Source organism: Liolophura sinensis, chromosome 4 (assembly GCF_032854445.1).
Source record: "Liolophura sinensis isolate JHLJ2023 chromosome 4, CUHK_Ljap_v2, whole genome shotgun sequence".
NCBI lineage: Eukaryota > Metazoa > Mollusca > Polyplacophora > Chitonida > Chitonidae > Liolophura > Liolophura sinensis.
The window spans coordinates 2,357,594-2,429,682 of NC_088298.1; the positions used below are offsets into that span (position 1 = coordinate 2,357,594).

The 72,089-nt window shown below is 39.4% G+C and overlaps 1 protein-coding gene across 1 annotated transcript; it reads left to right on the top strand.

The window, feature by feature from the left end:
- The first annotated feature begins 5,826 nt into the window (after nt 1–5,826).
- On the top strand, nt 5,827–53,833 carry LOC135464870 (uncharacterized). Its single transcript, XM_064742439.1, has 25 exons — nt 5,827–6,008; nt 7,924–8,063; nt 10,835–11,133; nt 12,200–12,829; nt 14,421–15,062; nt 16,103–16,741; nt 25,797–26,417; nt 27,206–27,820; nt 29,242–29,516; nt 30,825–30,953; nt 31,376–31,534; nt 32,504–33,341; nt 34,953–35,170; nt 36,004–36,112; nt 36,815–37,558; nt 38,348–38,467; nt 39,858–40,042; nt 40,691–40,862; nt 42,378–42,476; nt 43,283–43,391; nt 44,569–45,667; nt 46,410–46,565; nt 48,368–48,606; nt 50,547–50,931; nt 52,062–53,833. Exons 1-25 carry the CDS (start codon nt 5,973–5,975, stop codon nt 52,308–52,310), a joined length of 8,907 nt encoding a protein of 2,968 aa, XP_064598509.1. The 5' UTR covers nt 5,827–5,972; the 3' UTR covers nt 52,311–53,833.
- The last annotated feature ends 18,256 nt before the right edge of the window (nt 53,834–72,089 follow it).

Genomic DNA, 72,089 nt, shown 5'->3' on the forward strand with positions numbered 1-72,089 from the left:
AATATAGAGGGGTAATTAATAGGTATAAAAATACCTCTCAAATGAAATTGGTGAACAAAATTCCGGGGTGTAATTTTTTCCAGTTGGCATAGAAACGTAATCTTTGTTTTGTGGTTCCTTTTCACGTATCCTTTAATTTGGGTGTAAACTTTAATTTCGACAAAATGTCTCTTGTGTGTGTTTTTATGATGCTCATGTGCAGGTGTAGTTTGCTGTCATGTGTATCAAAGTGGGACAGGCTGTGGTATTTTACTAACTGTGTAGCAAGCTGTCGCAAGTCCAGGTACAAGGAAGTCTTAATGAGATTGATTATTCCAGTCTTGACAAGTACAGGTGACAGCCTTAATCTTCACCTTGATGTGTAACTTCCCTGAGGGTGGTTTAGTGATACCTGGAATTCTGTTATAGTTTGGTTTCACCTATTTTATTCTGTGTTTAACTGGTCAGCTGGCTCTTAAAAAATGGGGGGGGGGGGGGGGGAAAGAGAAAAACTGAAAATCCGCTCCTTCATTCACACCACGTCTGCATATTAGATATTTCTCCATTTTATCTTTATTTTTCCGTATGTGGGATGGTCTGGCAGCAACCTGCGGAAGTTCATGGGTTTCCCCGTGTTGTGCCCAGTTTCCTCCCACCATAATGTTGGCTGTAGTATAATTGAAATATTTCCTGAGTACGGCGTAAAACACCAATCAAATAAATAAATATTTTCATTTTTTAACTACAAATTGGTATGGCCTAATATCGTCATGCATTCTTCTCTGGAAAATTTGTGAACGTGATTGTCCACCTGTTTTTACAGCTTATAGTTTGATTTGCCTGATGACAATTCTTTCATAAGGGCCTGCGTCATATTAATTACATGCAAATTGCCGAAATCTTCATGGTGTTTTTAACAAACTATTTTGACTAACTGTTTTGCCCTATTTGCGAAACGCATATGTACATGATCAGTTGATGAAAAATGAGGTGAAGTTACATGTACATGTACATCAGGGTGATCAGTTGGTGAAAAATGAGGTGGAGTTATATGTGATTCATATAAAATTTCATCTGATTCTTCACAATCTCAGTACATCAAGGTGATCAGTTGGTGAAAAATGAGGTGAAGTTACATGTACATGTACATCAGGGTGATCAGTTGGTGAAAAATGAGGTGAAGTTACATGTACATGTACATCAGGGTGATCAGTTGGTGAAAAATGAGGTGAAGTTACATGTACATGTACATCAGGGTGATCAGTTGGTGAAAAATGAGGTGAAGTTATATGTGATTCATATAAAATTCATCTGATTCTTCACAATCTCAGTACATCAAGGTGATCAGTTGGTGAAAAATGAGGTGAAGTTACATGTACATGTACATCAGGGTGATCAGTTGGTGAAAAATGAGGTGAAGTTATATGTGATTCATATAAAATTTCATCTGATTCTTCACAATCGAATACATAAAGGTGATCAGTTGGTGAAGAATGAGGTGAAGTTACATGTACATGTACATCAGGGTGATCAGTTGGTGAAAAATGAGGTGAAGTTATATGTGATTCACATAAAATTTCATCTGATTCTTCACAATCTCAGTACATCAAGGTGATCAGTTGGTGAAAAATGAGGTGAAGTTACATGTACATGTACATCAGGGTGATCAGTTGGTGAAAAATGAGGTGAAGTTATATGTGATTCACATAAAATTTCATCTGATTCTTCACAATCTCAGTACATCAAGGTGATCAGTTGGTGAAAAATGAGGTGAAGTTACATGTACATGTACATCAGGGTGATCAGTTGGTGAAAAATGAGGTGAAGTTATATGTGATTCACATAAAATTTCATCTGATTCTTCACAATCTGAATACATCAAGGTGGTCATGTACAGCCAGCAAATAGTAAGTTTTTATCTCCAGGGCAAGGCTGCCAAGTGCATGAATGCTTGTTAGAAGTTTAATCCTCATTGCTTATTACAAATTAATCCAGTAACAAAATCCTTACATTTGAGCAGTGGCGGATTAGTGCAGTAGCTCTTTGAAAGGGCACAGGGGTTTTCAGTGCAAGATTACTAGCGAACTGTTTCTGCCCCAAAAAAGAAATTTGTTACAACTGTTTGCCAGAGCTCTTGGCACGTTGACCCATTTACGGCCTAGGAGCTGGCAAACTCGGACTGTTCAAACACAAAGCCCTGTGAGGTCATCAAATAAAGTCCTCAGGTCTGTTACAACACAAGGATGTAAAGGGAGATAACTGTGTCCAGCAGGTGCGACTGAATGGTGCCGGACTCAGTGGGGGAGTTAGTTAGTTACATGTTACATGTTTTCTGGCCACACTGTACATTGTGGCCAGATTTACTGCTTCCTATGCAATGGATGTCAATTATCGTACTACCATGTGCACTATGTAATCTGCGTCAACAAAGTCATGATGTATTCTGCCCATGGAGGTAGAAATAATTAGATATAAGTATATAAACATGTAAATGTTCTACCTCTATGATCGACCCAAACTGGGATCTGCCCAGTTTCCTCCCACCCTAATGCTGGCTGCTGTCATACATGCGTGAGCACGAGCGTAGAGCACGAATGACATAAATAAGAAAATAATCAATATTTTAGCAGAGGAAAATTTTATGCCATAGCAATATTGAATGTTTTAAGTGTGTTAAACAAATTTATTGACAGTTGTAGATAAAGTTCAATGTACCCTCAACATTTAGCCATGTTGTGTGTTAATGGGCATAATACTGTACTACTGATGTAACTCGGTAAAGAAACAAAGAAACAAGAAACAAAGACATGTCTGCTTCAGAAGAGAACAAGTAAAGTAAAGCTCATGCTGTTATCCATTTTCAAATGTTAGCTTGTACCGTATTGTATCAGAGCAATTTTTTCCTAAATTCTTTTTCTGGAACGTGTTAAAACACAAGGTTTATGAAAGTATTTTTCATAATTATTAAAGTCAGATCAGACATACTTTTGAGAACAGGCAGCAGTGCTCTCTGAGTCAGCTCCACAAGATTCGTAAGAAACTTTAATTTACCAAAACGGCGATCAACGGCTCATACATGTATGTACATACATGCAACGCAAACTGAACAGGTAACAGTACCACAGTCCGCAACCTACGTAGCAAAGTTGGTTAGCATGCCAGCATTGCGCAATGATACTAGAGCCTCTCACCGATGAGAGTTCAAGTCCAATTCATGTTGGCTTCCTCTCTGACTGTAAGTGGGAAGGTCTGCAGCAGCCTGCAAATGGTAATGGGTTGCCCGCCTCCCACCATAATGCTTTCCGCCATCGTAAAAGCGAAATATTCTTGAGTACTATGTAAAACACCAAACAAATACTAGTAAATAAATACATACAGCCTGGAACCTGAAGCTCTGTGTTTAGAGTATTTCATATTGTCATACTTATAAAACAAAGTATGGGATAGGTTTTTGATTTCTGCCTATTCATGCATCCATTGTTGGCATAGTTTGTGAAGAAGGTAAATTTGAATGGTAGCTGCACTGTAGGCCAGTCCTGTAAAGATCACTATAAACAGCTGCTGTACATGCATGAAGGCTGACTGAACATGCACGATAGGGATCTTGGCAAGTTGACAAGGCTGAGAATTACAGTGGCTGCACTGTTCAAGTGCGTGCATGCTTTCTGTTTTTGTAAGCTCTGTCAATGTAAGGGTATGTAGTTCTGGCAAAAGCCTTCATTAGATATTAAAAATAGAACACTGAGCTCGGAGTGGAGCTCTCAGCTGTTTCCAGAACAAACTCAATACGGACCTAAATATTTAAATTACTTATTTATTTGATTGCTGTGTCACAAACGTATTAAGCTGTAATATGACTTAAAAAAATTTTCCTGCAAATTCTTCTCATTCACAGACTAAAACGATCTCAAAAAGCATCATTTTGATTTGCAATTTATAAAATTTCTTTATGATAGGTCACAATGTCAAACTATAAAAGTTGGGATCAGGGCCTTCAGTTGTTTGCTGTATATAGACCTGTAAATATACCCTGTTCACCGATAGGATGTCTTGAAATGTGACGAACTGAAAAACAAACATACAGACAGTTTGCTTGTCGCGGCTAAATGTCCAAAAGTACAGGTATTACCTTTTGTTAGTTGCATCATTCTGATGATATTCAGATATCATGATCAAGGCTTAACATCTCTTTTGGCATATAATGGTTTCTCTGAGCCTTTCATTTACTGCATTTGGAAAAAATGTTGTTCACATGTACATGTACTACTTGTATATTCTAAAATATGCTGCATACAAAAAAAGCATTAAACATTGTGCATTTTGATGTCCATGTTCATACTTTAGCTTATTATACAGTGTCAAAAACCCTTGAAAATGTTACCCAACACACAGTAGATCCACGGACATGTGTGTCAGGCTGAAACAATTAAGGATAATTCACTAACGAGGTGTTGTAGAACTTGTTTTACAAATGCCCATGGGGCCTATTCAGTATTGTAGATGTATGTGTAAACATAAATGTGTTAATAGGTGTGTATCTAGTTTGGCTTGGAAGTGCGAGCTAGGGTCTTGTCTAGCGACTATGAAATCAGGTTCAACAAGCTGTGTAATGGACAATTTGATTGACCGTTTTAGTAAGAGATTTGACACAGGTGTGTTAACGAACCAGTCAAACAATTTACCTGTGTATAAAGGTCATCCACATGTATCTGCATGTTATTGTTCACATACCTACAAATGTACGCAACCCTCAGTATTCTGGCAACTTTCAATGCAAGTGGGGGTGCAGGTTCAAATCCAGCTCTGGTTATAGTTCGGCTACAGATGTAGTCAGGAGGTTTGTCAGATATCTGCCATAGGTCCGCAGTTTACTCCAGACACTCTAGTTCTCTCTACTCAGACCAAAGTGTAAAATTCATGGGTACCACATTTTTAATCCTGGATAAAAGAAACAAATGAAGTGCCACAAAATTTAATCATGTACACATACATTTGTATTTTAAGAATCCCCATACTACATTTTTTTAGTTTTAAATTGGTACATGGTCAAGCTTCAAGCTTTTGGTCATATAATTCACAATTAAACAGTTACAGCCTATATTGCATACATATTAAGGGAAGGAGTTGCATTATGTAACATATACATAATAGGTTCGTAAGAATTGTAATCATGCTAGATAGGATATACCTCAACTGTCACTGTACGAAGAGATGCATGTGTATTTGTGCAGATTTTGTGTCTCTCCCCCCCCCCCACCCCAGCCCCCAAAGAGAAAGCAAGTACATGTTGAATTTAATAGCCAACCCTGTTCCACATTGTACATGTATATACTGTATGTATGCTTTTATTTTTGTGTCGGGGCCTCCGTGGCTCATTTGGTTAGTGCGCTAGCGCAGTGTAATGACCAAGGAGCCTCTCACCAATGTTTTCGCTGTGAGTTCAAGTCCAGCTTAGGCTAGCTTTCTCTCCAGATGTTAGTGGGAAGGTCTTGCAGCAACTTGTGGATGGTCGTGGGTTTCTCCCAGGCTCTACCCAGTATCCTTCCACCATAATGCTGGCCGCCATCATATAAGTGAAATATTCTTAAGTATGGCTTAAAACAACTATTAAATAAATAAATAAATATTTTTGTGTCATACTCAACAGGTTTGCAGTCATATGATAATGATATTCCATAGTGAGAGCCATCTTAATTATTTGTGACATGTAAGGCATTTTAAACAGCATTGTTTCACACTGTGCGCTTTACTATGATCTCTCAGTTTTTGTCAAATTAAATTAATAACACTGTGTGCTCTCTTTTCCTTCTCAGGAGCCATCACATATTACCACTTGCCTATGAACTTTCTGGTGGGAGATACAGCTGTCAATCCATCAGGTCTCGACGCCACAGCCAATGGAGAGCCTCGGTTGGTCAGGGGCGTGTCCCAGAATGCCTTGGCTATTGAAGGTCGTAGGCAGTGGTTAAGAGTTACTGGCCCTGGTCATCGATATGAGTGTTTTGGAGATCTGGATAAATGTCCCAATGGTAACTCAAGACTTTGCTATGTATTCATTATTCTCATGATATGTGTAAAGTTGTGTATTTAATTTAAAATTTTACACAAAAATTGAAATTTTTTTGAGACATAAGGATTATAAAATACAAGTTTTGGTGCTGAAAGTGATATTTTTCTGGTAGACTGATCATATTTTCCAAGCTACGACCAAAAGTCAAAATACTCAAAAACGAATACATGTAATTTAATGATGGACAAAATGTTTAGATTTAAATAACGGTCATAAAATATAAGTTTTGGTGTTGAAAGTTATATTTTCTCAGTAGAATGTCACCCTACTTTCCAACCAACTCCTATATCTTAGCAGAAGTCCATTACCTATAGCTTTACCTATATCTTGTCTCCGCAGCCATGTACTTATTTTCTCTCTATTGTGGAGCTAATGTTTGAGAAATGACTGATGCAATGTGGGATCCCAACGCAGTTGTATTGAAATAGACTTTAAAAAATTATGACAACGGAAAGTTTTGTACAAGGATAACAATGTCTTGGATAGTAATTGTTTCAGCATTGGTTGGAAAGATAAAAATAGGCAGTGAATTTATAACTCCATACCTCCAATGATTATCGAAATTGTACTTTTTAAATACAGAGTTTCAGTTTCAAGTTGTGGCCCGTTCTTGTGGCAGCCGTTTACAATTAGATTTCCCATAATTCATTTCACAATTTCCTCCCAGGAGTTTGGTATATTTCTCTACGAGGTGGCGCGAGCTTCTACAGATGACGTAGCGTGTGTACTGTGCTGTGGAGACTAGGTTTAGGGATGTTGCCGTGGAGACTAGGTTTAGGGATGTTGGCGTGGAGACTAGGTTTAGGGATGTTGCCGTGGAGACTAGGTTTAGGGATGTTGCATACTTCTCGGTAATGGACTTCTGATCTTAGTGATGAACGAAATTTTAGGTCAGATAAAGTTTGACCTCACCTGTTAGTACATTTTACCAGGGATATCATTCTTGATATTCAGCAGCCTTAAATTGCTTTGTCTGCGGTGATAGTCTGGGCAGATCATCAGGAGAATATCACCCTCTCTTGTAACAGTTTGTGTTAATGCTTCGAACCACACCCATGTTTACAAAATCAACTTTGGTCAGCCTTGCGATAGTCGTGGGTTTCCCCCGAGCGCTGCCTGGTTTCCTCCCACCATAATGCTGGCCGCCGTCGTATAAGTGAAATATTCTTGAGTACGGCGTAAAACACCAATCAAATAAATAAATAAATAAAAATTGATTAGCCTTGCTATTTAAAGACAGATCTAATATCAGCACAGTGCATTGGCTTGCCACTATCTTGAGGAACACCTGTGTGTAGTCTCAACTAGATACAATACTGTAGTCCTTCTACATGTGCTTATGTATTCTGACGGAGAGAGAGAGAGAGAGAGAGAACGCAGAGGGTAAAGGTTATAAAATTGGGCGGGTAACGTACATGTAATTTTTCAACCATTCATCAGTGGTTGAACATTGCATAGAAATTCCACTGTGTGCACATAGTTGACAAAAGCTGCTACTTTTTTGACACATTTCAATTTGCACAGCAGAACTGATAGGTAGGGCACCGTCCATATTAATAGCGAATTCCGCTTAATAAATATACTGTATTTCACCTAAAGTCAGGCAAGTAAAATTGCACATTCAGAATTACTTAGAAGCGTTAAAGTGATACATTTGATGGCAACACAAAAGTATTTTTGATAAGAAATGTATCAAACTTCTCCAAAAAATAACCTGCTAAGTGGCTCTATATAGTGGATGAATCTAGCAAAATGTGTCACTCGAAAAATGCTGAACTTTTGGATAATTTACTGTAAGGTTTGTCTTAATGGCATACAGAGTTAAACCAACCAATTTACTGTGAAGCAAGAACCTATTTTGTCTGTCTGTTTAGGCTACACACTCATGCTGTGGGTTCAGTTTACGGGGGCCACCAATTCCAGGGGTGTGTATCTGTCCAATGGTGGCCACTCGGATAGGTCACATGGTATTGCCATGTACTATGGCAGTGGCCCAGCTCGAGTTTATCTTCAAGTAAGTGCTAAGTTTTATTTGTAACAGATATATTCTGTGTCTGATTAGTTATAATCGTGAGCCATCATTCTTCAGCTGGATAGTCAAACAGTCACATAGTCAAACAGTCAGACAGTCACATAGTCAAACAGCCACATAGTCAAACAGTCACATAGTCAAACAGTCACATAGTCAAACAGTCAGACAGTCACATAGTCAAACAGTCAGACAGTCACATAGTCAAACAGCCACATAGTCAAACAGTCACATAGTCAAAGTCACATAGTCAAACAGTCACATAGTCAAACAATCAGACAGTCACATAGTCAAACAGTCAGACAGTCACATAGTCAAACAGTCACATGGTCAGAGAGCCATCATTCTTCAGACAGCTGGATAGTCAAACAGTCACATAGTCAAACAGTCAGACAGTCACATAGTCAAACAACCAAACACAGTCAGAGAGCCATCATTCTTCAGGTGGATAGTCAAACAGTCACATAGTCAAACAGTCAGACAGTCAGACAGTCACATAGTCAAACAGTCACATAGTCAAACAGTCAGACAGTCACATAGTCAAACAACCAAACACAGTCAGAGAGCCATCATTCTTCAGACAGCTGGATAGTCAAACAGTCACATGGTCATACAGTCAGACAGTCGTACAGTCACATAGTCAAACAACCAAACACAGTCAGAGAGCCATCATTCTTCAGACAGCTGGATAGTCAAACAGTCACATAGTCAAACAGTGAGACAGTCAGACAGTCACATAGTCAAACAACCAAACACAGTCAGAGAGCCATCATTCTTCAGACAGCTGGATGGTCAAACAGTCACATAGTCATACAGTGAGACAGTCACATAGTCAAACAGTCACAGTCATGCAGTCAGAGAGCCATCATTCTTCAGACAGCTGAATAGTCAAACAGTCACATAGTCAAATAGTCACAGTCATATAGTCGGAGAGCCATCATTCTTCAGACAGCTGGATAGTCAAACAGTCACATGGTCATACAGTCAGACAGTCGTACAGTCACATAGTCAGACAGTCACAGTCATACAGTCAGAGAGCCATCATTCTTCAGACAGCTGGATAGTCAAACAGTCACATGGTCATACAGTCAGACAGTCACATAGTCAAACAGCCAAATACAGTCAGAGAGCCATCATTCTTCAGACAGCTGGATAGTCATACAGTCTCATAGTCAAACAGTCACAGTCATATAGTCGGAGAGCCATCATTCTTCAGACAGCTAAAAAGTCAAGCATTGAGACAGTCAAAAAGTCAGACGGTCAGGTCCGCTTCAGGACCGGTAGATCCAGGATCAATCCTTGATCGAGTCACACCTAAGACTTTAAAAGAGGAAGTTGTAACTTCCTCGCTTGGCGTTCAGCACGAAGGGGATAGTGCAACAACTGGTTGACCCGTATCAGTATAATGGGTCGGGCGGGGCGGCTTACTTGCCTTCGGTAAGTCGTCTCAGTGAAGCAGCACTAAATAAAAGAGCGGTGGAAATCCGTCCTGCAACAAGGAGGCACATTACACATACATGCACCTTCGTCGTCATATGACTGAAAAATTGTTGAGTACAACGTTAAACCCCAAGCACTCACTCACTCAGACAGTCAGAGAACCATCATTTGATAGCTAGACAGTCAGTCACATAGTCAAACAGTCATACAGCCACATAGTCAAACAGTCACATAGTCTTACAGTCAGAGAGTCACACGGTCAAATAGTCAAACGGTCATAGTCACAGTCATACAGTTGCACAGTCATAGTCACTGTCAAACAATCATACAGTCAAAGGTCAAACAGTCAGACAGTTACATGTTCAAACAGTCACACAGTGAAACAGTCAGACAGTCACAATCATACAGTCACAGTCAAATAGTCGCACAGTCACTTAGTCAAACAGTCAATCATACAGTCATATGGTCAAACAGTCAGACAGTCATATAGACGAGCATTCAGATACATGCAATCAAACAGACAAAGAATCAGACAATCAAACAGTCATACAGCCACATAGGCAAACGGTCAGATACATGCAGTCAGACAGACAGACAAAAAGTCAGACAGTCAAAGAATCAGACAGCCATAAAGTCACAATCAACAGTCACATAGTCAAACAGTCAGATACATGCAGTCAAACAGACAGAAAGAGAGTCAGACACTTATACAGTCACAGTCAAACAGACAGTCAGATACACACAGTCAAACAGACAGGCAAAGAGTCAGACAGTTATACAGTCACAGTCAAACAGACAGTCAGATACACACAGTCAAACAGACAGGCAGAGAGTCAGACAGTTATACAGTCACAGTCAAACAGACAGTCAGATACACACAGTCAAACAGACAGGCAGAGAGTCAGACAGTGAAACAGTCAGACAGTCATACAATCACGTGGACAAACAGTCAGATACATGCTGTCAGACGGACAGTCAATGATCAGACAGTCAGAGTCAAACATTCAGATACATGCTGTCCAACATGTGACAATAAATGGGTGATTTTTATGCAGTCTTAGACTCGATAACTTGTTTTCTAACCGTAAGGTGTGCAATTCTATACATCAAGTGTTGAAAGTTTATCCCGGTGACACCAGTTAACTTCGTGTACATTCACTGATAAACTGGTCGATGGCCATGGTGAAATCTGGAGGTTTACAACAATCAATGAGTCAGTCAATCAAATAAATTTTGAACAAGTGTATAATTGTTTGTAGTCGTGGGGTCTATATTTGTGAATGACATTTGAAGTCCTGTGGGTTTGGTCTTTGCAGACAGACCAGCGGAGAGCAGTGGTCAGTCGACTACGACAATATCCTGAACGGTCACTGGTATCATGTGACCGTCACATGGAAGAGACGCAACGGACTGGTGCTCTACATCAATGGGAACAAAGTCGGACAGGATTCTGCACCGGCAAGGAAACCCCCCGTTAGAGACGCATCGCGTTACAACGACTTCATTCTAGGACGTGCCAATGACTATTCAGGCTTAGGGAACCTGGGGACAGTAGTGGTGGATGAATTCCAGTTCTGGTCTACGGTGAAATCGGCCAAAGAAGTTAGGGAATTGGGTAAGTAGCATCAGTAAAGGATAGTGGAAATATTTTTATTCCTTTAACAAAGATGTTGTTTAGGATACGGCCAAACGTATAATAGTACAATAAAGCTTTCTTCTTGAGACGTAAAAGGGGCATTAAACTAGAGTTTTCCTCAAGCCCCAGTGGTCAGTCCGGGAATTAAAGGAACATTCATGTCCACAGTGATAACTGTCGAAATAACGTTATTTTGGGGAGCGCCCAAATTGTGGATGCTTTCCTCGTCCCACATTTCTGGCATACTCACTGATGATGTCATTTCTGAATATTCAAGACTGTTGATGGAAAATAGTCATAAAATAGAAGGGTTATTGAGAAATATAAAATCTTCTTCAAAAATGAAAACTGTTTTCTTATTTTGTTTTATCAGATACACCAAAATACAAAATAAGCCAGCTTACTTTTTAACTTTCTTCATTTTCCTTTTCATGTATGGCAGTATCTCCTGTTATCTTTGTCATGCTGGCTTCCTCTCCGGCCGTAAGTGGGAAGGTCTGCTAGCAACCTGTGGATGGTCGTGGGTTTCCCCCGGGCTCTGCCCAGTTTCCACCCACCATAATGCTGGCCGCCGTCCTATAAGTGAAATATTCTTGAGTACGACGTAAAACACCAATCAAATAAAATAAATAAATGTTATCTTTATGGTTTTTTTCCAGAAGGAGGTTGGCAACTAAAAATGTTTATTTAATATTTTATTCACAGTTTCGGGGAAAATGTAGGCTGAAAATTCTTACTATGAAAAGCAAATAAAATGAAAACATCAAGCACTTTTTTTAAAAAACATTTAGAGCAGAAGCCTATTAAAATTTATATCCTGTTTTGTAATTTACTAATTTTTCATGTCATCATAGCACGTGTATTTTAAGAACTGTTTCACTTAAATAAAAAGTTTGAAATTGGACAATCCTTTTTATCCCGAAGCATGATGGCTTTGTCTACTATTCAGTCGAAATGACAGACGTGTATTCTTATGGGTCCACAACTGTTGTAAAACTTTTTCACTTCTTGACAGTCTGTTAGATCTGAACCATTCTTCTTCCAGGACCAATTTACAGGTATTATTTGTCAATGGACCAAATGAGAGGTGGGAGCATAGAGACAATGAACCTGAAGGGGCGATCTATGGGGGATGTCAATCAAGTGGAGGGGAAGTCAGGGCGGGCCATCAGCCTGTCAGGGGGCGGAGACTACTTGGACTTTGGGCCTCAGTCGGACATCTGCCTGGGAAATATGGAGAAATGTCTGTACGGCTTTTACATGTCATTTTGGATTCGCTTCAACAAGCTAGATGACAACACTTACTTTGTGGCAACTGGTCCACGGGGAGTGGCGATTTACTACCAAGGAGGACGGCTGTATGCAGAGCTGACTAGCGACGAGAAACTGTGGCGAGCTTACTGGTACCGCCCCGTTGTTGGGCAGTGGTACTTTGTAGAGATATCGTGGGACGACAACAAGAGCAGTTTCTCGATGTATGTTGACCTGGAGTTGAAAGCTCAGCAGCGTGAGTACTCGTCCCATCGACCACGGGAAACTTCTCACCACAACTTCTATATGGGCAGGGCAAACACACCCATGAATGCCGAGAAATTTGCAGCTGTTGACGTGGATGAGTTTGAATCGTTTTACGCTGACCGTGAAACATTGATGTTCCTAGGATTCATACAGCGAGGTGAGTATTGATTGAATGATTGAGCAGTCATTCAACCAATCAGACATCAGTATACCACAATACCACACTTTTTCCGACAACAGTTTCACCGAACTTTGATTTTGGATTTGTCGGACCTCCTGATTTGTGGGGCCTTCTGATTTGTGGGGCCTCCTGATTTGTGATCAGTCCATACCAGTTTAAATTCTTGTTTTTGAGGCAGAATAAATCTTTTTTCAATGTTTCAGGAGGGTATCCAAATAAATATAAAAACTTGAAAGTCATCTAATATGTGGAAAACATGAACCCCCAACAAGTTTTCCTTGCTGAAAACATTTTTATGATATCAGAAAGCCTTGAAAAACAGGAGTACAAGGGATGGTCTACCAGCAACTTGCGGATGGTTGTGGGTTTCTCCTGGGCTTTGCTTGGTTTCCTCCCCCGATAATGCTGGCTGCCGTCATATATAAGTTAAATATTCTTCAGTATGGCGTAAAACACCAATCAAATAGATAAATAAATAAATGAAAAACAGGAAAATCCTATAAACCACAAGATAGAAGAAAATCAAAATGTGGTGACCAGCCCGGATAGCACAGTTGGTAGAGCATTCACTTGGGGACCGGTAGATCCAGGATCAGTCCTTGATCGAGCCACACCTAAGACTTTAAAAGAGGAAGTTGTAACTTCCTCGTTTGGCGTTCAGCATGAAGGGGATAGTGCAACGACTGTTTGACCCGTATCAGTAAAATGGGTCGGGCGGGCGGCTTACTTGCCTTCGGTAAGTCATCTCAGTGAAGCAGCACTAAATAAAAGAGGGGTGGAAATCCGTCCTGCAACAAGGAGGAACATTACCTACACCCTAAGGATTCCTTCATTGTCATATGACTGAAAAATTGTTGAGTACGACGTTAAACCCCAAGCACTCACTCACTCACTCAAAATGTGGATTTTCAGTTTTAGTTTTATTCCATTTTCAGATTTTTTTTGTGTTGGCTTGCCTGTAAAACATGAGATAAAATCAGTGTCGCCCTAGGGTCATAAGCCTTTAGTTTATAGTATAAAATCACCTACAGTATGATTTCAAGGAATTTTCAACCAATCATGTTGCTGTACTAAGTTCATTTGTATATGATCACACACTTCACATGATTTTTCACCGAGCTTTTCTCCATTGTACAGTTTGCAAATTGGGACAAACTACAGTTGATATTACAGTTAATCTCAACCTTTTGAGATTTGAAAGATCAACTCTCAGTACAATTTATGGACATTTTTAATTTGATTTTTTAGACAAACCTACATTGGTTGGATTAACTAAATTCACAGCTTCACAAAAAGGATAATTTTATAAGTCAACACAGAATAATGCCTTCGGAATACGCTTGCATATAACACCTTGCAAACTTGCAAAAAGGTTGAAGGATTACAGTATCCTTATATTCCTTCCAAGGACAATGTGGAATTCATTTTGCTTTTAGAATTTATGTTTGTAGTAAAACAACTTTTTCCACATTTAGCTTGAAAATAACATCGATCAAAAGTAATCAGATATCAACAATCATGTTATATTCATCTATTAAAGAGATAGTTTTCTTTTCGCACCTTTCAGGCAAACCCACCAACCATTACTTTGATTTTGATCGCATGAGCGGAAGTCGAATCGTCCATCCCTCCATTGCTATCAACACCTTTGGCAGCCCCAAGTTAGTCAGTGGGAAAATCCGACGAGCCTTGTCACTCAACGGAAACTCGCAGGTAGCAGATATCGGTGAACACGATGACGCTTGTCTGGGGAACCTTGATTTCTGTCACCATGGCGCCATGAAGGCATTTTGGCTCCGCCCCGGTGACATGGTCAACAACATGTACTACATGTCGAATGGACTCAACGGATTTAGTGTGATGTACAGCCGTGGGAGACTGCATGTGAAAGCCGCCACTTCCACACGGGAGTGGTCATTGTCAGTTCCCATGGTGATGGCCAATCAGTGGCATTTCCTCGAGTTGTCATGGCACCCAGAGCGCGGGCTTCAGCTCTTCTCCAATCAGGAGTTAATCGGCGAGACGTCAACCGGCGTCGGGAGGACAGTGTCGCAGCGTGATGGGTACAATCCCCAGCTGAATCATTTCTACGTTGGACGCGGGAATGTGGACATGAGGAACGCGGAGTTCGCCAATGCTACCGTGGACGAGATGGAATACTGGTACAGCACCAGGGACTACCTGCTGGCCCATGACTTCATCCAGAGAGGTCGGTATCATCATGCTTGTGGGCAAGTTCCACTAACAACCATTAAAGGCAAAGAAAACACTAACAGGAAATACATTTCAGATAGTAGAGCATCAAACACAGTCCAGGAACATAGTATTTTTTTTGGAATTTTTCAGAGTAAATGCTTTCAAAACATGGATTCTACGGTGGTCTCTGGAGAGAGTATGAGTGACATCACATTGATATTTTTTGCTTGAAATAGGTCGTTTCACATTGTATTCAGTGAAATGCACTCATAGCTCTCTATATACGCATTTTGAATCATGAGGTATGTGTGGAAAGAGACAAACGCCTAGTGTGGCGTCACTGGTCCAAAATGTGGTGAGAAAAGACGTCAGGTGCAATTTACTAAGTTGAAAAAAATTCAAATAAAATTAAACTTCTATCCTCAACAATATTTAGTGGTCTTTCATCTGATACAACCCCATGTTAACTTAATGTTTTCATTGCATTTGAACATAAAAGTTTTGTTTTTTTGTGTGTGTAGGCCACCCATAAAACAATCTGTCAGAAAAACAAAGGGTTATTCTGTAGGGAGTTCTTTTAATTCTGGATAATGAAAAAGATACAGATTTTAAAGAAATTTTAACATTGAGAGAATATAGTTAGAAAACCTTTTGTACTAATTCCTCAATCTATTTGTCACACACATAAAAACTGATGTGTTGGCATCAAAAGTACACATATCAGTTTAATACCTTTGTGTGCCTGTGAAAATGCATATATGCATTCCAAACTTCAGGTGAAATACAGTATTTGTTGTTAAAATACCGTATTTGTTGTTAAAATACCGTATTTGTTGTAAAAATGCAGTAAAGATAACCTTTTCCATCAAAATCGGCTGAAATTTCTCTCCCCACCTCTCCCCACCCCCCCCCCCCCCATCTCACTTTAGTAAAACAATTAGTTTTGTCCATTTTTGTCAAAGATGAGATACTTTGAGAATCCTGATTTTTCTTAATATCAGCTGAAAATTCCCATCTCTGCAAATGTGTATACAATTGTATATTATTTTACAGGTGAACCGATGAATTATTTGATCAGCATGGAGGAAATCCGTAACAGTCGGTTGATCCACCCGACTCTGAACTTGCCCGTAATGGGAAACCCAAAGATCGTGCCGGGGCAGGTGGGTAACGCCCTGCGTTTGAACGGGAAAGGCCAGTACGTTGACATGGGAGATCAGCAGGACAAGTGTCTGGGCAACCTTGAGCTCTGTCGCCATGGCATCACTATGGCATTCTGGGTAAACTTCCAGAACTTTGAAAACAACATGTACTACTTGTCCACCGGTGGCAACGGTATTCAGATCTTCTACAGGGACGGACACGTGTTTTTCACTGTCAATCAGCCTGGGAAAACTTGGCAGGCAGCGATACCGCGAGCCGATTGGCTTAAAGCGGCCCAGTGGTACTTCCTGGAGCTCTCCTGGCACCCGGAACACGGGCTGAATGTGTACATTGACAACAAGCTGGCGGAGTCTGTGCGGGATCCTGCGCTGCGGGAGACGTCTTCTGTGGACGGAAACGTGTATTTGGGAAGAGCGAATCTTGGCGACACCAGCAGAAGGTTCGTCTACGCAGATGCCATGTTTGACGAGATGGAGATCTGGTACGGTCGCAGGGAAGTTCTTCTTGCCTTTGACTACATTCTCAGAGGTAAGAAATTCGCCCTTGACTGATCAGTTTAATTTTTAGATTTTAGACTATATGCGTCTCTTATAGCAACAGCGACCATTTGCCTATTTAAACTTAACTTGTTTTCATTACCCTCAGGTAACATGCTCTACATAGCTTTTTTTTTTTTAGCTGTAACCATTGTTATGGTACCTAGAAATTTTAACCAACATTAGAATTATGTGCCTGTTTTGTCTTCAGCCAAGCAGCTCATAGCTTTGGACCATTTTAACCAAGGGTAAAGGTGCTTAGTTATCTTAACCACATTTTATATACTCTGGAGCATCATCAAGGAAAAATTGAATATGCTTGTTGAAAATTTTCAGCAAAGGACTAAATGAAATTCATCAAAAGGCTGGCTTGGGATTCATACATATTGTCTAATTTTCTCCAATCAGTTTTTCTCTACTGACTTCTTATTTCGTCATACAGAATGGATATTGTATTACTTCAAGTTTTGGCACATTTTTTGAGCTTTGTGATTTCTTGAAATAACTTGATTTCTATCAGAAAATGCTCATCATTTGTCTTACTGTTTATATGTACATTGTACAATGTTGGGTTTGCTGGAAATGGTAAAGGTTCTTAGTTACATTCTTTTACATGTGGCTTAATATGAATTTATAAAAAGAAAACTTCTTATTGTTGGAAACATACACATTTTTTAATCAAAGTTTACAGATAAAAATTCATTTCCATTTTTCTATCACTCAGTATTTTTATTCAGATTTCACTTATCTTTCAATGTTTCAAGATTTTATTATAGTCTATCTTTTTTTTTTAAGTCTAACATTTAAACCATGATATTTTTCTTATCAATTAATAGTGTAATTGTATAAACGAGCTAAGAATAAATATTTTTACCTGTAGTTTTATTTTATCACAGCTATTCGTGGAGAAAGTCTCATCCCCTTTGCTTCTACAACCAGCCAATCATCTTCCTTCCTTACGGTCATGTGACACAAAGCAGAATATGTTCAACTTTGCCCAAGCAAAACAGTTAGTTGTTTGTGCAATTTAAATTTCACGCAGAATTTGTCTTCATATTCTGATAGATCAATGGAAATGGAATTTTTGTTATTTGCCTGCCTTTTTTGAGAGAGATTTAAGAGTTTGGAGGACATGCACTGTCATTTTGGGTTGGAACATGTATATGGAAGTTGACCAAACTGCTATGTGTCACAAGGTGCATGCTAACTCCCTGGTTTGGAGTCATGACATTGGTGAGGTCATGAACACAACAGATGTGGTTTTACTGACTTTGATACTAACTAGTTTGACATCACAGCACTGTCAGACATACATGTAGTGTAGCCATGAAGCTAGTATACAAGCCAGTTGCATACCAGGTATGTAAAAACGCATGCGTAACTGTATCCTTAGGATGCAACTTGACAGTATTGGCAAAATATTTCTGCTTATTATAGACAAGTGTTTGCTTTGGTTACACAAATATTAGCAAACTATTTCTGCTTATTAAAGTGTTTGCTTTGGTTACACATCATTGGTTACACAATGTAAATAGGCCGATAGTGTAAGCTATTGAAATGGTATAACTAATATCTACAGAAAAGTAATGTACTTAATAGCTTCTCAGTCGACACGCTCACTAATGTTATATCTGTGAGTTCAAATCCAGCTCATGCTGGATTCTTGTCCTGTCGTGTGGGAGGGCCTGGACTCTACTGCCAGCCACTTCCATCTACATGTACATGTAAGAAATGTAAGAGATGTAAAACACCCATCCAATAAATAAATCAGAACAATAAGCATGGCCCTTGACAGAGCCGGAAAACCTTTCTTATTGATCAGCCACATGTACCTAAGGAAATGCTGTAGTTTTACTTTGGGCAGTGTGAAACCCTCCCAAACCATAAAGTGAGATATTTCGTTCAGAATTAAACACCAGTCAAATCAGTAAATAATTGTGTGTGTTAGTTGTTCGACTTTGGGTGACAGAAGTGATCTTAACAGTGAAGCACACGCAGAAAAACTCCAAACATTGACAAACAAACTGCATGTGCTTTGTATCACCCCCATTTTGTATTACCGGCCTGTGCATTTACTAAAAATACTGACTTCATATATGCTAAACAATCACTCCATTTGCCCTTATTATTTCTCATTGTTTTGTGTGTGTTGCACAGGATCCACTGTTCACATGTCATTATTATCTATTTTATGATTTATAAATGTATGTATGTGTGTTTGATTTTTAATTTGTTGTCTTTATTTGTATATTGTGTTGTATTTATTACAGAATGCCTAATTTGTCATTACACCTGTGTGGGCTTTTTTTGTTTCAGTGTGCATGTACGGTTGTGTTTTTTTTTTTTGTAGTTTGTTTTCTAACGTCTTCCTAGTATTGTAGATTAGACAATATGTATGAATGTGTATCACCATCTGCAAGCCTGTCAGGTCACGTGTACTTGGTGTATAGCAGACACATGCTGTCATCTTTGCCTCACATAGTTACCTCCCTTGAACAAGGAACTAAGCTCCATACTCCTCACAGCGCCTGCGTCGCTCAACCTTTCGCTTTACCTCACAGCCACCAATAGCAAATTTTGTACAGAAATCGTGAACAACGCCGAGGTCAATAGGCTCATGGTGATGAGACAGGAAGTGATATCAGAAAATACAAACAATTTTATTGATGAATGCTGATCAAATAGTTCCACAGGAGGAGACAAGTGATGAGGAAAAGCCCGTACAAGCCTACCTGCGTTTCACAGGCTCCAAAGGTCAAGCTTGTCTGTTGTTGGTGGCAGTGATGTAAGGCGAAGGTGGAGAGTGATCCATGGGCCGTATGGAGTATGATTAATCTGCTGACAATAGTTACCTCCCTTGGTGATATAAAACCCGTGACAAATGTACTTCATGCACCTGGTGTTTTTCTGTTCTACAGAAGAGGAATGCACCTACTCTAGAATACATGTACAAGAGTCAAGATTAACAAAACACATTTTGTTTTCATTACAGCGAGTTTTTTTGGTAATTTTGTCCCGCAGGTTTTATGAAGAGAGGAGTGAATTAATTGAGACCTTGAGAAAACACGATTAGGGAAATAGCGCAGTGTCATTTCTAATCTGGTGCAGTAAATGGAAAAATCATGCGATCTTGCTAACTTTGCGTTCTTGAATTCTCAGCTCGTATGTCCTGTCATAAATGCTGTGACATGATCGAGTCCCAGTTTTGTGCATGAAGTGGTTTAGAGTGGTTAATATGAAAGCTCGGCTAAGAATATGGCCGGCAGGACACAGAGCTGTGCGTGGAAATTATTGGAGCTATTGGAGTGGTGAATTAGTTTGACTTGGGTGACAAAAGTATTGCTCTTGACATCCTAACAGGGGATGTGGACAGAGCATAGTGTTAATTGACAAACTCACCCAAACTTCTAGGGATATTGTTATTCTAGGGATATTGACTTGTGCGGGGTAATTTGGTCGGTAATGTACATGTTATTCTGACATGTTGTTCCAAGAGACTTAAGGAATAAAGTCGAAGGTCAAAATCGTTTTCGCCACTTTTGTAACAAGTAATATTTTGTACAATTGTGTATTTTTACAGATATGTAACGCATTGCTCAGGAATTTTAAAATGACTAGCATGACAGTGGGTCAAGTGAAATTGACTCGGGAAGTTAAGTACATTGTAGAAAGCAGCCTATCTTTTGTCCGTACAGACGCATGGAAGTATGAACTAAGTGTATTTCACCTAACAAAACATTTTTCAAGTTAGAGTCACATATTTCTTAATCCTGATTGTTTCGTTCCTCTTATAATGCCGGGGTTTTTTTTCTGTGAAGTTTCCCTGCAGACAATGTGTTACCTTCAAAAGTATCATTTTAAGATAGTACATTTTTACACAGGACAAAATGTTTACATTTTACTTCAATTCTTGCACTGTGCCTGGAGTGGTTAAATTTGAGAGGAAATTGTCGTTAAAAATCCTGAAGAACTATACTACAAAACGAAAATACACACACAACTACATGCAGTTTCACTGTTTGTGCCAGTACATTTTTAATCATTGTTTATGATTTCTGACATATAATACATCTTTATGGATTGAGGAAACACCACCCTTTGTCAAGTACATGACAAATCTCCTGACTTAAAGCTACAGCCAAACCTTCAAGAACTGGATTTGAACCTGTGACCTCACTATTTCAGAGCCTGTATTTAAACAACAGTATTATCGTTAATAGGGATTACACTTTCTGAATATAGCACAGATTCTAGTGCTGAAATTTTGGCCACTGCGGCTTTCGAACCAACGACCTCAGAGTCAGGCACCTAATCGCCAGCAATACATGTCAACCGTCTAGACCACTCGACCAACAGGCCTTCCACAAAAATGGAAGGTAGTTGGCCTTTACAGCTATGTATATTCACCTAAGGGGAGTGACGTCGTTTGTGATCATCAGACTGATACTTAATCCAATTTCTAAATGACATCTATACCTACCTGTATTTAAAGCTGAAGTGTGTTATTTGAATGAGTCAGTGAAGGCCACATAACAAGCATTGCACATGCCTTGAGAGCCACTAGTCCAAGGGAGGTAACTATTTCTGTGAACAAGTCTTTGTTGGCAGTTATTAGACTTCTCAAGTGACGAATTTTGCTAGTGTGATTTTTGACTAGTGTGTCCTTGGCCAAAAGTTTTACACAGATGACATTATTTTAGAATTAAGAAGACCAAAGACTAACACCTCTGTCTTGACAAAAATGACAACTGACATAAAAATGAGATATGCATCACAAACGTTTCAACCAAGACAAGACCTATGTATATATATCCAAAATTAATTTTGATGAAAAGTGTTTTATGTTGTATACATGGCTGTGGAAAACTGAATTCTAATATAAATGATTAAGAGATTGAAAGTATTAAAATACACTGTAGATTGCAGGGCTGAATGATTGTAAAAATACGCTTTAGATTGCAGGACTGAATGTTTGTAAAAATACACTGTAGATTGCAGAGCTGAATGATTGGAAAAATACACTGTACATTGCAGGGCTGAATGATTGAAAAAAATACACTGTAGATTGCAGGGCTGAATGAATGAAAAAATACACTTTAGATTGCAGAACTGAATGATTGAAAAAATACACTGTACATTGCAGGGCTAAATGATTGAAAAAATACACTGTAGATTGCAGGGCTGAATGATTGAAAAAATACACTGTACATTGCAGGGCTGAATGATTGAAAAAATACACTTTAGATTGCAGGGCTGAATGATTGAAAAAATACACTGTACATTGCAGGGCTGAATGATTGAAAAAATACACTGTACATTGCAGGGCTGAATGATTGAAAAAATACACTGTACATTGCAGGGCTGAATGATTGAAAAAATACACTGTACATTGCAGGGCTGAATGATTGAAAAAATACACTGTAGATTGCAGGACTGAATGATTGAAAAAATACACTGTACATTGCAGGGCTGAATGATTGAAAAAATACACTACATTGCAGGGCTGAATGATTGAAAAAATACACTTTAGGTTGCAGGGCTGAATGATTGAAAAAATACACTGTACATTGCAGGGCTGAATGATTGAAAAAATACACTGTACATTGCAGGGCTGAATGATTGTAAAAATACACTGTAGATTGCAGGGCTCAATGTTTGTAAAAATACACTGTAGATTGCAGGGCTGAATGTTTGTAAAAATACACTGTGGATTGCAGGGCTGAATGTTTGTAAAAATGCACTGTGGATTGCAGGACTGAATGTTTGTAAAATACACTGTACATTGCAGGGTTGAATGTTTGTAAAAATACACTGTAGATTGGAGGGCTGAATGATTGTAAAAATACACTGTACATTGCAGGGCTGAATGAATGAAAAAATACACTGTAGATTGGAGGGCTGAATGATTGTAAAAATACACTGTACATTGCAGGGCTGAATGATTGAAAACATACACTGTACATTGCAGGGCTGAATGAATGAAAAAATGCACTTTAGATTGCAGGGCTGAATGTTTGTAAAATACACTGTACATTGCAGGGTTGAATGTTTGTAAAAATACACTGTAGATTGCAGGGTTGAATGATTGTAAAAATACACTGTAGATTGGAGGGCTGAATGATTGAAAAAATACACTGTAGAGTGCAGGGCTGAATTTTTGGAAAATCATGGAATTTAGATGTGCATATGTACCATAAACAGAAGTATATCAATGGGAATTGACCTACAAATGATTCAGGATATCTCTGAATTCAGAAATGACAAAAGTATATCAATGGGAATTGGCCTACAAATGATTCAAAATAACTCTGAATTCAGAAATGACAAAAGTATATCAATGGGAATTGACCTACAAATGATTCAGGATAACTCTGAATTCAGAAATGACAGAAGTTATCAATGGGAATTGACCTACAAATGATTCAGGATAACTCTGAATTCAGAAATGACAGAAGTTATCATGGGAATTGACCTACAAATGATTCAGGATATCTCTGAATTCAGAAATGACAAAAGTATATCAATGGGAATTGACCTACAAATGATTCAGGATAACTCTGAATTCAGAAATGACAGAAGTTATCAATGGGAATTGACCTACAAATGATTCAGAATAACTCTGAATTCAGAAATGACAGAAGTTATCAATGGGAATTGACCTACAAATGATTCAGAATAACTCTGAATTCAGAAATGACAAAAGTTATCAATGGGAATTGACCTACAAATGATTCAGGATATCTCTGAATTCAGAAATGACAGAAGTTATCAATGGGAATTGACCTACAAATGATTCAGAATAACTCTGAATTCAGAAATGACAGAAGTTATCAATGGGAATTGACCTACAAATGATTCAGAATAACTCTGAATTCAGAAATGACAGAAGTTATCAATGGGAATTGACCTACAAATGATTCAAAATAACTCTGAATTCAGAAATGACAAAAGTTATCAATGGGAATTGACCTACAAATGATTCAGGATATCTCTGAATTCAGAAATGACAAAAGTATATCAATGGGAATTGACCTACAAATGATTCAAAATAACTCTGAATTCAGAAATGACAAAAGTTATCAATGGGAATTGACCTACAAATGATTCAGGATAACTCTGAATTCAGAAATGACAGAAGTTATCAATGGGAATTGACCTACAAATGATTCAGGATAACTCTGAATTCAGAAATGACAGAAGTTATCAATGGGAATTGACCTACAAATGATTCAGGATATCTCTGAATTCAGAAATGACAGAAGTTATCAATGGGAATTGACCTACAAATGATTCAGGATATCTCTGAATTCAGAAATGACAAAAGTATATCAATGGGAATTGACCTACAAATGATTCAAAATAACTCTGAATTCAGAAATGACAGAAGTTATCAATGGGAATTGACCTACAAATGATTCAGGATAACTCTGAATTCAGAAATGACAAAAGTTATCAATGGGAATTGACCTACAAATGATTCAGAATAACTCTGAATTCAGAAATGACAAAAGTATATCAATGGGAATTGACCTACAAATGATTCAGAATAACTCTGAATTCAGAAATGACAAAAGTATATCAATGGGAATTGACCTACAAATGATTCAGGATAACTCTGAATTCAGAAATGACAGAAGTTATCAATGGGAATTGACCTACAAATGATTCAGGATAACTCTGAATTCAGAAATGACAAAAGTATATCAATGGGAATTGACCTACAAATGATTCAGGATAACTCTGAATTCAGAAATGACAGAAGTTATCAATGGGAATTGACCTACAAATGATTCAAAATAACTCTGAATTCAGAAATGACAAAAGTTATCAATGGGAATTGACCTACAAATGATTCAGGATAACTCTGAATTCAGAAATGACAGAAGTTATCAATGGGAATTGACCTACAAATGATTCAGGATAACTCTGAATTCAGAAATGACAGAAGTTATCAATGGGAATTGACCTACAAATGATTCAGGATATCTCTGAATTCAGAAATGACAAAAGTATATCAATGGGAATTGACCTACAAATGATTCAGGATAACTCTGAATTCAGAAATGACAGAAGTTATCAATGGGAATTGACCTACAAATGATTCAGGATATCTCTGAATTCAGAAATGACAGAAGTTATCAATGGGAATTGACCTACAAATGATTCAGAATAACTCTGAATTCAGAAATGACAGAAGTTATCAATGGGAATTGACCTACAAATGATTCAGAATAACTCTGAATTCAGAAATGACAGAAGTTATCAATGGGAATTGACCTACAAATGATTCAAAATAACTCTGAATTCAGAAATGACAAAAGTTATCAATGGGAATTGACCTACAAATGATTCAGGATATCTCTGAATTCAGAAATGACAAAAGTATATCAATGGGAATTGACCTACAAATGATTCAGAATAACTCTGAATTCAGAAATGACAGAAGTTATCAATGGGAATTGACCTACAAATGATTCAGAATAACTCTGAGTTCAGAAATGACAGAAGTTGCCAGTGGAATATTTAGTATATACAAACGTAAATACATAAGAATTAATATGATATGTAACAGACCTGCACCCACTTGGTCAGGGGACACCTTTAAATGATCCCATACTTCAGGGACATCCCACAGTGGAGGGACTAATTTGGTTCTGTCTGTCTGTCTGTCTGTCTGTCTGTCACACTAAGAGGAGTTTGGGAACAAGAGCCAGTTTGTTCTCGTTCTTTAAGTGGTTTGCCTTGCGACCATGAACGTTACTATGAATTTAGGTGTGCAGGAAAATATATCTGTGTTTGGTTTCTTTCAGTGTTTTTGCACATCTCAGTTTTTTGTTTATCTTGCCCGTTATATAAATGTATTTTGAATGCTGTCATGTTAAATGTGTAGTATTTTTGTGCTGTTTACCTAGGTGTTTTGTTGCTGATGTTGTTGTTGTTGTTTTGGATGTTGTTGTTGCTGTTATTCCACTCCCTCTACTGCATCCCCCCCAATGTTTGCACGCGTCACGTGTGTTCTGTAGTTTTCTCCTTACTCCTCCCCACAGAGGTGATTGGCTACGAGACTTTTTCCATGGAGAGCGCCTCCAATGGCATCATTCAGCACCCTAAATTTACTGTCCGTTTAGTCAACGGGGGTAGGATCGTCCCCGGGAAAGTTGGCAATGCAGCCGACCTCAACGGGAACAGGCAGTACATCGATCTTGGCGAACATGGATCCCGCTGCATGGGCAACCTGGAGCGTTGTAAGCACGGACTGACCGTTTCGCTTTACCTCAAAGCCCGGGACCTTCAGAATGATGTTTACTTCTTGTCCAGTCCTTCGTACTCCCTCTACTACAAAGATGGCCGCCTGCACAGCACCTTTAACACTCAGACCCAGTCTTGGACAACGTCAACAACAAAGCTGCGCAAAGATACCTGGCAGTTAATAGAAATGTCCTGGCATAAGGATAAAGGAATCGTGCTTAGGCTGAATGGGGAGGAAGTGGGCAAGTCGAATCGTCCAACCAGAGTGCAGAATGACCAGCCAGGTGACAGTCCCGTTTACGTGGGGAAGTCGATAGCTGACAGTCGTAAGGAGAAGTACGCGAATGTGCTGGTAGACGAAGTCGAATATCATTACTCCTCCATCGATAATCTTGATGCAAGGGGGATAACCAACAGAGGTGGGTAACATGTCTGATAAAATTAAATCAAGGGCGAATGTGCAGTGGCGTTGATAGCCCTAAAAAATTATCACATCTGGCATTCAAGCTCTTCCCTGAGTGAATTACCCGTGTTTTTAAAGAAAGAATGAAATGTATCTCATTGACCAACCAAATAACAAACACACAGCGGCTTACCAAGCTGCTGGTCGCAACAAAAAATATATGTCCTAACTGTTAAAAGTTTGCATAAAAAAATTGTAGTGCCAACAACGATGTTCTGAAAATTCCTGAACATTGTTTGTCATTTTCTGTAAAATATTACAAATATACATTCAATTTATCGTGACCCATTTCCAGGTGTTTTTTTGGTTAGTGACGTTTACATGTCCAAACCTCACCAAGCAAAAAAATCCACCAGGGTTGTGTTTACTGGTGAATCAAAGGTTGAGCCCAGTCTTGAAATAAAGGCATTCTATTATAATATAGAGGCTTCTATTAAAATTTCAGGTTTGGCTCTTAAAAGTTGTAGTGTTTATCTTTTTATTTGTATATCCCAAGTAGCCAAATTGCCACCAAAAAGATCATTGGCTCCAGTGTTAAGATAAACAATGAAGACAAATTCCATGAGTGACACGAAGAGGAGGTCTAATTTTCTTTGTTGTACATCAGTTTTGCTATGAAAGTTTATATTGGCCCCTGCCATCACTGTTTTCTTTTCTTTTTTTTTTAAAAGGCTGATTGTTGCTGAATTCAGTGTTATTAAAGCTGGTCAGATTTTATAATGGGTGTGCTGTCATTGTTTCCAGATCCTGTTCGTCATGAAATCTTCCACACGGGTGCTATCCGCGGAAACAGGTTGGAGCATCCGAACAGAAGAGTCATCGTCTACGGCGGCCCAGACATCGTCTCTGGCAAAGTAGGACAGGCTGTTCACCTGAATGGCCGTTCCCAGTACATCGACCTCGGTGATGACGTCGCTTGTCAGGGGTCTTTAAGGCGATGCCCTCGAGGTTTCACGCTGCGGTTTGACGTTAAGCCGCAGAGACTAGCGGAGAACCAGTACTTCATTGGAAGCCACCCAGTGGATGTGTATTACAAGGATGGCAGGCTCTACACCACTGTACGCACTGAAGAGAGGACATACACCACGTCAGCACAAGGGTTCGACCAGGGGAAATGGCAGCGTGTCGAGGTGTCGTTTTCACCACAGACAGGTCTTCAGCTGTATCTGAATGGCCAACTCGCCAGCTACACGACCAGGTACACCAGGACACCTGTCAGCTATGACGTGTCACGCAAAACCTACCTGGGTCGCGCCACCACGGACATGCTGAGAGAACGCTATGCTGACGCCATCTACGAAGACGTGGAACTCTGGGAAGCCAGGAGGGATTTCCTGTCTGACTACCCAGGCTACAGAGGTATGTATTCATACAGTGGGAATGTCAGCCATAAAAACATTCAATTTCATTTTTAATATCAGGATGTGGTTAGGTAAGTTATGTAAGACTTCGGCCTGTTCATATTCATATCTGACTTCCATTGCTTGTCTCTATGTCTGTAGCCTGCTTTTAAAGATATAGGTATTATTTTAGTACTTACTGTAGCCTGCTTTTAAAGATATAGGTGTTATTTTAGTACTTACTGTAGTCTGCTTGTAAAGATATAGGTATTATTTTAGTACTTACTGTAGTCTGCGTGTGAAGATATAGGTATTATTTTAGTACTTACTGTAGCCTGCTTTTAAAGATATTCGGTTTATTTTAGTACTTAGTATTATATATATAGTCATAGTATTGTTTCTAGTAATTAGTTGATTGTTTAGTTTGGTAGATGGAGTTCCGTAGCTTTGAGATGTACATGTAACAAAACGTTTTTTTTTGTTTGTTTGTTTTTTTTCAAGGCACCAGATTGTGTGAGTAGATAATGAATTAGTTTTACTTCCTGTTTGACTTCGTATTTGGTGTCACGTACATTTAAATTCTTTATAGCCAAAATTTCACAAAGCAATATGCACGTTGCAATTGTCTATGACGTTTCTTAAAAGAAAATGCTGATTTTCTCAGGATAGAGAATATTAGTGGGTATCTTTTGAACTAAGAATATTTATACTAACGTGGTTAATATTTTAGTATTATGTTTGAAAAGGTGTCCAGAAGAGAAGGGTATCATAGACATGAAGATGGGTTTTTTCTCTTCATCGAAACTTTACTTTGTCAAATCAACCACAGTCATTTCTGTGGATACAAAAAAACAGGACTGCGTCACATAGTGAATAATAATGAATTTTTATGAGTGAACAGTTCGTGAATTGATCAGAGACTTTGTATGAAATGAGACACGATGGCTGGTTATTTTGCATGTAGCTGCTTATTTTATGTATAAACCAGAGCACGTGCTGTTACATGGAACAAAGTAAGACAAAGTCTCATGGTGTCAAGAAAAAAAAAAAACACATTTACTCAGCCAACCATTAATAAGTTGTTTTAATAAGGCCATCCTTGAGAAATTCTTTGTTAGGTGTAATTCGACCCCTTTGAGACAAAAAAGGGTTAGTAGGCAAGGAATTCTTTGTTTTTTTTCTTATTCTGCGCAATTGAAAAGGTTGGGATTTGAAACAGATTACCATTTCTTACAAAGAAATTGCATCGAAATCCCATTAAAAATTTTGGAATACATCTCCTTGTTTGGACGATCGGTTTAATACTGGTTACGCTGTACGAAGATATTTTTAATGGTAGCCTAACGGTAATATACGAACGTCCTTTCTAGGCTTCCATACCTGAAATCTTCAAATGGGGCTGTGTAACATATGAATACATGCAATGTTTATTTCGCACAGTTACTACAACTCCCAGGCCCAGGCTCACCACCTTTCCTGGGCAGTCTGGAACAGCCCCACCCCAGGAACCTGATGACATCTTTACCAAAGAGATGAAGAAAGTCGTCCATTTCAACGGCCAATCTTACATCGGCTACGACTTCAACCGCATTGACCGCAGATTCTTCCGAACCGTCAACAATGAAGAGTTAGAGTTCTTGTTGGCCACCTACAATCGGGATGGCTTGATCTGGTTTACTGATAATCCGAAGCGCACCATGCATATAAGCATGAGGGTGAGTTTGTCAGAAAGACGTAGGATTGACTGGATCCAGCACCCCGTGTTTAAGCAGAAATTCTCCACACCATTTAAATGGTGACCTAAATTCACTGGCGACGGCAGTTATGATGCCAATGTTTTTTTTTTTTTTTGGACAACAATTTTACTTGTAATATTAATCTGCTAGTTGTAATGGAAATCAACAAACAATTGTTGCCTAGTAAAATTTTAGTGGCCGTGTACTTTTGTATGCGATATGATTTTATTATTTTTCATCCGGTTTCATTGTGGATTTATTTGTCAACGTAACAGCACACTACAATTACATAAAGCAACGCCAAAAAAACAATGATGACCTAAAATCACAATTTGTCGGCAATTACTAGGGCTGATGCAAAACAAGTCACATGGAAGTAGAAAACTGGTTTACTTGAGACGTGGGTTCTGTACCAGTACCGCTCTCAGACAGAGAATTTTCATGATTCCCTTGGTTTCATCACTCTTGGCACCATTCTGGGAATTAAAGCAAATCGTTTTCATGTAGTGTTACATAAAGTTTGAAGTAGACATCTTGGCTTTCACCAGTAAGACATATGCCACATGTGACAAATTTGGCCGAAACAACTTGCCAGCTGCCGGTGGTTTTACCCTGGATGCTTCGGTTTTTTTTCCTACACATAACACTAACTGCTGTTGTCACAAGTGAAAGGAATCATCAGTGTATGTGTGACAGTAATTAACAAAAAGCAGTCATTTATAATGGTGGAATATGGTTTAATGCTGTGTTTAATTGTTGTTTTACCCACAGAATAAATCTTTTATCCCCCGTTTGAGGAAGGTGTGAAAATAACCACTCGGCATTTTTTCATGTTGAAAACATATTTGCATGAACAGAAATCCGAAAGAAAGATCGGAATAACAGCAAAATCATAAAAAACCATCAAGGTCGGACAAAGTAAAAAGTTGGATTTTTATTTTTGGGGACTTTTTAGCGTTGGCTCGCATTTAAGACTCAAAATAAAATAATTTCGCCTAAAACAAAGAAAAACAAGTGGAATTTGCCAGTAATGTACAGGGCATTAATAAAGGAACACAGAGATGGTTTCAAAACTTGAAGTTATTCAAAAATGTAAGTTGAAAATTGCAGGCATTGATAAGTGGACTGTAAATGTAATGCATGCATGCAAGTGTGTCCAAAAGACAGGAACAAAACAAAACAAAAAAAAAATAGAAATGAAAGAAAAAGATATAGATTGACAACAGACATGTGACTTGAACTTTTATAAATTGCTGAACCTAATTGTTTATTATCTCCCTTTGCTAGGATGGTCGCCTGGTGTTCCACCTGGAGTACGGTGCAGGTGGCTTGGTGAGAACGGTGACCTTACCGGAGCGACTACGACTCAACGACGGTCGCTACCACAGCGTTCAAATCAAACGAGAAGGTAGAGAGGTACTGTAAGGCTTCCAGAGGGTCAAGCCACATCATGAAAAATCTGTTCTTGTATTCCAATAAAAATTGGATTTATGATCAATATGAAGGTGTTAATAATTGATATACTAAGTACATGTAGGTACACTGTGACTGTTCTGTTCTACTGCTCCAGATTCCAGTTTGGAAATTTTCAGATGTTCTACTGATAGTTTACTCTGCTCATTCTCAACTACTAGACTTGACAGCCATTGTATGAGTGAAAATTCTTGTCTATGGCGAAGCGAAATATTCTTGAGTACCACGTAAAACACCAATCAAATAAATAAATAGAATACGGATGTAAACACTATTCAAATAATACAACAAATGTTTTATGTGCACGTAGGTCCAGGAATGTAACTATTAAACAGACTTGAAATGTGGTGTTGTTGTTGTTTCAGTTGACTTTCCTTGTGGATGGCCAACAAGTCCGTCAGATGACCTTGCCACGTGACCTTGAATTCCTCTCCCCTGGGGACGTGCAGATTGGTGGATCTCCTGACCCTGTGGATGTGACGGGTGGCATTGTGCGCGAGGGTTTCACCGGTATCCTTGGTGACGTATGTGGAGTTTTTTTTATCATGCTTCCAGAAATAATGCATGGATTGCATGAATTTTATGTAGTCTAGTTTAAAAGAAAAAGAAGACAGTACATTTTTGTACACAGTATACTTTCACAGTAAAATATGAAATCTGGCCATTAACTCCTCCATTTGGGCTGTTCCAAAATAATAACAAAATTTTAATCGGGTTTGCCCTGATCAATATTTTTTATCTCTCCTAATAATCTTGGTAGCCATCAAGCAAGATAGTCAAACATTTCGAGACATCGGGAAGTCTTTTAAAGGGGAAATAACTCTGGGTTTCAGCCCCTCAAAGATGTCTACATATATATCACTTGGCTGGGTGTTGTAAATAACTTTCTCAGTCTTGGTCATGAGGAAAAAGTCCCCAGAAAACTGAAGTAGGCATCAATAAATAGACTAAACAGGCCGGGAATTATGCATAAACATACTTTCATTTATTTTTTTAGATTTTTGTGAAAAAAATGTTCAAGGGTTTGAATTCTAAGATGTACTTTATGGACCATACCATCAGAGTTTAGGACCTATGACATCTCAGGATGTTTATCAAGCTCTAACCACAATGCTGAATGTTGGACTTTACCCATGTGTAAAAGATTTCTGAAATAATGTTCCCAAAAATTCCTTCCTTCTCATGAACGTCAGGAAAAAAAAGCTGATGTGACATCAGAGTTCCTAGATACAGCTAGTATGGTACATAAAGCCCACCATAGAGGTGATGTGACATCAGAGTTCCTAGATACAGCTAGTATGGTACATAAAGCCCTCCATAGTATTCAAATATTTGAATGACTTTCAACACATGTTTGAAAACAATTGGTAAAAGCATTTTTACACATACTTTTCAGTTATCTGTATGATGAACCTGAGTATTTTTTTCTCATTATAAAGTAGACTGATCTCTGCATGGCGAGAATCTCTGAGTTTTATCTTTCTTTTGTTCAGTTTGCCTACAAAAAGCGAGCCAGGGGAGTGAAGATAGATGTGGAATTGTTTGCCATTGTGGGCTCTGGGGACGGCAGGGTTGTCGATGTCAATGGGAACATCCCAAGACCTGACCCTATTCCCTTACCGACCCGAACGCCTCCCCCTCCCCGCCGGACAACTCCTCCACCCCCCAGGCAAACAGCGATCACGTTTAAGCTTGCGGGCTCTTACCTGCGCCTACCATCCTTTGTTGTTCGTTCTGGGTCATCAATCTCGTTTGAGTTCCGCACAATTGATCCTCAAGGCCTGGTGCTCTTTAACGGTGGGGATTCCTCTGATGGACGATTCATGGCCGTCGAGCTGCATGATGGGAAGCTTTACTTCGTCTTTGACTTCGGCGGCATAACCACCCGACACGAATTCTCAAGCAAAACCGTCAACGATGGCGATTTCCACAACGTCCGCATCAACATCCGTGAGCGCTACATCGAGTTGAGTCTTGATGGATCCCAGAAGACCATCAACCTTCCTATCCGTAGCGTGGGCCAGGGGTTCACGCTGGCCGGCCCACTCTTCGTTGGCTACGTCGACAGAAGCGAACGTATTCCATGGTACGTCTGGTCACAAAGAGGCTACAGGGGATGCCTGAGGAACTTGCGGGTCAGCAATGACATCATTGACCTGCATCAGCTGGTGCGTAACCAGTTCCCGCTGAGCGTGGACATGAGGTGTGGGATCCCGCAGCAGCAGTGTGTTCGGGCACTCCCCTGTTGGAGCGGGACTTGTCATGAGAGGTGGGATGGGTATTTCTGCGATTGTTCCGCCACAGCGTACAGGGACAGGAACTGTGATAAAGGTAGGTCTGGATCTTCCAAGCCTATTCTTATATTTATTTATTTGATTTGATTTTGTGTTTTGCCCCGTACTGAAGAATATTTCGCTTATACAACACTATGGTGGGAGGAAACCAGGCAGAAGAGGGAGATATTTCGTTGCAAGAACATAGAATTTCCTCTTTAAATATTAATTGATTTATCTTTTATACTACTAGGTATTTTAAAATAGCTAAGAAAATTCTGGTCTAAAGTGAAATTCAGTTCCATGTACAAGCCAAAAAAAAAAAAAAAGAAAAAAAGCAAGCATGCTGCCAAATGAGCACATTATTGTTGTGACTAACAGTTTTCAGCTGAACTTCTGAACGTGACATACGTGTACACGTACAGTTTACATACCCACCGTATACCCGCCATCTCTGGCTGTCATTGAATAATGAATAAATGTTCAGTGATATATGAATACCATGGATATCTTCATACCCACATAAATGGTTGTTTTACGGGCAGAATAAATCTTTTCTCAATGTTGTTGGGGGGTGGGGGGGGGGGTATTAAAATAGAACTTGAAAGTTCTAAATTCTAACTTGTGGAAAATGTGGACTACCCCAAGCAATTTTACCTGTTAATGAACTATTTAGATGATGAGAAAGCCTGGAAAAAACAGGGAAATCCTAAAACCATCAAGATTAGACAATATAAAAAGGTCAATTTTCATTTTCATTTTTGGATTTTTTAGTGTTGGCTCGCTCGTAAAACACAAAACAAAATTGGCGCCATCTAAGTGAGGGAATAAAAAACTCTTTAAATTTTTCTCTGAAACTTAAAGGAGAAGAAAACATAAAAATGATGCCAAAATCGGATGAAAGAACCAGAAATCTTATTTTCAAATATGGACTTCAGTATTTTTTTGATTTTCTCTTTAAGGAGAAAAAGGTTATTTGAAAATATTTTTTGTATGGTGGGAATTTGAGACCACAGTTTGGTATGTATCATCTTTGCTTAATAATGTTATTATGTGATGCTTGTGTAAGAAATTTATTTGAATGCAAATTTCTTGTTTGATATCCAAACACACGTCTTTAGTCAGAATCCAGGCTGTTAGCTGAAAAGACCAAATTCTAGAGCAGATATATATCTCAAACAAGTGCTACATCCTTATAAATGTGTACAGGTACATGTGTACCAAGAGGTGGTCCCAAATACCCACCATACAGGAATTATTTTTAAGTGCCCTTTTCACCTTAAAGAAATATATGTATTGTAAACCATATATACAACTAACTTTGACACTCTTTCAACTTTTTGTAATGTAATGTAATTTTTATGTTTTGTCCACCTTTAAGTATGGTTCTGTAATTCTTCAACCTTATCGCATGTTTGCAAGGTGTTCATTCAAGCATGTTCTGAAGGTATTATTCTGTGTTGATAAAATTATACATTTTGTGAAGCCCTGACTCTGGCCAATACAATCAATGTAGTTTTGTCTCCAAAATCAGTTAAAAATGTGCATAAATTGCACTTAAAGTTGTACAAAAATTTTGTCATGTACAAAAATTTTGAGGAATTAGGAAAACATGGAGATGTATGGCAGAAATTATCATCAGCCCACCTTTTTTTTTTTCCCTTAACAGTTGCTCCAGTGGCAACCTTGGATGGGCACACATCGATCACGGTGCGCTTCTCCAAGACGCAGAGCACCCACACTGACGACATGTCGCTGCAGTTCCGCACACCGCTCGCAGACGCGCTGCTGTTTGAGACCAAAGCACGAGGGAATAACAAACACATCAAGGTGTACCTTGAAGGAGGAAGGATTAAGTTTGAGACGAATATTGGTGGCGAGAAGAAGGTGAGAGCAAGTGCTGAGCATGGTGATCGTTTGAACTAATGCTGTAAATATGAAAGTTATTCCATGCCTTGAAGTGTTCGTCTGTTGTGACTGTCAAGCACTGGATGATTTAAGTTGCTTGTTTGAAATCAGCTTCCACTAATTGGCTTCATTTTCCTCCAATAATCAACCTGACTGCCACGAAAAAAAAATCTTCAGTTCGGCATTTAATACCAATAAAATAAATCAATAAATAAATAAAAAAAAATGACCATCTAAATGCAGAAAGTCAAACAATCACAGTGTTTGTTTCAGCAGAAATAAAGGAAAGGGACATACAAATTTAATGATTGAAATTTTAAGTTATTAGTAAGTCTAAGATCACTTTGTGGTCCTTGGGCCAGGCCCTTAATTGTTAAAGACCCCTTGCGTTCCACCAGTATGGCTTTCACAGTGAGCTTGCTTGGATCTGCTATAGATTTAGCCACTTTATGAAATCTGGGTGTCTCAGTTGCCAGTTTTTCTCTTATTTTCGGCATTTCTATCTTCCATGTTAGTTACATCAGAAAAGGATGTCATAAACACACTACCTCCGTCTAAACCTACGTGTACATGTATACTGCTGAATAGGTGGAAATCTGTGCATGATGTGAGGAAAAGCTTCTCAGCTACTTGCCAAAGGCCTGTGGTTCACACCCGAGCGCCTTGATTTCCTCCACACATTGACACAAACTGTTGCAGAAATGAAATATTCTTGGATGTGACATCTCAGTCAGATAATGAATCAGTCAATCAGTCATTTATTGATTTAAGTGATTTTGGAATGTGTTGTATATGGTATGTTATTGCTGTAGGTGGTTAGGTTTGGCTCTGGACTGAATGACAATGACTGGCATACCCTTCATATCCGTCGTCGTGCCGACTACATAGAACTCTGGGTTGACAACGACGAGCATAAGGCCGGTAAGAAGAAATTGATTGCTTATAAACTGTTCATGTTACTTTTTGGTACGTTCTGAAAGTTGTTTTTTATATTTTAGGATATTCTCTTTTTGTTTAAAGGCCTGATAAGGAAAAGGATTTGCCAAATTATTTTATAATTATTTTTTTTATTTGATTTATCACTGCTGTGGTTACTCTGTGTTGTCATTGGTGGAGAAAGACACCAATTAGAAGCCTTGTCAACCAATCACAGCTCAGTAAGTACATAGTTGTACAAAACAGGGATATTTTTGCTGTCGTACAGTCATTGGGGATAAAATGTCTTCCTCAAATATACCATTGAAGTCAGGGCTGTACTTCTCACATTCATCAGTAACTTGCCCAAGGTCTGTGGTTTAAACCGGGCACTGACTGCTGTTGTATTAGTGAAAAAAGTAAGTTCATTGATCATGACTTGTCTTACCACCAGTGTAGAGTACAAGTCTGTAGCATACGTCACACATGGAAAAGTTCACCAGTAACATGCCAAAGATTGAGGGTTTAATCTAGGTAGGCCTGCTTGTGTTTCCATTCATGGCAGTAAACCACAGCCACTTTAGTTGGTTTCACTCATCACAAGGTGACTGCTTTTACATCGGAAAGTGAGTAGTGGTACAGTGAAATAAACAAAGCTCAATCTCTCAGTCAATCACTCAGTCAGTTTTTGTGTTTATGTTTGAACAGAAAAGATACCAGGCGAGGGTTTCTACCTGATACTAGACAGCATCCTGATGGGAACACATGGAAATGTCACTGGATCCAAACACAAATACGCTTACATTGGACATCTTCGGAATTTTTACGTCAACGGTCAGGATGTGTTCTCAGATCTGAAGCATTCGTCAATTTCTGTACCTCAGCCAACCATCAACGACCTCCCACCGATTATTTTCTACCCTGTGACCTTCAGGACACGAGAGGCCTACGCGACCTTGCCTAGGCTGTCTGCACGCGAAACCATGAACCTGAGTTTCATGTTTAAGACAACTGCGAGCAGTGGGCTGATCCTGTACAACGCCGGATTGGGCAAGAAGTTCATGGGGGTGGAGCTTAACTACGGGCAACTGAATTACGTCCTTAGTGATGGCGTGACGACATATCTAGCCAGAGTCGGGGAACCTTATTCGCTCAACGACAATAAGTGGCACTACGTGTTGATACAGCGTCTTGAGACCGGGGAACACATCGTCTCTGTGGACGGTAAAGCTGGCAAGGTCAGCACGCCAGCGGAACCATGGGAGTTCACGGAGAGATTCTTCATCGGAGGACTGCCAGATCGTAAATTCGAAGACGAAAAGGTGAAGCTGTCATTCTCATCTCGCAAGGGTTTCCAAGGATGCATTGCCTCGCTAAACCTGAACGGATATGTCCCTGATTTCTACAAAGAGGCAGTGTTTGACAAGTCGCTGGTGTCAAAAGGCTGCCTGGGTAAGACTGTACAATAATTAGCACATTCAATTTCCCTTAAATAACGGGAAAAACATCAGTTATCATCTCTGAATTATGAGTGAAAACATCTATAAAGAAATAATCCCTGAGTGACTGATTCATGGCCATCAGAATTTTATTTCCGTCCCCTTTGATCTGAAGGATCTATGGCTGATTTTCACAAACGGTTCAATGCTGGAGATAGAAGTATTAACATTTTACTTGTGGAAAGGGAGTTAACTCAAGATGAGTGTTTGAATAGGTGTATGTACATGTTCTGTTAAATTTTGCCATTTGCATGTGGAAAAACTATTTTTTTAAATAAATACATGTAGGAGCAAATTTAACTGTTTTACCCTGGCAAAAATTTTCCTTAAACTTCATATCCATATTTATTGGAGAACTTCTAACGCAAAGATGGAAGGTCAAATCCAAGTCTGGCAACTAAAGAAAGTATTTCTGCTATATCTTGATTCGAACTCCACACATACATGTGACAGAATGTGATAATACATGTAAAAGCACACACAAGAGCAAGTGACACAGTTTTTCAGAAAGTTTTTTACCAAATAAATATTACCTGATGAAAATGAAAGTAGTAAATCCCGGGCACTCTGGCTTCATCCACCCTTAAACCTCACCATCATTCCTTTTTGTTTTTTAAAATACAATATCTAAAAGGTCACGGCCACAGTAAAAGTGGAAATTTTTAAAGATAGTAATTTACACTATTCAAATGTTGAATAAATAAATAAAGAAATGAATAAATCAATGAATGTTTGTTTACAGACCCTGGTATTATGTGCAGCCCAACATCGTGCAGTAACTACGGAATCTGCGTACAGGAGTTTGCTGGATACTGGTGCAACTGTAACATGACTTCATATGTGGGCACAGGCTGTACAGAGTGTAAGTAATGAACTTGACTTCAAATATTGGGACAGGCAGCACAGGGTGTAAGTAATAAATCTGACTTCATGTGTGGGCACAGGCAGTACAGGGTGCAAGTAATAAACCTGACTTCATATGTGGGCACAGGCAGTACAGGGCGTAAGTAATAAACCTGACTTCAAACATTGGTACAGGCAGCACAAGGTGTAAGTGCTGGGGACTGTAAGTAATAAACCTGATTTGATACGTGGGCACAAGGAGTACAGGGTGTAAGTAATGGTTAGGTTGAGGAGGGCAGGGGTAATACATCCCCCAAACCCCCCAAAAATAACAATGGGCATGGAATTTTGCTGTTGTTCTGGTTAATATGAGAGGTAGGCATTTTAAAGAAATTAACATTTCGAGAAAAATCAAAAAAGAAATTCCATCAACACCACTTGTAATTCTGCTCGTAAATGAAAAAATTAAATTGGTGTGGCCTATTGAAACTGGATAAGGGTTGGTGCTCTAGTTTCATCAACCCATAAAAAGGTCTTGATAATGGTGGTAAGCACCAGTCAAAGAAGGCCACACTTTTTAAAGTCCGATCTTCTACACAAGTCCTATCTTCTACACAAGTCCTATCTTCTACACAAGTCCTATCTTCTACACAAGTCCTATCTTCTACACAAGTCCTATCTTCTACACAAGTCCTATCTTCTACACAAGTCCTATCTTGTGGTTGGTATTCTGTATATTAAGCAGTTCTGAAATTTACTAAACCTAAGTCTTGCTGGCTTCCTCTCTGACCTTACATGGGAAGGTCTGGCAGCAGCCTGTGGATCGCCATGGGTTTCCCCTGGGTTTTGCCAGGTTTCCTCTCACCATAATGCTGGCCGTCGTTACTAAACCTAAGTCTTGCTGGCTTCCTCTCTGACCTTACATGGGAAGGTCTGGCAGCAGCCTGTGGATGGCCATGGGTTTCCCCTGGGTTTTGCCAGGTTTCCTGTCACCATAATGCTGGCCGTCGTCGTATAAGTGAAATATTCTTGAGTACGGCGTAAAACACCAATGGAATAAACAAATGAATAACTAATCCTGAGTGTTGACAAAAGTAACTGTTCTTTTTATTTGGGTTCACCAGCCCCCTAGAAAGGGAAGCAAATCGTGTAACTCACGGAAGAACAGTGCCCTCTAACCATTTAAATGACAATGTCAGCTTTTATTATTCACGATTACAGGTGTTGATATTGAAATCAGTTGTATTGTTATTTAAGTAGGCAGAGGTCACTGCTGTTTTGTGTCTAATAAGTTACAAGATTAAACTCCATTTGTAGAGGGCTGGAGCACCCCATTCTAGGCCTTGACCCTCAATGCTTAACATCGCTGTATTAAATCTGAAACAATTGATCAATTTTGTACATTTCAGTTGGCGTTGGTTACCGTCTGAATTCCCAGAACAAAGATGGCGTAATTGTGTATAACTTCCCAGCCGGCCGACATCCCGACACCAACTCGGACGAACTGGCATTCGGTTTTAGAACGTACAGTGAAAACGGGCTCTTGGCACGGGTTGATAGCTCCATTGTTGATGATTTCATTGAAGTTCGACTCGTAAGTCTGATATCTGTCTTTTGTTAAATGTGCCCTGTAAGATTATAGTGTTCTTTTCATTCTTGTTTGTTTGTTTGTCATCGACCAAAGTGGATGTCCTAGGCCATTAATCACAAGGCCAATTCCCAAAACGATATTTAACACAACTACCAATCAATGTAATACAAAGTACAAAATCAGGATGGAGTCATGCAAAGAGAAGCGGTCAACAATTATCAATGATGGTGGAAAGATGGAAGGAAAGTTCCAGGCGAATGAGTGAAATCTGTATCCAAATCGTACTAGCAAGTTGTCGATAATCAGTATATGTGCATTGTACCTCTGTTGTGCTTCGATTGCTATGGTTTATATATCCAACGTGGCGTTCCAATTTTACACAATGAATATACGACCACTTACCCCGGGTTAAGTGGAATTCAACGCTATTATGAAGTGCCACAATGCCAGAGATTCTTGATGCTCTGTCCATATTTACTTACAAGAGAATGGGATACCGACAGAAGTCCAAAGGGGTATACCGACAGAAGTCCGAAGGGGGACATATTAGTAACACTGGATGTTCTATTACAACATCAACAGCACGATGTCACAGTAGGAAGACCAAATAGGAACAAATAGTCATTGTTGTCTTCTGTTGTGTTTTCACAGGTAAACGGTCATGTTGTTGTCACATACAACACAGGGGACAAAGAACACAGGCTGGTGGAGGATAGACAGAAGTTCAACGATGAAGAGTATCACGTTGTGAGGTTCTACAGAAACAGGAATAATGCCACGTTGTTTGTTGATGATTACCCAGGGCTGGTTTCTGATAATACAGGTATAACTATGGAAAATTCTGTTAAGGTTATTTGCAAAATAGGTCATACGGCAATTCATTTTGACAACTCCATTAAAAGCTAGAAACATTTGTGATCTGACATTTTGAATTATTTTTTTGATTGGTGTTTTACGCGGTACCAGAGAGTTAAACATTTTGAAAATTCTATGAAAATTCATAGAACAGGAGATGGGCCATTTAGATAGATCATGGGAACAAAGAAGGTCAACCATTTTGAAAGTTCCAGAAAAATTTTGAAAAAAAAAAGGAAAGTGATCAACAGTAGTAATTTAGTTCTAGAAAAAAACTTTTAATTCATGATTATGCAAAATGTTTTAAACACAAGATTTTGGTATTTCAGACATGATCATTTCATGAAGATTTCAGTATCAAAGGTGAAAATACATATGTAAAAAGAGATGTCACAGGAAGCAGACACAGGAATGTCACTTCCCAGACACCTGATGCCACTCATTGCACATAATGTTTCATTTGTTTTGTTCGTTAATGCTATTTGACTTGTATCAAGCTGAAATTGTCATAAAAGGTGTCTAGTGTCCGTTAATAATGTGTGTGAACTATCAGTCTTGCCTGTAAAACATTTTAATTACCGTGTTTCACCTAAAATTTGCTATTTAGAAAAACACATTCAGAAGCACAAAAAAGGCCTTAAAATGACATTTTTGATGCCAACGGTTTCAGTTTTCTGATAAGGAACTAATCAGACTTCACAGAAAACCCTTGAGTGGTGCTATACAGTGGGTAAATCAGTTAGAATCAAGCAAGATGTGTCACATGTGAAATGATAAACTTTAGGTGAAATGCAGTTAATGTGCGTTTATCAGAGTCATTTTTTCTTGCTCACTTGATATATGTATATGACACTTCTACACCTGATATATGTAGAGGACACTTCTGCACCTGATATATGTGTATGACACTTCTACACCTGATATATGTGTAGGACACTTTTACACCTGATATATGTATTGGACACTTCTGCACCTAGTATATGTATATGACACTTCTACACCTGATATATGTATATGACACTTCTACACCTGATATATGTAGAGGACACGTCTACACCTGATATATGTATAGGACACTTTTACACCTGATATATGTATAGGACACTTCTGCACCTGATATATGTATAGGACACTTCTACACCTGATATATGTATAGGACACTTCTGCACCTGATATATGTATAGGACACTTCTACACCTGATATATGTATAGGACACTTCTGCACCTGATATATGTATAGGACACTTCTGCACCTGATATATGTATAGGACACTTCTACACCTGATATATGTATAGGACACTTCTGCACCTGATCTATGTGTAGGACACTTTTGCACCTGATCTATGTATAGGACACTTCTACGTCTACTAATCAAACGTCAGCAGATGTGCTTGTTTTGAGACATTTCACATTGTTAGTAGCGAACTCCTGTCTGTTGGGGCAATTTTTTCTCACCTGCTGTTTCACATTTGCTCATTACAGGTGAAGCGTATGTCTTTAACAGACAGGCGCAGATTTTCCTGGGCGCGTCACGAGACGATAATGGCATCATCTCTAACAAGTTTGACGGCATCATTGCAGGTAAGGTATAGTCAACTGAAGGAACCAATCAGATGCACTGTGGTTTTATCCATGTTTTCTGTTCAGACAGTGGAATACAGGATGATATTTTTGGATGTTCTGGAAACTTATCAGTACACCTGCGTATATTAGTCCTCATTTGTAAGTCTGTAGGCAAACAGTTTTACAAAGCATTTTAATGAAGGTAGACACTGCTTTGAATGAAACCATGATACCTGGTTTCATCATGACTAGTGGTAGATTAAACCAACCCATTTAAAACAGAAACAGCTGTGTAGATATAGAAAATAAATGTGTGAACCAATAGAGTTTAGAATAAAGAGAATTTACGAGTAAAGAATTATTATTAACTTTTTAAAAAATATAGAAACACTTTGTGAGACTGATTGGAAGAAGTTGCTTTGTTCTTCTCAGAGGCTTTTTGTTTATGAACATTAACAATTCTTTTTTTTTTTTGTTTTTTTTGTGAATATCTTTCTCTGCTTTATTCACCAGGACACATGTGCTGTGGGTTCAAACCCGGCCTTTGACAGGAAATTTTTAGATTCACCTTAATTTTTAATTTTTTAATTTTTAGAATCAATAGACGGCATTTGTGAAGCTGATTGGACAGCTAACGTTGGTTAATAAAAGATAACTTCCAATTTATGTGCTTATCTGTATGTCACAGGTGAGAAAGTTCGTCAGTAACTTGCCAAGGGTCTGTGGTTTACTCCATGCTCTCCAGTTTCCTCCACCCATGTAACTTTCCGCCACCTTAGGAGTGGAAAATTGTAATAAACTAAATGATTGTATTTTCCTGTCAGGATTTCACTTTAACGGAGTTCGTGCCCTGGACCTAGCTCGTTTCGGGGGCACGCAGGTACGCACGTTCAAGAACGTGGTGTTTGTGCCTCCCCCGCTTCTACTGGATAGGTGAGACTTTACTTGACTTAATCAGTTTTAATTTATTTGAAACTAGATAATAATATGTGTAATTAATAGACATCAACAGGCTTGAGGTGGAGCAAATATTCTCTGTATTGAAAACACTTTAGTCTGCCTAATTAGGCCACATGAGGTTACACATTGATTTTCCTATACTCTTTATGTAGTAAAATTTGTCAAGTTTATCCTCGAAAACATATAAGTCCTAACTTTCGTTTAGTACAATGCCATACCACTACATGCACCTTGCACTTTTCTCTACAACATATCAAAAAATCAACCTAGCATGACCACCATTATTTTCATCTGTGATTGATGGAAAGTGAAGCTATAGCATTCTGTTGCCTTGGTAAACTACAGTGGGATAGGAAGTAACACTGGCAAAAAACAATTCAGTTCTATCCAAAACAGACAAAATTCTGATATATTTTAACAAGGTGCAAAACTAGCAGTGCAAAAAATTTACAGTGCATCAACAACATAAAATATCTGCATGGCGGTATTACCCAAACAGCGCTCCTTTACTCTTCAGGTCGGAGGCCAATCTTGGAGCCAATTGCCTGAAGAAGGGAAAAGTAGTCCTGTAGCATCATGTGATCTTTCAGAAATGTTTTGGAACTATTTTTATTACATTTATGATAACATGAGCATTTGGAAAAAGTTTCACAAAGTAGTTATCTAGAGTAGACAGATGATGGAGAAAATTTAGGGGCTGTGCATATGTGAAATTGGCAAGTTCCTGAAGAAAAAGATATGTCAGTTGTGATTCCGGAACAATGCGAGACATATGATCGGTACATTAATGTCAACAAAAATTGCCTTACATTTTTGACAAGTCATCGTGTTTTTACCTTTATCAAGAAAAGAGACTCCTCACCAATGCAGTTTCTCTGAGTTCAAGTCCAGCCCATGCTGACTTCTTCTATGGCTGTATGTGGGAAGGTCTGGCAGCAACCTGCGGATAGTGATGGGTTTTTCCCCATGCTGTGCCTGGTTTCCTCCCACCATTTCGCTGGCCGTCGTCGTATAAGTGACATATTCTTGAGTACGGCATGGAGCACCAATGAAAAAATTAATAAATTTATCAAGGAAAGAGTCCAATCTCAACCCCCCCCCCCCCCCATCGAATATGAAAATAACAAATCCTATTCTGTGTTTTCCTTAGATTTGCACCCGTGACTGACGCCCCTCTACCCACAAAGGCTCCTCCAATCATCATCCCCGTTCCGAAGCCTACAGTCAGCATCCCCAAACCAGAAGATCCACTGATTATAGTACCCGGTGATGTAGGTGGTGTTGGCGTGGCTTGGAGAGGAATGGGCGGTCCTGGATTGTCCGGTGGACCTGGAGCCGCAGGAGCTGGCGGTGGTGGTGGGGGTGGTGGGGGTGGTCTTGTCGTTGGAGTTCATCCAATCGGAACAGGCGGTACCGGTGGATTGTCAGGCGGGCCAGTCGTTGGAGCCTTAGCAACCGCTGGTGGCCCCGGTGCAGGAGGTGCCTTCACCGGTGTAAGAGCTGGTGCTGTAGTGGGAACGGTACTGGGAATCTTGGCTTTCCTCAGCTCTCTGATGTGGGCGTTCTATAGGTGCAAACCTGGCTGGTGCCCGTGCTGGGCTCCTGCGGGCTCCCCAGCAACTCCACTGGATATATCAGCTCCGCGTGCCGGGTCCAACCTGGCTGTGGTGCAGGCGCAGTCTGGTGGTGCCTTTGGCAAAACGACGACGGTGACCACAGTGAATGGCGGCGCCGCAAGCTCCGGTGGTCAGTACGCATCGTATTATGGCGCCTCAAATGCTCAGGCGAGCGCCCAGGGCATGAGCACAGCGGAGGCTTATGACAGCGCTACGTTGAGAGCTACCGGAACCTTCTCCAACAAAGGGACTGTTATAGGCACGCCCAAAGCTCAACGGAGGGAAATTGATGGACTTGCAGGCGGATCTTACTCCTCCTCAACTTTCAGACAAACCTCCTCTAGTTTCAGCGGAGGTCAACAGGTTAGCCCGCCTCCCCCGCAGTACAACACCATCGGTGGTTCCTATGGCAACAGCACCATGTCGTCGTCTTATCAGTACCAGGTTCAGAATGTTCGGACAGTCAGCATGGGACAGCACAGCTTTGCTAACACGGGTCTGCCGTCAGGGGCCATAACTCTGCAGGGACCGGCAGCAGAGGAGATTCGTGTGGATTGCTGTCTGATCACGTCTGATGGACACAGTGTGATCACTGGGTCGTGTATTGGAACTCCGCACGTGTGGGACATGTCTGTAAGTAATACATGTACATGTATCCTGCTGAATGTAACTCAGGAAGCTACAGCTATCTCGTGTGTTAATGTCTTCCTCCCCTTAATCTGAACCCCCCACCCCCACCCAATCCCCCCATCCCTCCAAAAAACACAGTTGGTAGAACGTCCGCTCGGGAGCGGTAGATCCAGGGTCAATCCTGAGTCACACCTAAGAAGTTGTCACTTCCTAGCTTGGCGTTCAGCATTAAGGGGATATTACAAGGACTGGTTTACCCGTATCAGTATAATGGCTTGGGCGGGGCAGCTTACTTGCCTTCGGTAAGTCGTCTCAGTGAAGCAGCACTAGATAAAAGAGCGGTAGAAATCCGTCCTGCAACAAGGAGACACATAACATGCACTCTAAGGATTCCTTCGTTGTCATATGACTGAAAAATTAAGTACGACGTTAAACCCCAAGCACTCAATCACTCACTCAATCCTTCCCTTACATGAATTACTTAACCTTTTCACATATGAAAGAGCTACTTGTGTTGTTAATTAGTGCATTGTAAAACCCCAAACAAAGATACATACACAGTAGTTTTGGTTTTTAGCAAAAGTGAAATATTCTTGAGAAAGGCGTAAAACACCTGTCAAATACATAAATTGGTTTTTGGCATGTTCATTCCTGTTTGTATTACAGCATGATGTATAATTTTTCTTTATTTAAAGAGAAATGGTTGATATCATCGTTTAATTAACGACCTACTTTAATTTTTCAGAATGGTGAATTAGTCCGTTTTATGAAGGGTAACACAAATGGCTCCACGGATCTCCACCTAGCCTGCAATGACCGGTTACTGGTCGGCGACGTCAACGCAGATGTGGACGTTAACGAGTTTTCTAACAGGAAAGGTGTCATGAACAGAAAACTACAGGTATGTGTGTTGATGTGTGCTCAGATGTGTTGAGTTTTATGTTTGAGATAAACTGATTTAATTGTCGAAAGTCACACACTATCTAATATCAGATGCATACGATTGAAACTGAGTAAACCATTGATTGTCAGGCACTATTGAACATGGGAAAAAGGATTTCACTTTTCCCAGGTCCATTCGTGTTCTATCCAAATAATGTGAATTTGTCAAATCTCTCAAATGCTGCACATTTTGGGGATTCGACTCGGTACGAAACAAGGTTTCAGCGCTACTGGGTTACACAACAAACACCTCTACAGCAGTGTTAAACCCTTAATCAAACAAATAAATAGACTTAGATCTACATGTAAGTGCTGCTCACGATAAGTATGTATCTCTGACTATGTCAACACCTGCTCCCACCTTACCCACTGTTTATCCAATCAAATTCTTGCTTCTGTGTTTTGGAAAGTGAAGTTGATTCTGATTGGTACTGAAGTTTGAACTGTCCAGCCAATGAGAAGTCATCAGATCTAGCCCAAAGCAGATGTTGTTAATGGTGCTTTAGATCCAGTCAGTATTTAAGACTACACAATTCTGCTCCTTTTACTTCAGCCTTTAGACTTTACTTGCGCAGACAAATATTCGTTTATTATCAGCGGTAGTTCTCTGAATATCACACATGGCTGTTAGTTTGTCTTTACCGTCCCATCCTATCTTACACGTTGTCATCTACTTACCACTGCCACTTTTGAGTGAAGTGCGTGGTCCCGAATAATTATTAAAATTTTACTTAGTGGTGGAGTTTCGAGTCTGATCGTTGAAGGTAGAAAAAATCCAGATGTATCGTGTGACCTGTCAAAAATGTAACGCAACTATCTTTCATCACATTCACCGTAACATAGGCATCTGAAAAAGTGCCATTAAAAGTAATTTAGAGTGGAGGGATGATATGGAAGATTGCCCAGTTTCCTTCCACCATAATGCTGGCCGCCATTGTATAAATGAAATATTCTTGAGTTAGGCGTAAAACACCAAGCAAATAAATAAATAAATAGAGAAGATTGAGACTCTGAATGTTTGTGAACTTGAGAAGATCCTAAAGGAAAGAGGTATTATTTGTGCATGTGGAAAAGGCTGAGACAGGTGGTCAGTAAATTAATGTCACCAAAGGTTGCCTATTTTGCATTTTTACCTTTGATGACAAAAGAGTTCCAACTCAAAAACTCCCTTATTGCGGCTGTTACCTATAAGCCAAGTTATCTCATACCTCATTCGGCACCTAATATCCGATTATACAGGTCAGCCATGTGGAACACTCAGCCAAAAGGCCTCCCACAAATGTAGCCTGACATGTTTGCTGGCAGTCAGGTGCCTGGCTCTCAGGCCAGCCATCTGGAACATTCAGCCAAAAGGCCTGCCACAAATGTAGCCTGACATGTTTGCTGGCAGTCAGGTGCCTGACTCTCAGGCCAGCCATCTGGAACATTCAGCCAACAGGCCTTGGACAAATGTAACCTGACATGTTTGCTGGCAGTCAGGTGCCTGACTCTGAGGTCACTGGTTCAAAACCCAGAACTCAGTAAGGCACAAAACACTAATGAAATAAAAATGTGAAAACCCAGAGCTTGAGTAAAGCGTAAAACACCAGTGAAATAAATAAATGAAAACCCAGAGCTTGAATAAGGCGTTATAGGCGGTCATAGCTAACTTTCAGCAGTAGAAGGTGTAATCCAAAATGGTAATCCTGCCAATTTCCTGATTTGCTTAGGCTTGTCTTCATTCTGTTGAGAAGTGTCATCTTCGTTTTGTAATTTTCACAGATCTGGGACTTCCAAAGTGGGCGGCCTTTAGAAATGGGCGGGGACGAATATTGCTCCGCCCTTTGTATAATGAGTGATGGCGATAAGGTGGTGTACGCACGGACCAATCAAATGGGCAGTAGCACCAGTGTGGTCGTCTGGGATCTCCTTGGCAACCAGATGATTAAAGAAATGCGCTATGATGCGTCTCTTGGCAACAATGATCATGTCTGCTTCTTGGCACTTTCTCAGAATGACAGGTACAGTTTATAAATGAGTCAAATAAAAAAGTTACATATTTTAAAAGATACATGAAATGATTGGTTGTTATTTTGTAATATGGTAATATGGAGTTTGGGATCAGGCCAAATATGTAATATGGAGTTTGGGATCTGGCCTACTATGTGATGTGGAGTTTGGGATCTGGCCTAATATGTAATATGGAGTTTAGGGCCTGGCCAAATATGTAATATGGAGTTTAGGATCTGGCCTAATATGTAATATGGAGTTTGGGATCAGGCCAATATGTAATACGGAGTTTGAGATCTGGTCTAATATGTAATATGGAGTTTGGGATCTGGCCAAATATGTAATATGGAGATTGGGATCTGGCCAAATACGTAATATGGAGTTTAGGATCTGGGCTGATATGTAATATGGAGTTTAGGATCTGGCAAAATATGTGCTTTGGAGTTTGGGATCTGACCAAATATGTATTATGGAGTTTGGGATCTAGCCTAATATGTAATATGGAGTTTAGGATCTGGCCAAATATGTAATGTGGAGTTTGGGATCTGGCCAAAGATGTAAAAATATGAAAAAGCTTTTCGGCTTTCTTCTTGGGGTGCACAAAACACTTTGAAATACAGTCATCCTAAGACCCCAATGGTCAGTCTGGAAATTAAGTAGCCTGCTGCAATAACGTCAGTGGTAATAGCTGTCAAAACAACTTTGTTGGGGGGGGGAGGGAGAATCTGAATTGGGGGCACTAAGGTGGTAACGCATTCTCAGTATGTTCATTGATGATGCCATTTCTGAATATTCCTGACTATTGACGGAAAATATGCATAAAACAGAGCGGTACCGTAATTCTTTTTTTACACATGTATGCAAGGTGTTCGTTCAAGCATGCTCTGAAGGCATTATTCTGTGTTGACGGATGAAATTATACTTTTTTAGAAGCCCTGTAATTGGCCAATCCATGCAATGTAGTTTTGTGTCCAAAATCATTTTAAAATGTTCATAAACTGCACTGAATGTTGGTCTGTCATATGTGAAAAGGTTGAGGAATTAGAGTTTATAATATTTTTCATATTGTTTTTTTTTTTTTTTTTTGATACTTTTTTTATTTTCCTTAAATCCATTTACTTTGTTTTATAGCACATTTTCCTGTATTTTTCAATACAAAGCTTGAAGAAGTTTGAACTTGCATAAAATATATTGAGAAATCAGTTATTGAGAAATTGAAATACAGCTATCAAACCATGGCTGTTTATTTAGTAAATTATTTTTCACAAAGTAATAGTTATCTTCTTTGCTTTATTTTCTTTATGTATCATCTCATTTATGCAGAGTTCAACAAAATAATATAATTTCTGTATACGATGTGGTGTACATACACCCCACATCCCACATACATGTATTTTTAAAGTGATAATGAATTATCAGGGTGAAATATGTACATGTATTAATGCATACCCTAATTAATTACCCTAAAATAACTTGCACAGTTTTATGAAGCTTGTGTCTTAAGTGACACAACGTCATTGGGTAAGTGAAATATTCTTGAGTACAGCGTAAAACAATAATCAAATAAATAAATCTTAAGTGACACAAACATTTTCTGAGTCATTTTATTTGTATGCATAAATTCCAATGAAAAAAGAGCTTTAGAAGTCAAAAGATTTACATTTTATAAGTCAGTATTAGTACGTGTTAAGGTGTGGACAAAGGGAAGATAAATGCAGGTGAACTAAAAAAAAAGATCACGTGTAATAATGCTTCATGCGTCTTCAGCTTTTTCTTTGCATGCATTGAACCTGCCTACAGGAAAAGGCCCAAAACACTTCAGATTCAAAACTTTTTAGTTTAATCAAGAGTGATGAAGAACTTCCTCAAAATTACCCAAACTAAAAAAAAAACATTGTTCAAAAGGTTCTTCAAGGTTACCTCTATGTTTCATTCTTTTCATTTTCACCAGGTATGTTGTGGCTGGATTCCGCAACACGATTGACGGCCAGGCCAACTACGTAGTGTTTGACATGACCTTGACCTCTTATAACATCGTGGAGCCAAGCCTGCTGATGCTGGATGCAGAACCTGAGGTGACGGTAACTCTGCCACGCGACGAGGCGGTCACGGGACTAAGGAATGGAGACTTAGTCATTTGGAATCTGAGGAACGGGCGATCGAGTCGACAGTTGCTGTCTAACTCAGGTCACCACGCCCACAGCCGAGAGGTGAAAGCTCTGGCATTGTCGGAGGACAACCGTTTCCTAGTGTCGGCATCGGCAGACGGGACGCTCAAACTGTGGGACATGGCCACAGAGAAACAGGCCTACACGTTGACTGGACATCAAGACGAGGTGAGAAATTTATTGTTATTTTTAAATGTATTTATTTGATATTCAGTTATGACTATACTAGAATTGATCTCCTTATAATGGCAATCAGTCATATAGGTAAAGAAAACTAGGTGTGTCCAAAAATATTTTGTTTACATTCAATTCTCAATTAATTATTGGTGCTTAAGGGAAGACTGAAGAATGTGTCACTTTGTAATGGCAGTCAGTTTTACAAGTTTGTTGTGCCCAAAGTATTGATTTATTTATTTATTTTTGATAAATTCAGTGATTTGATTATTGTTTATGGCAGTATTAAAGATGTTTTTCACGTCCGAATGGTGGCCACTTTTACAGAGTGAGAAAACGTTAAGTGTACCTAAAATAAACCACTGCTCTGTGACAGGTACCATCTTGAATTAAAGCATGCTCCTTCCTCAATCCGGGGCATGGATGGTCAAAACTGGATTAAGACTTACCACCAGGTTTATCTTTAAGCCAAGTCTTTAATTTCGTACTTACCCTAAAGAAAAATAGTGTAACATTAAATTAAATATGAACTAAAACTGCTGCTGTTATACTTTGACTTTGGAGAACGGCATTGGCTGCTGAATTTGGCTAAAAATTTAAATATAAAATATGACTTAATACCAGGATTAGCTAATACACTTTCAAACAACCGGTCTCAGGTCCGATCATCAGGTGACTACACAAAATGCCCGTCACATCAAAGCATGCAGAAACACTGAAAAAAATTGTCAAACTTTCAGTTTGTACAAATAAATTATAAAATTACCTGTGTACTGAGCGTTTCGTCTGATTGTCTTGTCTGATGGCCTTGTCTGGTTGTCTTGTTCGATGGCTCTGTCTGATTGTCTTCTCTTATGGCCTTGTCTGATTGCTTTGTCTGGTTGTCTTGTCTGATGGCCTTGTCTGGTTGTTTTGTCTGATGGCCATGTCTGATTGCCTTGTCTGGTTGTCTTGTCTAAGGCCTGATCTGATTGCCTTGTTTGGTTGTCTTGTCTGACTGCCTTATTTGGTTGTCTTGTCTATGGCCTTATGTGATTGCCTTATTTGGTTGTCTTGTATGATGACCTTGTCTGATGGCCTTGTTTGGTTTTATTGTCTGATGGCCTTGTCTGATTGCTTTGCAGGTGTGGTGCACGACTATATCTTGTGACAACGAAATCATCTTGTCTGGATCACGGGACGGCACCATCCGACTGTGGCGACTGAAGACAGGCACCCAGATGTGTGTGTTCAACGCTCAGCTCGACATTTTCTCCATCAAGATGAGTCGGGACAAAGGAACAATCGTAGCTCTGGCGGATAAATACGGCACCCGCAAACTTATCATGCTGCAAGTAGTCCGGACCAAGTCAACCAGGAAGTACAGTTTGTGAGGTGGTCACATCATTTATATAGTCATGTGTCCAAGTCAGTTAATGTCTCTAGTTATTTCTTCAATATTGTGATGGGAGTCAAAGAAAGAGAAAAAATATGGCTTTTGTTAATAAGAGTTAAAAAAGAAAATTAATTTGTGCCATAAGAAAGACTTTCCGGGTGGAACTATATTTTGTGGAGTCATTCTACACATAGTGCTTGCATGGTTGGTGATAGCACAGATATATGAGCAGCACGACAGATGGCAACATGGCCGGCAATGTTGCCAGAGGTGATAGTGGGCACACCACTATTCTAGATGGGCGCATGTCCTCTGATGTTTAAAACTTGGAACTGTTCTTTCCTGTATGCAAACCTGTCCAGAGACACTATGGATTATAAAACTAATTTACATTTGTAATGCTATCTCATTGGTTCTGCATGAAATGACAGAACTCTTGTAACAGCCTTTTGTACACGTTTTCTGTTGATGTGTGGAAAACTACAGTACCGTTCCTTCCCATTTGTGTCTATAATGTCATCCGTAAAACGAACAAAGTACCAGAGGAAATAAATGTGAGCTAATATGCAGAAAAATCAAATACAAAAAAACCGCATTTGTGAAAAAGTTATAAGATGCCAGTGAATGTTTTAGTCTTAATATTTTTGTGATGGACAAGTATTTTTTTTTTTAAGAAAATACTTGATGAAAACAGTAACATGTTAGATAGTGGTGAATTAGAATAGCTATTGTATGCTGCTGTTTACAAGTGATATTGCCACATTTCAAATTGTTATTTGTCCAGTAACAGTGCGCTTGCCCTTGTTGGTTGCTGATAGTAACCTAGCCAAATGAGATTGGATACATTTTTTTTTAAAAATTGATACTCAAACAGTTGCGAAATGAATTGTTAGATTTTTAATATGAATTTTTGCGCTGAGAAATGAATTCTAAAAGAAATTGCTGAATTGTGCTTCATGTGCTTGTTGAATTACAGAATGTTTGTTTTCGTGTTTAGACTTTCAGACTGTTGAATTATATAATTGTGATGGAGGTTTGGAAGTATTGTATTTAGTGATGAGAAATTTCCAAACTGCAAAAATAATTTTGAGAATTATTTTTTGCCCAGAAAATTTTACAAACCAGTTCATTTTTCTTTGAAGGAAGTCATTTTATGTTGAATTTCTAGTGGTATTTCATGGCATTATGGTTGAAAATTCACAAAATTTGATGATGGAAACTTGATACATGGAATTCTTGGAAATTCTGTCCTACTGAAGACCTCGTTATTTTAGAGGTCAGTTTGGAAAAGGAAATTCCAGTTAGATGTACCAAATTCAATGCAAGTTAAACCACCAGGGAAGGCCCGTATAGAGAGGCTTTATTTTCTATTGTGTTCAACTTCTTTGCATGTGGGTGGACTGTTGACGCATGCATGCTAGCTGTGGGACTTTAATATTGAAATGCAAAAGGGTAAGGTGAAATTACATGGTACAGGCGTGAATATAGTTTTGGAATCTCATGTTAGAAGCTCCGTTGCCGTAACGTCTTACCATAGAAAGTCAGATCTAGTAGATGCTTCGTGTGGTGACTTGTCATTGACTTGATCTGAAGTTACACTTGAATCTCCGTCCATACGAGGACTCCTCATTGGTTAAATTATTGGAACCTTACTACCAATCAGGATGGTTGTTTCAGTATCGGCACGAATGAATGCCGACGTTACGCCCCGACAATGAGAAAGCAAGGATTCTATTGGACGAATTTACTTCCAACAGTAAGAAAGCACGAGTTCTATATGATGAATACTCTTTATAAAATACCCAAAACTGAATTTGATTGGGCGAACAGCTGATGAGTCTACTTACAAGATCTGACTTAAGTATTAAAAGTGAGGTTAGTCGGAGACGAATAGTGCGATTCTCTCTTTGATTGTGTTGTGCATACAACGGCAAAGATGCTCCGCACTTCCGCCATGTTGGATGTCTGGACTCCTAATATACATTATGCTGTTGTACAGCCTGAAAGAGTGACTCATTCTTTTTGAAAGACACACATATCGCACTTCTAAAAAATTAAAGAAGGCGAAAATGTGTCATAACAAAGAAATGCAGTAATCTCGCGTACTGCTATGTCAGGAACGTTCTTTAGAATCACCATTAAAATGCAGATGGGTTTTAATCAACTGAGATTGTAAGCTCTCGTGTAGCCATTATAACGTTAGTTATCTGGTAGCGTTCAAGCGAGCCCTGGAACTCTGGCCCTTTGTGTGATGGGTGATCGCTTTTAACACAATTTTTTTTTCTCAATCAGAAATTTTTACATCTGATATTAATTATAATAGCCCCCTTACCCTGCATAATTGTGTTCATGTTTATCGATATGTAACTATATATTTATTGTGTTTTTTTTATCTTTTTTGTATTTTCATATTTGTATATTTTACTATTCTGTATATTGACTTTGGATTTCAGTACAAAAGCATGAGGAATGTAGCTTTGTTGTAGTTATCAACGTGTCCCCACGAGGATGTTCAGTAGTGTATTTGTATTTTATCAACCCGAAATGCCTTATACCCGAATAGCGTTCATTTTTTGTGGAATGGCTGAATAACTGTTATTTGTTCCATCACAAACAGATTGCTTCCTGGAAAAGTGTTGCTTGTGTTCAAAAACATATTAGAAGGCAAGTGTAACAGCATTTTTTTGCATTGATTTAGACAAAATTTATAGTTATGACACAAGTTGCGTGAACTTTATTTATGATTTTTTTCTGTCCGCTATGAAAGTGCTTTTTTGTTTCCTTGTTTTGGTTTTTATTAAGTTTTGTTTTGTTTCTTGTTTTTCTTAAGACATTTACATAAATATGTGCAGGATGAGATATTTCTCTGTCTCATATTTTGAGGGGTTTGTCCAAGGGTTAAGACATCTTTGTATAAGACGGGCCCATGTCCGTCACTGTTCACTTTTTCCTTGTCAGTGTTCAAATTTGTTCAAGGATTTGTGGCGAAGTGATTGTAGAAATTGATAAATTAGCGCAAAGGCCTTTAATAGGTTGTAAAGCTGTCAGGTATGCCCTGTTAGGTATTCCTAGGTTAATGTACGCTGGGGGTATATATATACATATATGTATACATGTATATCTGGTGCTGATCATTTGTGTAACTGATGCGAGACAATAAAAATCGTACGCTTTTAATGTATACCTTTGTGTTGTGAGATGTTCAAACCGAGCCTCTCTGGCTCATTCGCGTAAAGCGTGGTCTCGTAACCGCTGATCAGATTCTGACTAATGGGGTCGCGGGTTTGAATCCAGCTATGTCCAGGATTGCTGATCGTCAAAATTACTTTCTTCTCAGAAACTTTGCTTATTCAGTTTGCTGTTGTGTACGGCACTTCCTTTAAATCGTATCGCAATCCGATGGGCAAAACTGTGACAAAAAACAGCACTTGTTTAATGTCAGGCCATCATTTCAATCCTTTTTTGTTGATCAAGTAAATATTAGTGTGTGTTTCTAAAAGCCTGTCGCAATGCATAAGTGGTGTTTACAGCATTGAAACCTTTATGCATGGTGTTTCGGTAAAACAAATAATTGAAAACACATTTTTAAAAAGAGCATAAAGTACAGCTGTCTTCCTCTCCGGCAGAACCATTGGGAATATAGCCAATGGTTCCAGGCTATCTCGTTCTCAGCATAAAGTATATTTCATCTCAAAAATGAAAAAAATTCATCAATTAAAATGTCTTAGAAAGCTTTTACATAGAATTTGAACGAAGTGATGCAACATAACTCATTTACACACCTCGTAATTAAAAAGGAGGGGAAAAACATGGAATTTACATAACATACAGATGAAAAAGTGCGGAAAGTTACAGTGTACATATAGTTGTGAAGGTGGGCGTCAATATTTTTGTCGATTTCCCTTTAAAGAGAAAGACACTTGAAAGTAAGTTTGCATGGTGCATATTCGGGACCACTTCTAGGTATATATTTGTGTAATAATGTTGTAAATGAGTGTGTAACACATGTTCCACAAATATATCTGCCCTGAAATTTGGTCTTTTCAGCTAACAAATTTGTCCAGTGAATTTTGATCACCTACAAAAATATTTTCAAATACCCCTTTCTCCTGAGATGAAAAATCGAAAAAATATGAATGACCATATTTTCAATTTGCAAAAACCAGATTTGCAAGCTTTCATGCTACTTCATCTGATAGTGGCATCATTTTTATGTTTTCTTTTCCTTTAAGTATCAAGATACCGCAAATAAACATTATAATTGGTGATAAAATCTTTGATATTTTGGTAAAGTTTAAGATTTTCAGATACACATTCATGGTAACAAATCAGTGAGTCTCTCTAGTTGCTCAGCTTGTACTTTTCCCGCCTTTTACTGCACGTAAGGAAGTTACTGTCCTCACCCAGCAGTTCCCCAGTCGTACGTGGGAAGGTCTGTCAGCTACCTACGGGTGGTCATGGGTTTCTGTCCGTTTCCTTCCCATCTGCTGTCCGCCGTCCTATAAGGGAAATGTTCTGCAGTATACGGCTTAAAACATCAATCAAATAAATCAATCAATCAATCAATCAGTCATCCAACTTACTTAGGTAATTGAATCTGCCACTAGTCTCTTTGAGTTTCTTCATTAGTAGTCGTACCTAAATGGGCCACGTTCGATGGACAGAGGGAACTTCCCTTACAGAAACAGAAGTGTTTTTGTTACAGAACACACTCGAGCCAGAAAATTTTCCGAACTTCGCAGTTATCTACACCTTAAAAACTAGGTTGCTCGATTCATACCCAACTACAGTACCATTTCCTTGCTGCTGCGATAACTGATAAAGAAGAAACCTATGCATGGTTATGGACATCAAAATACCGAAAAGGTTTTGATCCTCTAAAGTCAAAACTTATAATGTGATGGCATTCTATAATCCTACAGCTCAAGACTGACTGTGGATGCTGGGCGTTATGAATTAGGCGCTGCTCTGAGACAGATGAGTTCGAGTGAGGCCGGGCTTGAAGCCATGTCGCTTATGCCAGCCATGCGCGAACAGACGTTATCAACAAAGGCAAAAAGAGACACTTGCTGTAGTCTGGGTATGCGAAAGGCTTCATTTAACCCCCTAGAATTTCAGTTGGTTACAGACAACAAACCCTTGAGATCATCTATGCAGTCCAAAATCCCACCGCCTTGTACGTATTGATTTGTTTATTTATTTGATTGGTGATTTACGCCGTACTCAAGAATATTTCACTTATACGACGGCGGCCAGCATTATAGGGGGTGGAAACCGGGCACAGCCCGGGGGAAACCCACGGCCATCCGCAGGTTGCTGGAAGACCTTCTCACGTACGGCCGGAGAGGAAGCCAGCATGAGCTGGTGTACGTATTGAACGTTAATCACTACGTAGGCCTACACCAGCTCAAAAGTGGTTTGCAGCCCCCCACCTCCCCCGCCCCGAAACAAAAAAAAAAAAAAAAAAGAAATGATGCCGATTTATTTCCCCGCCGATTGCAACTTTCACAAAAGTCTGCTACGTGGCAAACTCATTTGTTCCACATTCTACGTCCTTATAGAACATATCAATGCCGATTCCGCCTCTGACGATGAACTGACTACACTGCGAGAGTACAGCAAGCGAAGCTGAATTCTTGCCTGACCTCGTACACGTTTTGCCGACATGAGTTTTCTGCGCAGGTTTAAAGATACCCTCTGTGGAAACCAAATCATAATGCCGCGTCAGTACGCTGAAACTCGCTCACCACGGGCACACGGGTATCAAGACTGAAGGTCTGGTAGCCGGACATTGATAAGGAAAGTGTTTAATTCACATCAGATTGTCAAGCTTGCTTCACAAATGGTCCCGAATCACTACCAGGGCCACTGAAACCTACAGAAATCCCCAAACTCCCATGGGACTTTATTGATGTTGATGTTAGTGGACCGTTACCTGCTGGAGAAACGTTGATAGTAATGCTTGACTACCACTCATGCTATGTGGCAGTAGGATTACAAGATCCATCACGAGTTCCAAAATCGTGAGACACTTGAAATACTGCTTCTATACTACCAAACGTCTTAGCCAGCAATTCACTTCAGATGAAGTTAGCGCGTTCATGAATGAGAACGGTATTGGACACCGCAGAGTAGCCCCCCTTTGGCTTTCCGTCAACGATGGGATGGAGAGATTTAACAGAAATCTCAAAGCAGCTTGGAACAACGGGAGAATTGAAACCAAACATAGGCAAGACTCTCTGTTACACTATTTATGTGCTCGCAGAAGCGCTCCTCGTTGTGCTACAGATGTTGATTCGCAAACGAGATTCAGAATACAAACGCAAATCAAAACAGTACACCGATCAGAAAAGACGAACTGTCAAATGTTGTCTCAAGATATAGGTAACAAAGTGTGAATGCGACAGCCACGTTTTGGTTCAGAACCATTTACACTATAAAAATAATTTGTTAACTTAAACAGGAAGTCTGTTGTCTGAGTGACACTAGAATACATTCTGCTATTGCAGCAGACTATTCTGTTATATAAAACACAAATATTTTAATTAATTCAACTTTGATTCTAGCATAATTAGGCTAACAGAATATTATGTTTAATATGAAAGAATATTGTGTTATAAAAACAGAATGCATTCTAGCGTCACTCAGACAACATTCTTTCTGTTAAAATTAACAGATTAAATTTTTTGAGTGTAAAGTGATTCATATATCAGGAAGCCAACTTATTTGACGTGTAAGAGCACTCAGGCGAAATTCCAGCAATGTTCCCAGCTTTACAGACCAAAAAACAGGCAAACTCGCAGTATATGACCGTCGAGTTTAGCGATTTCTCATGCTGAAACATAGGTGCATGTCCAAGACGTCGTTAGTGACGATATAATGGTCCACATCGTCCGAGAAATGAATGCAGACAACCAAATCGTTTTAGACATTTCCACGTGTACTAGATTGTACACGCTCAGTTTGATTAATTGCTCCAGGAGATGTATTTTATATTATATTTTGAATACAAGATTTATGTAACGTTATTTCATTTGAATTTTATTGTACGGTAACATTTTATACTGTTACATTTGAGTCAAGCAGGAAAGTTTCGAGTCTGTCATCAAATGTAAGAACAGCCCTAATGTGTCATGTGAATGGTGAAAAATGTTAGGCAACCTTGTTGACATTAATTTAGTGACCACCTGTCTCACCATTTTCCACAGGCACAAATAATACCTCTTACCTTTAGGAACTTCTCAAGTTCACATATATTCAAATTCTAAATCTTCTCTATCATTCATCGACTGTAAATTACTATCTATGACACCTTTTTCAGGCGTCCATGTTATAGTGAATGTGATGCAAAATAGTTGCGTAACATTTTTGACAGGTCACATCATACAATTGGACCTTTTCTTCCTTCAATTATAAAAGAGTTCGAACTAGAAACTCCCCTATTCTGTTTTACTGGACAAAAAGTTTTGTTTTTAGTTCTGATATCGAACAGATAAAATAATTAAGTTTGACTTAAATTCAATATGTTACATAATCTGAACATCACCCTGGTATTCATGTGTGTTGTCACGTGATTTCTCTGACGTCATATTACTTGTGATTGACCATGTGCAGAATACAATGTCTCTAAATTAGATGTATCTCGTATTGCCCATCCTTCATATCGGCTGCAAATCTAAGTCGATGTCCAACCAACAGTAGCCAAAGAGGTTCGTCTGTGGAAAGATCATAGGAGACTACATGCGATTCCAAACCCATCTTTATTTGTCTTAAACAATGTTTTACTGCATAAAATGTAGTTAAATGCTTGAGTGTAATCCTGTAGTCTCCGTGGACCATTTTGATGACATATGATGACTGGTTTGAAACGGACCAGTTTTGACACTTACCATTCAGTGTTACGTATGAACTGTTGCAAACGAAATATCCCAGTATTAAATAGGGTATTCTGAATATATAAAAGGGCTTGTGAAGGTCACGAAACTCTAAATTAGTGCTAGGCTTGGACATTAAAAGATATTCAAACGAAATAATTCGTAGGCGTATGTGGTTTGCTGACCTTCTAGGTCTGCATAGCCTATGGTGAAAAGAACGCAACTTACATAGCTCACGTGAAATAAACTACAAAGCTGGCAGGCAATGCTTTTGATTAATCATTTATATACTATTCTGGAAAAGCCTGGCAATTATTCATTCAATCAAATATATAAATAAATTAAATATACATCTAATAAAACGAAATAGGGACAAGTTTTATAAGTATGATGTATTTAGTCATCTGTATGCAAAGCGACTTACCTCAACCAGATTCACCGCGCATGGGAAGGTCTTCACCAACCTGCGGATGGTCATGGGTTTCCCCCTGGTTCTAACCGGTTTCCTTGCACTATAATGTTGACCGCTGTTGTATAAGTGATACATTCTTGAGTACGGCTCAAAGAAATCAAATAAATAAATAAATAATTCAATAAATCAACCAGATCACGACCTAAATCCCTACACGTATTCAGGTGTGTTTTGAAAATTATGACGACTAGTCATGAATAACTAAAACTGTATTGCTTGCTTATCTAGATTTTTACACTCCGAAGTCGGGAGACATACGATCAAAACTGGTTGGTGTCATACCAAAGATTGCCAAAAAATGACACGTGTTACTGCTTTGCTTGACGCTCAGCACTAAGAAGTTGGTGCAATGAAACAGGACTGGTTGGCCCGGTGTCAATATAGTGTAACTGGGTGGGGTGTCATGCTTGGTGATACTTCAGTCGTGGCAGGAATTTGGCGGCATATACTCACGCTGCCACAAGAAGACGAGGTAGGCCTATATGTACACACACTTTATGACTTGTTATCATCATTTGACTAAATAAATCCCGAAGTACGACCTGCAAACCCCATCATAAATACATATATTATTAGGATGGTATTTTTGAGAAATAACAACACAAAATGGAATATCCGATACAGTTTATTTTTTGAATGGTATATTTTCCAAATCACTCATAGAGCACAGGTTCTAAACATTCACATGAATTTCACCATTGTATTGTAAGTATACGTTGTTTGGAAAACCTTCCGGAATCTGTTCGTGGTTCGCTCTCCATTTCTGACTTCATGCTGACCGAGTGTGGTTAAATCAACTCGGAAAAAATTGGCGTTCAGGGAACAGGCCTATATTGTTGTGTAATGTGGACACATTAAGGAAATTATTAACGACCTCTGTGGAGAACATCGGGTTCCTGCTGCACAAAGGGATGAGCTATGTGGGTGGGGCAGAAGTTATTTCCCGGGTTATTTCCTGTGAGGCAGGAGAACCTTTCCGGCAGCCATGACATGTATAATGGCGGACATAGCAGGACAAATCACGGTTAAATTGACTGTTTATAACCTCATCAATCCATTTAATTTAATACTTGAATAATGAATAGGACTTTCGCGTAGCAAAGACGGTCCCATGACGTCACTGGTTTGAATAAATGAAGAAAGACAACTTCGAATAGAGTAGTACAGGGTTTTCATTGTTGGTAACCATTCAGTTAAATCACATAATCCAGTTAAAACACACGGCAAATTGCAAATGGCGGCTGTCTTAAAATAAAAGGCGAAAGTATAGCATGGGGTTGTTTTTGCGAGAATCGATACTTTACTGGGTTATCAAAATTTTGAATGCCGATGAATGGAAAGGGGAGCTGTTATAATGACCGTTTGACTAGTTAGAAGTTTATGGAATCGTACTTGTTTTAGAACAAAATTTTGCATCCTGTATAGAATTCAGTCCATGTAGTGTTGGTTTTTTTCACGCTTGCCTGCCACTTTGTACATTCCATTCCGTTTGTGATTTTCCGATGATTCCTCCCCGGCAAATCCTTTTGGTTAACAGAACAGCCGGTATCCGATATAAAAATAGAGAGAATGCAATTGTGCTCTCTGGCAAAAGATATTGTTACGCGAGGCAAATAAGTGATTAGGATGTTCTGTTTTTATGATGACTTCTAGTTACTATACAGAGGGTCTCGACAGTTGGATTGATGCTGAAACTAATCTGTGTTGTCAATGACTCCGAAAATGGCACCCACGTAGAATGTAGAGAAGCGATCAGGGCAATTACTGGGAACAAAACAATGGAGAATGCTTATGAGAGAGTTTATAGACCTGATTACCAGTGAACCCTGAACGCCCACAGTGGGTGACAACTCGAAATAGCTGGCTACTTTTAGAATGACTCTGGAAGGGGAACATGTGCTTGACTTTGTACATCCGCTGTTAGCTGCACGCTATGTACACTGACGTTGGAAGCATTCTCCCCAAGTGTGTCCAAGGTTCAGGCACGTCAGGCGGTACAGAACAAACGATAAGGTTTAAATTTGTGTTGAATTATCACGAGGTCTTGTGTTAAAAGAAACTAACACAAGATGTGTTAGATGTTATAGACAATGCGTGTGTTGCAAATCCACCCTTGTAAATGGACGTCTGCAATTCTGCAATGAACGTCTGCAATTCAGCAATGAACGTCTGCAATTCAGCAATGGACGTCTGCAATTCTGCAATGGACGTCTGCAATTCTGCAATGGACGTCTGCAATTCAGCAATGAACGTCTGCAATTCTGCAATGGACGTCTGCAATTCTGCAATGGACGTCTGCAATTCAGCAATGGACGTCTGCAATTCCACGCGCCCTAAACTGCACATAATATGAACCTCGCTCTGGTTCAACACAGCACTGTGTTTCATTATTTTGTAAGACAACCATATGTACTTAACATTTATTCAACACATGTTTGTGTCGGGGTAACGCATTTCTGTGCTGAATGAGAACAACACAAGTTGTTTTGCTAGATTTCAACACAACTGTTTCTTGTGTATACAGTTTTATTCATGAGTATTTGATGCTTCCATGCTGTCTGTCTTGATTTATTTATTTATTTGATTGGTATTTTACGCCGTCCCCATATGAATATTTCACGTATACGACAGCGACCAGCATTATGGTTGGAGGAAACCGGGCACAGCCCAAGGTGGAACCCACGAACATTCGCAGGTTGCTAACAGACTTTCCCACTTACGGCCGGAAAGGAAGCCAGCATGAACTGGACTTGAACTCACAGAGACCGCATTGGTGAGAGGCTTTTGGGTCATTACGCTGCGCTAGTGCACTAACCAACTGAGCTACGGAGACCCTGTCTGTCTGACAATGCTTGTCTGTCTTGAGCACACGTATGCACGACTTTGTGAATAGCCTTGATGTCCGTTTTTGTCAAGCCAGTGTGCATTGTGCTTATCCAAGTATAGTTTCTTTAGTACAGTCGTAACATAGGATTGCCTTAGGTACGTGATGTTACCTTGGTTACAGGCCTAGTAAATATTATGACATCCCTAGATTATCGATCATTAGCCATGTTTGTTCTTGATTGTAATGGCGTACTTTTTTCTGTTCATGTCGAAGCCTTGAGATAACAACTAATACTGTAATTGTCAAATGTTTGTCGTTTCTGTTGTTACTTCCAAACATGTCCGTGATAGTCTGAACACAAATGGCATCGTTAAATCACAAGTTCATTCCCGTACGATTCAGGGTATTTTCGCCATCTGTCGATGTAGCACATGTAATTAAACATGATTTCATCCCTGAAACATAATAAGTCTGATTAATTAATCTTTTAAAGACTCGTTTGAAAGTACATGTTTGATTAATAAATCTTTTAAAGACTCGTTTGAAAGTACATGTTTATTTATAAATAGATTGATCAACTGAGTTGATTTTTATTCAGGATATTTTTCACACACAGAATAAACCACATCCCTTGTTTTGGCAGACCCTATTCTTTCGGATGGGGCACAGGAGGCTCTATCTCACCAAGACCACGGAAAAGGCATGGAACCAAAACTACAGCCACAAGCCAGGAAACTGGATTCAGTCTCCCGACCTTCTTGCTCAAGCGTCTTTTACAGAAAAGCAGATGTTAACCCAATGAATATACATGGTTACTTTCTGTGATTGATATTTAATGTGGATTTTCTCCCAACAATATTGACGCGGAATTCTAGAAAACAGCTGATAATTCGATTTCCAATTAAAGTTTCGCTACAGGTGAAAAAATTCTTATTGCACCACGTCACCTGTCAGGCGTGGTAGGTAGTTATTTTTTATCTATTATACAGTAAGTGGGTGTTTAAAAAAAGATTTACAGAATGTAGGCAACCAGTCAAAAAAAATGAAGAGCTGAACGTTTGAATATAGATGAAGCCGGTAACACACAAGAGAGAAGCGCTCATCAGTTTTCAATGATGCCGGGCAGACAATGATTACTCCAGGCATGAATTCCATATCCATAAGTTCAAATTCGTAGGCCGTGAATAAGTTCCAGGTCAAATAATTAAATAAGTATCTCAGTCGCGCTTTAATTGCAACTGTTCACAAAGGCATCATGCTGATGTAATGACCATGGCTACCTTTACGGCCCCTAGCCCCAGGTTAAGCGGTATTAGATACAGTTTGAAAATGACGATCTTTACAGACCCTAACCGATCAGATATGTGATTCAAAAGTAATGGACGATTACGTCTTCTCCGTTCATATGTAAAGATCTCATGCTACAAGGCTTTTGTTTAACTTTACCGGAAATTTAGCTGAACTTTCAAAACTGGTGGCGTGACATAACAAATAAAGTTCGGCTTTAATGAGTAGCGGATTATCTCTGCTTGGATCGCCTTTCTCAGAGTTTATCAAACAACACTTTTTCTCATCTATTTAATTCCACTGCGCATTGTATTATTTACGGAAGAGAAGTAGTGTCACGCGAGTTATCAACAAATCAATAAACTTGCTGTTTTAATTACATGTTACTTCCGTCACTTCCTAAGAATCCCTCTTTATGCTTCCAAATTATTTACTTATTTATTTGATTGACCCCAGAGCGTCCTGGGTCATTGCGGCGTGCTGGAACGCTAACCACCTCAGCCATGGAGGTGCTGCTTCAAAATTCTAACCATTGTCAAATTTTTTTTGAGTGTTAATTTGAAAAGCGCCAACCGCTTAGCACAAAACGCGCTGTCTACTGCAAAGAACATATACAGTATAATAAATTGAAGTTTACATTACCGCCCTTTTTTACCTTATTCTGTTTACGCCATAGTCTTAGGGGACGTGTAATTTGCTACTGTGTAAGCATGTACAAGAACAGTCTGAGGTAAATCGACAAGTGGCCGTGTGGTTTGGCCACTGGGTAATCATCACACTGTCGTGGCTGCTTTGGTTTTGCTCTCTATGTTGTAACTGTCTTACTGTATTGTAAATTCATTCGGGTTATCGAGGTTTTGTGTCTTTCATTTAAGCTATATGGATTTAACACGCCACAATCTCAGCTTGACCTCACTTTTGGTGTCGAAGTCGTTTAGTGTCCTCACCAAGCAGCATCCACCTTACAATAAAGCACAATACGTTTTTGCCCCCTTATGTATTCTGTAAGTTGTTCTGGAATCTGTAAAGAGAAACGCATTTCCCAATCTTAGAATTACATTTCCTCCGCGTTCAGCAACTTTTGGGGGCCAGTACTTTTGTCGATGACGCACGTGTGACTATTTGTGCAGCCTAAAGCTCTGCATACGGGAGGACTTAATACCCAATCAGTTCAATAGAAGAGTTCTCACTTCGAACTCTTCTATCGTTAAAGGCAAAAGATGTCATAACGTATCATGTGACTTGTCAAAAATGTTAGACAACTATTGTGTGATGATATTTACTTTAACATAAGTGTCTGAAAAATATTTTGCAAACATTTTTCTAGAGTTGACAAACGATGGAGAAAATTGAGGAGCTGGATGTTTGTGAACTTCAGAAGTTTCAACAGGAGAGAGGTGCCATTTGTGCCTCTAGAACACGGCGAGACAAGTAATCGATCAATTAATACCTACTTTGGCTGCGTAACATTTTTCACAAGCCACATGATACAGGAGGACTGTTTTTACCTTCAACGACAAAAGAGTTCGAATTCGAAACTCTTCTATTCTACTGTTATATCGGGCCGTAAGCGCATTTGTGTGCAAAATAACGACGCGACTCGACTGGACTGGTCTCGTTGCGTGTAGGCCGGCCATCAGCGACTCAAACCAACTCTGTACGACCAGCTGAGTTGAACTGAATCCCGTCTTAAGCTCTCTGGTGTGCCGAGCTTTACCTTTATTGTTGCAAATCACAACTTGTCTTCCACCAATATAGTGCGCATTTCTGTATGTTACATGTGTGAAAACTTGTCAATAACTTGTCAAAGGTCGGTGGTTTACGCCGAAAACCATCTTATATATGGATATTTTTTTATTTATTTGGTGCTGGCTTCCTCTCCGGACTTACGTGAGAAGGTCTGCCAGCAACCTGCGGATGGTCGTGGGTTTCCCCCGGGCTGTGCCCGGTTTCCACCCACCATAATGCTGGCCGCCGTCGTATAAGTGAAATATTCTTGAGTACGGCGTAAAACACCAATCAAATAAATAAATAAATAACTGCAGGTTACAGACAGTCCTGCTGCATGGATAAAATTTATATATCCAGTGTTGGGTATGTACTCGTTAAATTTGCTATTTCATCCATTGATTTCAATGTGTTTTTGTATTCTTCTGTTTTAAATTAGCTTACCATAAAACTCATTAAATTACATCTTAGTTTCCTTCAACCACGAATCTGAGAGCCGTCGTCTTATTTCACTTGTAGATCAGCAGCCATCTTGTCCAGAATATAAACCCATCGGGGCATATTGCTGTTTGGTCCCTGTCTAGCTGTAAATATTGTAATATTTAGAAGAATAGACTTAAAGAAGAGGAAATACGATCATGCCTGCTGCCTGGGGAAATCAGTTATGCCTATGGAACTTAGCGTGAGAAATTATTGAAACATAACGATTCTGACGAGTTGCAAAAAGGCTTAATAGTTGTGTTGTTAACTGTCAGTGAGTCATATGACGACAAAGGAATCCTTAGAGTGCATGTAATGTGCCTCCTTGTTGCGGGACGGATTTCCACCACTCCTTTATCTAGTGCTGCTTCACTGAGACGACTTACCGAAGGCAAGAAAGTCGAACCGCCTGAGCCATTATACTGATATGGGTCAAGTAGCCCTTACACTATCCCCTTAATGCTGAACGCCAAGCGAGGAAGTTACAACTTCCTCTTTTTTAAGGTCTTAGGAGTGACCCGACCCAGGCTTGGTTAACTGTGAATTCAAGTAGATAATTTTCCGCTGGTGCACTGGAAGGAAGTGGATTTGAAGTCTAGCTCAAGGCTTGATCTCTTGTGTTCCCACAAGCTTTATTTTACCCTTAATTCAGTGAGCCATCAGTATTTTCGTGTCGCTCCTCTCCGATTCAGACTTGACGGACCCTAGTTTTTATCTTCCCATACTTCCTGCAATTACTGAAATGGCTGACAGATTAGATGTGTAGTCGGAAACCTGTCCAATGTTCAAAGGTCTGGCAGAGTACCGGAATCATATAGATCAATGCTCAACTCGCTAGGAAGAGGAAGTGAAATGTCACATTTCTCCCTTTGATTAGCTTCACCCCTCCATGGAAACAAATAGGTAGAGGTTTAGAGTGGTATATCTAACAAAATCCCCGTGTTACGTCATTCATCGTGTCTGCTGCCCAGTTTCTTCTCCTCTTTAGCGAACATCGAGAAGCGATGTTTAACGAAAAATCATGAATTTTCGAGTAAAACAATATCAACTCTGATTTATTTGTTCCATTTGCGTTTTTATTGCGTCAGTCGCGTTTACCATGGCACCGTATGTCTTCGATGCGTGTAGCCATGGAAATTACGTTAGGCGGAACACAAAGCTGTTTCCCAGTAAAACCGGTCCCAGGTTCCTATGATTAGCCACACAGTTAGTGTGGAATTGCTTGAATATTTCGTACCTTGAAGCCTGTGCTGAATCCGTTTTCTTGTCTTCATTTAGCTAGTTTTAGAAATTTGTGTTTTTGAAATTTGTCTGGCAATTTATTAATGTGATATACCTGTTTCACGGAAATTTTTGATGTCGGATGTCTTCAACTTTTTTAATAAGTTGCCATCGTTGTAGTCATTTTATATCATAGTAAGAAAAACAGCTCTCTGGCCGATCATAATCTATAAATTTAAGATAACACATGCTGTTTTCTTTTTTATTTGAACCTATAGCCAAGACATTGGCATTAGTTTAATTTCCCCGTCAGATACAAGTGATGCCATGTTTTCAAATATCTTCTTCTATTGAACTGAGCAATTTTCCCGAAGTTTTATGCAGGAAAACAAATTTATTTATTTATTATTTGATTGGTGTTTTACGCCCTACTCAAGAATATTTCACTTATACGACCGCGGCCAGCATTATGGTGGGAGGAAACCGGGCAGAGCCCGGGAGAAACCCACGACCATCCGCAGGTTGCTGCCAGACCTTCTCACGCACAGCCGGAGAGGAAGCCAGCATGAGATGGACTTGAACTCACAGCGACCGCATTGGTGCAGGAAAACAAAGCATTGGCCATTGATTACTCTGGATGAAATATGAGTAAATGAATAAAGATGCGTAACTGACCGAGTCACCGGCCAAAACTTCACTTGTACGTTGGTAGTGAGGTCTATGAGTAGAGGAAACCGGAGTGGCCGGAGTAAACGACTGGCCTTTTCCAGCAGGGATTTTTAGAGATGTCACACCATACACTAAAAAAATGATGTTAATTTTACCAGAAACTACTGTGTCATGTTTAAAATAATATTCTGTTAGTTTAATGCAATCTTCACGCTGAACTATTAGAATACGTGTGTTATGTATAACAGAACAACCTTTTGCAACAACAGAATAGATTCTACAGCATCATTTAGATAATAAACATTCTTTTAATTTGAACGTATGATTTCTCTACAGCACTGGTTGAAGACCAGTCATTTAAAACCAACGCCAGATGGTGCAAACAACCAAACCTGCCTGGAAGACGGCTTAGTGTCACCAAGGTTTTCACGAACAGTAAGGACGGGCTCGCAATCTGCAAATTCCCTGGAAAGGGCCGGTTTTGAACCCGCATCTCGTGTTTCCTAACGATTGAAAGATAACCGACTGAAGCCCTCGGCCACGAAAATCTTGGTATCTGGATAAATGGTATGGTTGAGTAAATGCATCAGGAAATATTGACTACAGACCTACATTATCCATTGGCACAATTACTTATAATTTATAAGATAACTTTTTCCTTACTGTTTTATCTTCTATACCAACAAAAAAACCTTTTGTGTCACTGACGCTTGATCTGTTGACAAAATGAAGGTTAGATCGGATTTACCGGATGTGGTGTACCGCGTAATATGTTACTTGACTTCAATAACCATCCAATTCCGCGACCAGACAAAAGCCTGTGCTGTCTTGACTTCATTCTGCCTGGCTGACCATTCCCCAGATTCCACATTAAGGCAGTCAAACGTGCTCTTCAGCTCCTGTCAGATTGGTGTTATTCCTCCTCGACAAAGTCCGTGAGCAGTTAAAATAATCTCTGGTGTAATGATCGCCATTTTATAATATGTAATTTGGGTGGCTTGTCAGCTTGTCATTCAGGAAACACCAGGTGTGTGTTCAATCCCGGCCTTGGCCAATGTCAATGATTATACGAAAAAACAATTTAATGGAGATATTCCACTGTGAGAGTATGTGATTAAAAGTGTTTTGGCCCTTCCAATTTTAATTGGCTTTGTTGAAGTTTTCAAGGGCATTCCTGCAAACGATGTGTATGACATCAGTATACTAAAAACCTACATAAACAAACCCTGCGTAAACACAATGACGAAGGCTTTATTTGGTATTTACATATTTGATTTGATTTTTACTTTAAACTCAAGAGTATATCAACCAAAGATGCCCACCAATTTTATTTGGAGAGTGATAGAAGAATGCCATAGCTGGTGATAGATACATTATCTCACACTATACATTACAAGGTAAAACGGCGTGCAGCCAGTTCAAAGGAAGATAGATTCGAACTTACGACCTGTTCGGCCAAGAGTTTATGGAGTTAGGGAAGATTAACAACCGGTAGTTCTAGCGCAATCTATCGTCAATTTACATCAATTGTCCAGGCTTTTTGTCATCTGTCAATCAACACAGCTTCTAAATGTATCATGTAGTTTTTTTTTTAAGTGTTAGACGTTCCCTTTTAAAGATCAATACGGATCTCAATTTATGCTCCGAAATTAGGACCAGTGTCAAATTATCTCTCATTGTAAGAGTGTGATAGGAAATAACACTTATCATCCTGAAACATAATTGCTCTCTTCTGGAACATTAGGTTTCTTCCAGGACATTAGAGATGTCACCGGGTTAGCCTAATTCAGGATCTGTGTCTTTCATAAACTCACTCAAGCTGCTTTATCCCGTTAAGTCTGTCTATCGTTTCGGTTTATGGAGCGTTTTTATTATTATTTTACCTCCACGTTATTTCACGTTCGCATTATTTTACTTTCTGTGGGGTCACAACTGAGGATATAATGCTTCATTATTCAACATAATCGCCATTTAAGCCCACGCACTTTTCCTCAGCGTCGCTGTAATGCAATAATACCGTTCTTATGGAAAGCCTTACCCTGAAGTTCAAGGAAATCATCTACACCGGATACGACATCATAATTAGTACTATGATGAGTTACAGACGGATGTCTTTTCATATTTGGAAACAGATGAAGTCCGAAGGAGCCAAAAGCAGGGGAATACGGTGGTTGGTGAACATGTTCGAAGCCATCTGGCAGCCATTGCGGTAACCGACGTGTGGGCCGGAGAATTTTCCTGGCGAAACATAACAGCTCGTCGGTGCTTTCTACGCCGCTTCTGCTTTATTTTTCTGCTGTTGTTGTCACCAAAGGGAAGTATAATAGCTCTACTGATGGTCTATCCCTTCTGGAGATACATGTAGTCCTCCAATACCGTGCCTTCGGCATCCCAGAAGGCAGAGGCCATATAATATAACTAAGGCGTACAGCACAGAGAGAAAAGCCAGAGCGGCGACGATCATGTGATAGCTGACAAATGGTCACACGTAACCGGGGAAATACGGCTACAGCTTAGAGAGTAAGACCAGAGCGGCGACGATCATGTGATAGCTGACAAATGGTCACACGTAACCGGGGAAATACGGCTACAGCTTAGAGAGTAAGACCAGAGCGGCGACGATCATGTGATAGCTGGCAAATGGTCACACGTAACCAGTGAAATACGGTCTCTTATCAGTTTACCTCAGTTTGGGTTTTATTCTAATTGTTCATGTAAATGCATAAATAAAAGCAAAGTACACCCTCCCTATCATCATGGCTTAATCAGAATTGGGAAAATGCAGTGATGTTAACTGCAATTTATTAGACGTCACTGGTCTAGAATTACTTAAAATGCTGTGTTGTCATCATATTTAATACACAATAACATCGCATGACCTGCATTGCAGAGGACACAGCTTTGGTGTTCTGTGTGTGTGTGGGGGGGGGGGGGGGGACCACATGTTTCCACTGCTTTGACTCTTGTTTGGACTCCAATTAGAAGTGATGAATTCAGATCTCCTACATGGTCACGAACCGTTGTTTGAGGTTATCCAAATCCTCTTTCAAAAAGCTGAAGGTTCTTCCTGGACACCTGGATCCTCGAGCGTTTCTGATCGGCCGTGAAAAGCTTTGGGACCCATCGTGCTGAAAATAAACTCTCCCCTGAGAAATGCCTACAGTACTGACTATTTGACGCTCGATTAATCTTCTGTGAACAAGGACCTTATGATGCATC

Coding starts and splice junctions, on each gene's coding strand:
- LOC135464870 (XM_064742439.1), top strand. CDS start 5,973: ATGAGTGTTTTGGAGATCTGGATAAATGTCCCAATG. Junction 38,468..39,857: donor GGGCACAGGCTGTACAGAGT/GTAAGTAATGAA, acceptor TGTACATTTCAG/TTGGCGTTGGTTACCGTCTG. Junction 48,607..50,546: donor GCACTTTCTCAGAATGACAG/GTACAGTTTATA, acceptor CATTTTCACCAG/GTATGTTGTGGCTGGATTCC.